This window comes from Protopterus annectens, chromosome 8.part0, assembly GCF_019279795.1.
Source record: "Protopterus annectens isolate FY-2018-M chromosome 8.part0, PAN1.0, whole genome shotgun sequence".
Classification (NCBI taxonomy): Eukaryota; Metazoa; Chordata; order Ceratodontiformes; family Protopteridae; genus Protopterus; species Protopterus annectens.
Window position 1 is genome coordinate 652,076,188 of NC_056741.1, and position 72,089 is coordinate 652,148,276.

Sequence of the window (72,089 nt, forward strand, 5' to 3'; positions counted from 1 at the left end):
ATTTTTCCAGTAAACAATGAAACAAAATGCATGCACCAATAATGACAAAACTGCCCAATTCAGAACATTTCTATCATAAAAGTCTACTCAAACTTCTACAGTCCACCAGTATCAGTAAATATGCACAATCTCTGAAGAAGTAAAAGTCATCTAAATAATTCCACATTAAAGAAATCTGTAACTAATGAAGAGGTTGCTGCTAGCAAAAAACTTTATATTTCATTGTTTCATCTACAAATAAAGTGCCTGTTGCCCTTGAGGAATAAATTGCCTAAGTTGCATTAAAAAAAACGATAAGCTAGTAATATTGCAATAGGAAATGGATGGCAAACTGATAGGTTAATAGTTACTAGGTATCTTCACCAAAAAGGACTGCAGCATCCACCCCCTTTACAATACAGTGCAGTATCAGCAATGCATCTATCCACTGTGGGAGTAGAACCCACAGACTTCTGTATCAAAACCAAATACACTACCTTTTGGGCTATTAACAATGCAAGCAGACTTGGCATAAGCAGCACTAAACGTTTGTTCCCCTGCAGCTCTCAGCTTCTTGTAAAATCTACTTGACACTCAGCTGTGAACTTTGCAGCACAAGAAATCTGGAAAAAGCCACAATTGGGGGGGGGCAAAAGACTAAAAAGCAGGGACACATTTTAAACATTGCTTGTATAACGTTGGAAAGTTGTTAGAATAAAAATGATGTGTTACCACCATACATTTTTCTGCTAAGTGTTGAACCCAGGGCCCTGTGCAAAACAGTCAGAGCAACATACCACTATGCCAAATCCTCTGTTTTATGAAAGAAAGGAATACTGAAACTTAAATGGCTACCATTTAGTGAATTTAGTTCTCACCATAGCTGTTAACATCTTAGCACAAAACACCTGAACAAAGCCAATAATGGGGGAATACAGTCCCCCATACATATTCAGTGAGTTCAGTTATAAAAATAGCTCTCAATCTTGGCACAAAAAACCTGGACAAAGTCAATAATGGGGGAATACAGTCCAAATAATAGAGACAAATATCTATCAAGGACACCAGACCAAACCCACACAAACACAGGGAGGACATGCAGACTCCACACAGAAGGCACCCCAACCAAGAATTAAACAAGACAACTTGTAGCTGTCAGGCAACAATGCTACCACTGCACTACTGGCTATGTTAAGAAACAAAAATACAGAAACCACAGATTTTATGAGGAACAGAACAGAACAAATATGAGGAAAAATCTGCAAATGCTTTACAAATGGTGGTGGGTGGGGAATTCAGGCTCTTGCCACTTGGGCCCAAGGTACAGGGTTCAAGCCTTATTCTCTACCAACCACCATGTAGCAACTGGTGCATTTTACACACACACACTCTGATTTAGTATTGTGCACTTTCATACATGCAGTTCCTCCCCACCATAACTGCACACAGAAAATGGATTAATAGAAATAACATCCTACCAGAGACCTCTCATTCTTTCTGGTTGAAATACTGAAGTTAAGTAGCACAAATAAAATAAGTGGGTACATAAACAAAGAACAGGATGGTAAGTGCCTACGATCTTAAAAGGGGCTTTTAAAATAGTTCCAACATTCTTTGGCAGTAGTCCTGGGCAAGACAGTGTAACAAATGTAGTCATCCAAAGCAGCTCTGAAATTTTTGATTGTTTAATATGTTTTATTGAAATAAAGAGTCTAATTGGTGAGCTGCTTTGTGTTTTAGCACAAGGGTAACTTTTGGGCTGGATATTTAACTGCACTGAATTGTTACTGATCAGATGACAACATAGTCTGCTATTATATTTAGCTCCAGGTATGAGTAGAGGCTGAATGGAAGATGCTTACAATGTCTTAAACTGCTACACTGTGTTGGATGAACTGATTGTTCCTTTAGGTTTTCATCCACAGGATGTTCATTCCTTCATACAGTTAGGGAAGGAAGCATTTACTGAATATACTTTCAAATAGTTTACATTGCTAGACAAACACATCACTTTGATATCGATGAAACAAAAAAATATGCCTTGGTCTGATTATATCTTTCAGCAATTATGACTTGAACAAAGAAATGACTGTGCAGTTTTACACAGATGCGATTGATAAGAAAGACCTATCTGAATTCATTAATGCTGAATGTGACGCTCCACACTCAACTTCTCAAATTAAAGTTGAAAAAAGTATATTGACTGACCTGTGAAACCTGTCTTTCATTAAAATTCATAAATATTAATGTAAACATTTTGTAAGTGCAATTATTATTAATGGTAATAAGGGGATACTGTGAGGTATTAGGGAAAAAAGAAGACATGCTATTATTGTGGCACAGATAGTCATGATTTGATTGAAAGTTGTGACAAGAAATGGTGTGCACTATGTGGTAAAAAAGCTCATTTTAGTATTTGTTATTTTTTGTAAAATGTGACATTTGTGTAACTAGGAAAGACATTTTGGTTTGCCAGATGAGGCGAATACTGTCAATATTGGTACTCCTGATGCATTTGTACGTATACACACACACACGCACACACACACACACACACACACACACACACACACACACACACACACACACACACACAACAGACACACACGATAGTCACAAAAAATGAGCAGCACAAAGTGGAACTTGCCAAAAACAAGCCATTTGTTCAAGTAGTAACAGCAATAATAGGAAACTAATAAACTGTTCAAAACGATTGCTGTGTTCAGAAAGTATACAGTGAGGGCAGTTACATAGCAAAAATAAATTTGCCCAAAGATACTTTCTGTAGAAACACATCACCGTGGCAGAGAAAGATTTCATGTTGTTATTAAGAAATTAGCAGCATACAAACAATTTTCAGAAATTTACAGATTCTGAGCAAAACTACAAAATATGTAAAAAATGTCATTCAAACTGTGGTTAGACAGCTTGTCCTTGCTGATAAGACAACTTTTAAATGAAACTGTTTTCAGAATGCACAACAAAACAGACAGGTAAAGACTGCACAAAATGCAGTTTCCACTGAGGATTTTAGTATCCCTGCCATTTTAATATTTCACTTACCTGCACACACACACACACACACACACACACACACACACACACACACACACACACACACACACACACACACACCCTACCTCCAGCAGATCTGATCCTCCATGGCAGCTAAGTCCTCCATAGCGGCCTGAAACCATCCCCTGCAGCAGCCCGATCATCTGTCCTCCATAGCAGCAGCCCGCGCAAGCTGTTCTGCTGTCCCTGCATGAAATGTGAGTTGGCTGGAGCCTCCAGCCTGCGGGCGATGCAGTCCAGTGTTCTTCCGGTCTGTGCTGTCATCACAGACTTCTGGGCTGGCAGGGCAGAGTTCCCTTCCTTCCCTATCCGGACTGCCTAACAGAGCAGTCTGGAGTTCAGGATCTTAGCACATATGCGTGCGTGGAGTTCTGGACTGCCTAACACCGCAGTCAGGAACTATGCACCCATACGTGGAGTTCTGAGACTTGTGATTTTTTTTTAATTTTATTTACAGTGGGGGGCAATTTCTTTTTCTTTTACAGGTGGGAGGGCTGCAGTCCTGCAGTCCTATAGCATGAGCCACCACTGCCAAAACATTTAGATACATTATGAACATTTCAGCATTAGGGGTGGGAGTGGGAGTGTTTGTGGGTAAGGGTCAGAATAAGGACTAAGGAAGGGGATAGATTTAGTGACGTATATATATGATTTTGTGTGTGAGGGTATTAGAGTATTTGTATGTGTGTGTGCCTATATGTGTGTGTGTGTGTGTGTGTGTGTGTGTGTGTGTGTGTGTGTGTGTGTGTGTGTGTGTGTGAGTGAATTTCTTGTGCAGTAGTACTTCCTGGGAAAGGGTTTTTTGCTAAGGTAATGTTTAGTGTTGCAGTAAGGTCCAGGGTTAAGGTGACATTTAGGCTTAGGTTTAGTTCCTCTGTCCAGCCTTACTCATGTATGCTAATTCCCCTAACTCTAGCTCTGTACATTACTTTACCTGAATCTTTTCCCTAAAAAAAAAAAAAAAAATGAGCAGTTTCTTGTGGTTCTAGTTTGTTTTTGAGAAAGTGACAGTTTTTTTGGTACAAGCCACAGTTTTGTTGTTTTCCAAAAATCACACTTTTTTGTATCCAAGATGCATTGCATAGTGTCTAACCAAAAGGTACGTTTTTGAGGTTTTATTCAAATTGCTTTTTAATAGATATAGGAGTGGGTCTGTATCTGCATATCATTATGTCAACCTCATAAAGGAGTAGTAATAGTTTGGGCAGGTCATTAGGTACTGTGTTAATGAAAAATGAAACTAGAGGATCTATATTATAACAACGAACGACCAAATGATCGAACCTTGTTATATCGAACTCAAAAGTTCAAATTCACAGCACATCGAACTACCAGAACAGTGATTTTTTCCCAGGGAAAAAAAATGCTGTTCCCAAAAAAAAACAAAAAAACAAAACACATTCAAACATTACATAAAGTGGGGTGGGAGGGCCTTGCCCTACACGCTCCCACACCTCCCCTACTTAAATATACCAACTCAGAGATCGCACTACAGTGCCAAAAATGGCAAAGTGACAGAAGTGGCCAAGGAACTTCTTTCCCAGAGAAATAATTTGCTTATATGCCGCTTCATCAATTTGCGTTTTCGACATTTGAAGTTTGACCAAGACGCATTCGACAAAATGCATCTTTGGTCTTCTGATAGGAATCCACAATAGAAGGGTATCTAGCAAGATAGCCTTGTGATATAATTCATATAGTATTTGTGGTTTCATTCAACCATGATTAATGATTTTTGCCTAGTCCCTTTAAGAGTCTGCTTAAAGGTGTAGATGGCTAGGCATCCTATGGTCCAAGTGATCATTTGCATAGTATGTTTCTATGTCTCGTAATAGCTGCCTTCATATTATGTATTTGGTAAGCAGGCTGTTAGTTATGCCTGCTGGACTCATGATTGCCATTTTGCACACTCTGCTCAAACAGTAATTCTGTAAATTGTTTTTTCTCTTGAATGCATAATATAGGCTCATACTAAGCTAACTGCCCCTCTGGGCCATTTTAAGCCTAGATAATTTCCCTTGGTGAGAATTCATCCTTGTACTTCTTGTGTGTTAGGTAAACACCTTAACTATTATGCCAACTGCCACTCCAAGGATCAATCAAAGGATAATCATGGTTACATTTTTTTGTAAAAGTATTAAGAAAAGAGCCACGTGATTATGTCATCATTACTGCAGCAACTCCATCTTTGTACAAGTTAGTTTTAATATCTGACTTACAAAATCATTCTTAATTCATACTATGACAATGATGATGGATGAAGAGTGTGAAATGCAATAGTTGTCATTTTTCAATGTTTGCCCCTGAAAGGTATTTTCTTGTTCCATTTAAAAAACTTAACTTTACAAACAAATGTAAAAATTTCTACTGTTTTAGTTCATGCAATGCTATCATTTTAGGACTGTGCTGTAATTCTTTGACAATTTAATGTTCCGATATAGTTAATTCAGCAGAGACAGAATTCTTAACAAAGGACCGACAAATGTTGGCTATTATTTCATTTTGTTTAAATCGATTTCATTAAATAAGCATTTACATGGTACATTAACATGGTAGCTCAGCTGTTTCTTCTCTCAACCATTGCTATAGTATTCAGAATTTTGCTCTATATGTAACTTAAATGTACAGAGTGAGTCTATTTTTGGAAGTAAATCCACTTTTCACTCAATCAGTTTTCTTGGTTCTTGTCAATGTATACAGAAACTGTGTCGGCAAATACTAACCAAGGGAGTAGACATGTCTTTAGAAATGTATGCCAACTTCAGAATGTACCCTCCATCCCCCAATAATGTACCCTCTACAACCAAAAAAAATTAACTTAATAAAATATTTAACCACAAATCATAAATAAACCATTTAAAAATGTTAGCACATCTGATCACATAAAATAAACAGTGTGAAATATGTACGTGTATGCTTACCTACACCCATGGTAACAATCATTGTGTAAGACCTGATACATGTCCTCCACCAACAGATTGCACTCCCTTCATCTCTTTTTTTGGGGTTAACTAAAGTTTTTAGTCCTTATCCCCTTCATAACTATAAAACTACCACCATCTGTTCTCAGTTCATTTGCTTCTGTTCCCTCCAACTGTCACTATACTAGCTTACTATGAGAGGGAACAGGGACCAGGAACTGTTATTGTCATCCATTGCTGTTTAGGAGATTGTTTTAATGCTCCTAGTACCTTGCATTTAACATAAAGTACAATGTAATACCTACTGTACTGGCTCAATGTGGGTGAATGCTTTGCACATCCGTCATCTCTGGATAGTGCACTGTGTACTCTTTGGTTGGCAGATGCTCTCTGAGCTCCTACTGCAGGACTCACATATCCAGGACTTTTTACAGATGGTGCCCCCATGGTGAGACTCTCCTACTCCTTCAAGATGGGGGAACCAGAATCAGGATTCACTCTCATCCTTACCTGTCTATATCTATTAAAAATCTGGGCCATCTGGCACATCGTCTGGGTCAAAATCCTTGCAACATGGAGTCAGTTACTCTGCTGATGGACTGCAGTTAGTATCACCTTAATGGCTGGATAATAGGAATTTTCCTTTTTATTGAACTATTCACCTTTTAGTATTCCTTTACCTGTCATTAGTGCCATGCTTAGTCAGCCTTCTCTTCCACTAAAAGCATTCTTTCCCAGATCTGACTTCACTGTTAACAGCTGAGGAAAGCAAACAGATCAGTACAACTCTTAGTGTCACAGCTAGTTCTGCTTTATATCCACCTATAAGCAAGAGGCATGGAAATTAAACCACCTTCTGGATTTGGGAGTTTCATAAGTGTAGCACTTTTGTCATGCTGGCAAAATGTATCTACTAATACTGCTGACGTTCTTAGCTATTAACCCACCCCACACTTCTGGTTTTATTATACCTTGATACACCCCTTCTATTGTTTTATTATCTTTGAAAGCCAAGTTAGTTAAGCTTTGAGTTATTTTATTATTGTAATATGATGAAGACAAGGGTCATCATTTTCCACCACTGTAATTTTTTTACTGTCTTTCCTGTGCTTGTTTTTAGTGGCCTCTAATATACCTAATGCACTGTATTTAATATTTTGTCCGTCACAATGTTACCCAGAAAACAGAGACTCTGAGATCAGGTAATCACTGCTTGACCTTCCAGGTTTGTTCATTTACCTGCCTGTTGGATGACCTGTGGGTCCTATGCGGTCAAGAATGTATTTCCTTCCTCCTTTTCATCACAATTTAAAATAGTTACCTTGTGTCAGTCCTGTGCCTTCTGGAATTAAATTATTGGTTCTGACTAAGAAGGCTGCTTCTTTGATCTACTGCTCATTCTCTTCTATGGTTTAGTGTCACTTTCTTACTGGTTTAAATGGTCTACATGGTAACTTCATATCATCGCAATGTGATTTTATCCATGTCTTTGTATGGTAGTATCCCCTGGACACTATATTCAGTTAAGGTATTATGGCAGTTAAACATTTATGTTATGGTCTTCTTTGCTTTCATTCATGAGGACTACAAATCTTTAGAAGTCGATTAAGGTGTTAATGGTGCACCGCTTTGCTGTCTTCTCTGAAATGCCTCTGTCCTTACTGCTTCCGTATGCTGAAGAGATTTCTAGCACTGTATACAATACTTGAGATGTGGCCTTTGTAAATGGCAGTAGCAAGGTACAATAATGTCCGGATCTGTACTGTTGATACTTTTTTCTAGGCAGTCCTGCACCACTTACATAATTTAAGTTACTATTTGCAATACTAGTAGTCCTTGGCTTTGCTGCTCAGGAACCATACCATTCTCATCATTTTGCATTTTGTCAAATACATTATGTTTAAGGGTAATTAATGAGTTTATTTACTGCTTTGGCACCAAGGTTTTGCTTCAAGCGTCACTGTGCTGTTTTAGGATACTTGCTTGAAGGATGGTGGCAGCTTGTCATGGTTGTTCTATAGCTTTTATTTGCGTAAATGGAAATGGTTTGCAATGCAATCTAATTTGCTGTCCTTCTATTTTTACACATGTGATTTATGCAGTTAATGCAAATGGATGCTTACCTAAAATGCTTTTAGCTAAATTTTTTATCCATAATACTCATTTTTCAAGGTTACATTGTTTTCTACTTGTATTCAGTTCAGTGCTGTTATAATAATCAGAAATTTCTTCCATTCTGTTATGGTTTACTTTTAGTTGTGGAACTTTTTAGCAAGATTTATTATCTCTGCCTATTAATCCCAATTATGCAGTACGCTGGCATATTTATTTAATGACTCTTTCAGTGCAGCATTGATTTATGTATTTTCTTTTCTTTCTATATTTTTTTATTTTGCAGCATTCTTTCATTAGGATTTTAAAGCATTTACTTTTAACAAACAACAATGTAGCACATTTAGTACCAAACCTGTTGTTCTGCCTTTTTACATCTATACATATTTTATTAAATTTTCCTAGATGGCCTTTCATAGACTAAAGCTCTGACTTATTAATGAACTTCTTCCTGTGCCAAAGGTTTGAATCTTACCACCTTCATTTGCCTACTGGGTGACCTTGAACAAGTCCCTTCACAAGATAGTACGTTGTAGCAATTAGGACTTTGGGCTAGGTTGCTTAAAGGTCTACTGGACTGCACACCTAGTAACTACCTATGAAAAGATGATATCCTAAATCAGGAATTATGAGACTGATGAGGAAGAAGTGTACCCAGAAAACAATATCAGTGTAATGGTAAATTATTAAAATATATACAAAATACAGAGATTAAGATATTTGAGAAAATTACAACTTCATCAGTTAACAGAGATAAAAAGAGTGGCATTAGCATCAAACATAATGAAACAATGAAATTAAGGAAAACAATGAAAAAACAGAATACAGGGAAAACCACTGGTAGTGATGAAATTCCAAGAGGAGTATATAAAGGAAAGGAGCAATAGATAATAAATGTCTGGAAAGTCCTTTTTAACAATATATTTCCAGGTGAGAATATGCCCTTGACTTGGAAAGACACTACAGTGGTAGTTATATCAATAGAGGGAAAATATCCTTCTAACAAAAAGTCACACAGATCTATTTCAGTTCTGAATCATGAATACAAAGTGCTTATGATGATTTTGGCAAAAAGAATGCCAAAAATATTGCTGTGAATAATAGACCTGTATCATTGTGGTTTTATGAAAGGTTGACAAAATGTTTAACAATATTAACAGAATCTTTATGATTCAAAAAGATGCTTCGGACAGTAATAATGTATACATTTTAATAGGTATGGATGTCAACACATGTTTATGAAGAGATCTTTTGGGGCATTTGGGTTTCCACAGACATGGACAACATTAATATTTAATATTGACAGAGGATCTCAAGCTAGGGTGAAGTGTGGTGGCGAGCAGTCTAAAACATTTATCCTTACATGAGGAACTAGGCAGGATGTCCATGCTCCCCACTAAAATGTCTGCCATCAAGGTGAAAAAAAAAGGTTTGAAAATGCAGGAGAAGAGCAAATATCAAACACCGTTCTTCTCCTTTAAACTTTTTTGCAGCAGGTCTAACCCCACCCTGCACCCCATGATATGTGAAGCAAACCCTGCACACCTCACAAGCTTATATATACTAACTCTGTGATTGCCATAACTTGGAGAAAAGAGAATATTTCAAGAAATGATCATCTTGAACTTGATATATTTAAGTCCTTTTTTTGACAATTCAGTTTTCATGTTTTGGGACTCATTCTAGATATTTCAAATGGTTAACAATTGCCCACTTTCATCATTTTTGTATTTAGAGGCATTTGCCAGCGACATAAAGCAATCAAGCATAATTGGATACAAATGTAGAAATGTTAATGAGAAAATAGTCCCTTTGCAAATTACATAATATTATATGTAACAAATCCAGAACATAACATTATTTTTGATAATCTGAAATATTTTAATTTTATAGCAGGATATAAAGTAAATTAAACAAAAACAAAGGCTACAATAATAAATTATGCCCCAGCACATGACATGGTACAGAGCTGTAACTATCTGTGGAATGACAACAAGATGGGATACTTAGGACTTTGAAAAGGAATAGTTAACAAAAAACTAAAGAGATGTGGGAAGAAATTACTTCAAAAGATTACAAGTAAATCAGACAATTGAAACTTTCATTATGGGCATTTACAATAAGATACAAGCAATTAAGATGTTGTTGATCTTCCTTTATGTTGGACAGGCTTATATGTATCAACTGAAGGATCAGATGTGGAAGAAAATGAAAAAGGAAAATTATGTTTTCCTATAGCAAAAGAAAAAGAAAAATACAATGGAACAAACTAATACTGATAACGGAAATGAGTGGGTTGAAACTTCCAGGTTTGGAGGTGTACTATAAGGCCACATGACTGAAATAAATACATTTGATTCAGGACACAAAATTTATGCTGATATGGAAGCACATGATAGGTATAGTGACCGGGTTCCTATTACATGACCAAAGTTTTCAAAGTTCGAATGTCATATAGATGACACCATATGATTGAACTTTGAAAAGTTTGAAGGTTAAATGTAATGGTGCCATATGGTGCAGAATGGGAGAATTTCACTTTTCTGCACTGAAGTGCAATCTTGGAGTTGGTATATTTAAGTGGGGGTTGTTTGGGGTGCAGTGCTTTGCCCCCCTGCTCAGAGCGTTAAGGTAAGTTTTATTTTTTTTGATATTTTATTATATATTTGAAGTTTCAAACTTCGATCATATGTTGTCGAACATATGGGATTCGAAGTTTTGAGACTTCGAATATATAATATAGAACCTAGTGACCAACAAAGCAACAACATTTATTCATCCACAAACAACAGATGTAAGCTCTTTTGAACACAGTTCTTCTTCAGATACAAAATCATTGTACTAAAAAGAGACTTTAAAGACACCTTGGTCTAAATGACAACGTCTCTTTAAAGCCTGCTTTAAAATCAAAAGATTTGCATAAATAATGAGAGTTCAAAATGGATTGGCTAGAATGTCATTTTGGTTGATTTTAAAAATGAGGTTTATGCAATGCTTTTGTATGTCTGAAGAATAATTGTGTTCAAAAGCGCTTACATCTGTTGTTTGTGGACAAATAAATATATTTCTGCTTCTAGCTGCCTTGTTTCTGAGATTCCTTTGTGTGTTTTCTGAACTTTGTTTTTACCTTGAAGAATCCAGTTTGCCTGGAGGAGAGATATAGCTGCTTCAATTGTTGTTTTTTCTTTGATTTTTCCTCGGGAGCTGTGGCAGAAGGTATAGCAGTCGAATGTGTTTCTAATTCCTTGAATATTTATTTATTTATATTTAACATTTGTTGAATGGGAAAGTCCAACTAGGTTCCACAGAGCCTGTTTTCAGCGGAGGCCTGGGGAGAAATGCTCCAGATGCATGTCTTTGGAATGTGGGAGGAAACTGGAGTACCCGGAGGAAATCCACACAGACACAGGGAGAACATGCAAACTCCACACAGAAGGCACCCCGGCCGAGAATTGAACCAGAGAACCTCTTGCTGTGAGGCGACAACGTTAACCGCTGCACCACTGCGCTGCCCAATAGAATAGAATGAATAGTGTGGATATAAATCGTTTCAAGAAACTAGTATGTATGGAGGAAAATGCCGTACTAAACTGCAACTGGAATATGAGTGATATTTGTTCGAACACTTTGCCTGAAGTTAAGGCACCACACAATAAAAGAACTGAGAGTGTTTGAGAATGATTTATACAAATTAAAATGCCTGCAATGGCAAAGGCTACATATGGAGGCATACCTCTTCCATCGTGTAATACCAAAGGGGCTCAGAATGACCCTCATGCCTACCTTTGGAGAGAGTTATATTGAACTTTCATCTAAATGGCAAGAACTTAATTTAGAACATAGTTTTAACTATTTCCGGCTCCTTATAGACTTTTTCACTCCTCTAGTAAAGGAGCTAATGACTGTTATAGATGTCAGACAACAGCGACTTCTGAGTAATTTTGATTTGGAAGCCAGCCTGACTGCTCTTGATGCAATTGTTGATAATGTGTCAGCCTATGAGAATAGGCTAAAACAGCAAAAGTTAAAATAACTGAGCCATGATATGACTGATTTTGATCAAGGACATGTATTTGTCTGGCCTCAATTTAATGAATGAACTGAACAGACTGTAGAAACCACTAAGAATGGTGCTACATCTTTAAGTTTGCAGCCACCCCTTTCTGAAAACACTGCCAACTATGCAGTGGCTATAGAGACCAATAGTTTTGCCTCTCCTTTGATTCAAAAACCTATCATTATAGATCCTAAAGTAGGAGGCACTTCCAGTCCTGTGCAAGCAGGAGAGACTTCTGCTTCATTGCAGGCAGACTTTAGGAAGAAGGCCCCTTCATCTAAGCAGTTTTTTTGCAACCTCAAGTTACCGTTACTAGTAAAGTGAATGAAAATGAATGAATGAGACAGAGAGAGATCACCGAGCAGAGGAAGGAAGAGAGGGCGATGACAGTCAGAGGATGTACAGAATGCCGCACTCAAATGGATTTCGAAAGAAGTTCTGAATCCACAGTAATAAACTTATCTAAAAAGGTACTTTCGCAAGCTGAGTTTTCGCTATTAGAACATGGACTTAATTTTATACCTGCTGAAAAGTCAGAATTGTCTGATGTTTTTATAAATTTTAGACTTTTTGCAAGGAATATATCTTTAAAAATGTATTTTAAAGATTATAAAACTTAAGCTAATTTTAATCAATTTAAGAAAAAGGAGCATGTTTCAGCCACCTCTGGATGCTACTCTAGAGGTTTTCTGTAATAAATGTGAGGAAAATCTTTTTTATTTGTCTTCAGGAATGAAAGATGCACATCCTGCAAATACAAAAGAACATAGGTCTTATAATTTAAGTGTTGATGATAGACGAGCAATGTTTGAACTTCAAAATGATGCTAATATTGTCATTAAAAGGGCAGATAAAGGGGGAGTTGCATGATTTTATAGAGAGAGGTTATAAGAAAAATGAAGTGGAAAGTACAATTAGTAATGTGATAGATACAAGAACATCTGCTGCTAAACCAAAGTATTTAGATTTTATTTATAACATGAATAGCATGGAGTTAGAGACAAGAGATAAGGTGCATCTACCATTAATTCTTCCATATGTTTATTACATTAAAGAAATACATAATGTTATTCAGTCAAATTGGGGCATCTTGACAACGAATGATCAGATAAGAGACATAGTGGGTACCACACCATTATTTAGATATAAGAATATGAGGTCACTTAACAGACGACTTTGCTACACAGATAATAGGACATCTTTTATTTCAACAGAAGGTGAAGTAGGAACCTGTGCATATGGAAATTGTAAATATTGCCCCCTTATAGATACTTCAAATTTATTTGAACATCCAATATCAAAAATAATTTTTACTTTTAAAGTAAATGCAAATTGTAAAAGTAAAAACATTGTTTATTTAGCTACCTGTACCCAATGTAATAAATGTTATATTGTAAAACTAATAGGATGTTCTATGAAAGGATATGAGAGCATATATATATATGCTATTAAGAAATGTGATAGTACAAATGCTTTAGTGAGACATGTTCAGGAATTAGATATGAAACACAGATTTTTGTTTAAGGCTATAGAGTTGGTTTGCGTAGGACCTCGAGGAGGTGATATAAGAAATTTAACTGAAGAAAAAGAGCTATGGTCTAAATGGCAAGATCTCTTTAAAGCCTGTTTTAAAATCAAGAGATTTGCATAAATTATGAGAGTTGAAAATGGATTGGCTAGAATGTCATTTTAGTTGATTTTAAAAATGAGGTTTGTGGAATGATTTTGTATGCCTGAAGAACTGTGTTTGAAAGCTCTTACATCTGTTGTTTGTGGATGAATAAATATATTTGCTTCTAGCTGCCTTACTTCTGAGATTCCTTCATGTGTTTTCTCACTTCAAGAATGACTTGAATAATATGCTGAGTCTTCTATTTGGAAAAGAATTTAACCTCAGTATAGAGATGTTTTTTGTTGAGTTGTTATAAAATAGCATGTTCTAAGGAGACAAAAGCATTGCTATCTTTAATGCTGACAGTGACTCAGAAAATTGTAATTAAAAAATGGAAAACCGAAGGCAAACCATCAAGAAGAGAGGTGAAAAAGATGATTAGGGAAATTAAAGATATGAAACTGAAAACTATTTGAGATCAGAAACAGAACTCCATAGTAAAAATAAATAAATAAAAGGGCTATATGAGATTCTGTAATGGAAACTGATATTGAAGAAAACATGTAACAAAAGTGCCTGAAATAAGCACCTATTTAATAAAGTAGACTGCATCACAACATGTGATATCACTGGTCCAAATGTTAACATATGTATTATAGTGAAAATTGCATAAGAACAACTGACTAAATTATAAAGCAATAATTAAACTGCCAAACACAACAATATCCGGCAATAGCTGATAATTAAAGTAGGTGAAGAGGTAGCTGAGTGCTTACATTTAGTAAAGAAGTCATATATATCTTAGAGTTAAGGCCAATAGAAACAGAGCAGTTTTGGGTATCAAGTATATCCTGGTATTGCTGTAAAGGAAAAATATTTGAAAACAGAGTACTTACCTTTGGTTAGATTGATAGTTGTAGGCAAGTTCACCCATGAGAGCTCCCTGGGATATGAGTGACAGATCTTTGTAATCTTTTTTATAGGAGAAGGGAGGAATCTGACTATGGAAGGCATGTAGCAATTATCCTACAGGTGTGACAACACTGTCCCTAGCACAGCTAGTCCTTTCCTAGATTAAACAAAAGCATGTACTTAAATTCTTCCTCTCTCTTCCTCCTTCTTGGTTAAGGTAAAGGAATGTGCAGCAGAGAGCAGCTCAGTAGTATAGAGCACCTTGTTGCACAGCTCATTCTTTAAGTAGAGCCACACAATCTGAAATGTCATCAACAGGGAAGTCCAAACAAGTCTGAAAGAGACAATAAGGCTTCTATTCCTTCTCTCACAAAAAGCAGAAAAAAAAGCCAAGCTGATCCATGAAATCATTCAGCCACTAAAGTCCTTATCCACATGAAACAAAGGCTTTTACTTGAGTTTCTCCTCTGCCTTCCTTTTTGGTTAAGGGACAGAAATTCCTAGCTTATGACATCTCAGTAGAACAGAGCCATTTGTGCAACTGAAGAAGTGAAGGAGAGAACTTTGCCCACACAGTTCTCAGCAGGGGTAGAGAAATTATGATCACAACTTGAATCACTACTGTGAGGCAGAAAAAAATAGTTTTAAGTCCACCTATATCTCAGTGGCCATGCTTTCTTTCTTGGAAGTCATGGAAAGAGCAACATGTAGAGCAAATTCCTTGAGATACTTGATTTGCATGCACCTGTTCGTTCAAAGAAAACAAAGGGAAAAACTGTGCCATGGCTTTCTAAGGAGTCTAAACTCAAAATTACCCTTAGAAACAAAGCATGGGCTTTATGGCATTCTTCTAAAGACCCGCTAGATCACATTCAATACAGGCAATCCAGGAGAAACTAAAAAATCCATTTTACAAGACAAAAACAATACTACTGTAATTTACAGACAGTAATATAGACAGTTGGGAGGGTGGCCTAATGTTTAAGGTGTTTGCCTTACAAACACAAGGTGCAGGGTTTGAGTCTCACAAGAGATAATTGGCCAGGCTTAAACTGGCTCGCAAGGGCAGTTAGCTTAGTACTAACCTATGAACCTATAACCTATGAACTAACCTATAACCCTCAGAAGTTTTGGGCAGGTTTAAATAATCTACTACATCCTGGACAAACTTCAATCCTAATCCCTGCTGCTACTATTGATAAAACCCCTGAAAATGTTTCCGACAGTTTTAACTGATTCTTTACTGAGACAATTCAAGCCCTAGCTAGCCAACTACCTCCTAGCTCCCCTGGTCCTGAAAGTAGCACCCCTAGAAACCCACTCGCATTCAGCTTCCAACCAGTCGCCACTTCACTTATCTGTGCCTTGATCAAAAAATTAAAACCCACTACACTTTCTGCTGATCAACTCCCTGCTGACTACCTACAAACATCAGCTGATGCTATTGCTTACCCCATCTCAATACTAATCAATCAAACCATAGTAGAAGCTAAAATTCCCACCATCTGGAAAATATCCTATGTAATCCCACTTCATAAAGGAGGCAGCTCTACTGAATTCTCCAATTATATGCCAATAGCTATACTCTCTCCACTTGCAAAGATTATGGAAAAAATTTATTCACAGACAACTCATGCACCACCTAATCCAGAATCACTTTATGGCAGACACTCAGCATGGCTTCCGTCCTCATCACAGCACTACTTCAGCCCTCCTAGCCTTTACCAACACCATAAACCATAATCGCAACAATAATTATATATCCTCAGCCCTCTTCTTGGATCTTTCCAAGGCATTCGATGTGGTTGATCACCAACTTTTAATCCACACCCTACAAACATTCTGTCTAGATACCAGAGCCCTTCAATGGTTTTAATCCTACCTAAATGGTCAACAGCAGGCTGTCATCTGGCAGAACAAACTCTCTAACCTTCTACCTAACACCCTTGGAGTACCACAAGGCTCTATACTAGGGCCCTTGCTGTTCTCTGTCTTCATTAACAACCTTTATACTGTCATCCCAAAAGTCAGCTGTATCCAATATGCTGATGACTCTACTCTAATTTGCTTGGCCACATCTCCAGTAGAGTTATGGTCAGCTACCCAGACCACCCTTAATACAATAGACAACTGGCTTTCTGAACGTCATCTGATCCTAAATCCCAAAAAAAACTAAAATGCTGTTATTTTCACCAGCATGTAGGTCTACCACTTTCACCTTTACCATAAATTCAAATGATGGCACAATAATCTCCCCTGACCCCTCTACAAAACTATTAGGGGTCATCATAGATAATAATCTAAAATTCGAGCTACATGTTAACCAAACTGTCAAAACCATCAATAAAAAACTAGGGTCACTTTACAGAATAAAAGCCTTCCTAACCTCTCCAGCTAAAATTGCCATAGCTCACTCTCACCTTATTTCAACCCTTCTGTATGCATCCCCTCTACTCTCGAATTTAAACAAGACTGTCCTTAACAAACTCTAAATTTGCTACAACCACATTGCCAATTTTGCCACTGGGCTGCCATTTAGGGCACATCATTGCATCAATCTAAACTAGCTTGGGTGGCTTGAACTAACCAGCCTAATCCAGTATAACCAACTGATTATGGCCTATAAAAACCTCTATAATCCGGACAATACTCCTGCACTTAAAAATATTATCACCCCCTATAACAATCCTAGACCGCTTCGATCCTCTAACAAACTACTAATTCAAACTAACAAAATTAATAACACAGCCGGTGACTCTCTCTTTGCAAACTCTGTAAGTAGATCCTAGAACTTTCTTCCAGCTGATATTACCTTACTTTCCACCATAGATCAATTTAAAACTAGACTCAAACAACATTTGTCACTTAACTGGCTATGTCACTGTATCAAGCCTGGCTAACTCTTTCTAGAATGTGTAAAAATCTGTTAACCATCTTACTGTGTAATTTAATTTAATCCTGAATTACGCTTGGGATTAACTCTAACCTGTGGAACTTGTTTAACTTGCTTACTTATGTAATCTCTGTAAATAGTCTGTTTGTAATATGTAATGCTGCTATTATGTAATGCTGTATCTGCTTTCCCTTGGAGCTTTTCTCCCTGGGCCTCCGCTGAAAATGGACATGCATCCAGTTGGACTATCCCGGTCAACAAATCTAAAATAAAAATAAAAATAAATAAAATGTAAGACATAATCTATATCTTTTTTCATAGGTTCATAGGTTCATACTAGGCTATCTGCCCTAGGGCATTTATAAGCCTAGCCAGAATGTGTTTGGCTTTCGCCACCCATTTTAAATTTATTTTGCTATGCCCTTTTTCGAGGTTAGTATACTGTGCCTCTGTCTAACAGTGACACAGAAGTGATACTCGGGGTAAACCTACGATCTCCCATCCACTCATCAAGATTCCTCTTGAAGAGAGTCAATGAGGGACTCTGCCTAACCTGGACTGGGATTTTATTCCAGAGTGAAGGGAGCCTCTGGGTTATGAATCTGTCCCGCCAGTATGTCCTATTTATTTCAGTGCTGAGGTTCAAGTCTCTCGAGCGCATAGCTCGATGGGATTTGGATTTTCTGAGGTGCAGCATGTCCATTAATTCCGGGTTGGACATGGCTTTATACATCAGGCACAGATCGCCTCTGAACAGGTGGTATGCCACTGAGTAGAGCTGGAGTTTCTTTAACCGGGCAGCATATGGCATCTGTTTAAGCCCTTTGATCCTCTTGGTGAGGTACTTTTGGGGTCTTTCCAGTTGCTGCAGGTGTCTGGTAAGGTACACCCCAAAAGGAGCATTGTACTCAATTATGGGCCAGATGAGGGATGAGTAAAGAGGCACGATGACCTCCCCTGATCTAGATGTGAATCCCTTCATGATTAGGTGGGCTATATAAAATGTTTTTCTAATCACTTTGGCCACGTGGTTGTCATATGAGAGATTGCTATCAACGTGGGTCACCAGGTCCCTAATGACTTCTTCTGTACTTAATGGATTACCACCTATGTGGTAATTTGTGTGCACTTTGTTTTTGCCAAAGGGGATGACTATACACTTTTTGGCATTTAGCTTGAGGCCATGGCTCTGGCACCAGTTGTCTGTTTCTATGAGGCCCTTTTGGAGGATGCTTGTGTTGGCTGGAGAGTCGATTATGGCGCCCAGTTTGCAGTCATCTGCGAACGTGGTCAGCCACAGTCCTTCTGTGTTGGCCTGTACCTCCGAGAAATATATACCGAACAAGAGAGGTCCCAGGACTGAGCCTTGTGGGACACCACTTGTAACTGGTTTGGAGTCTGACATGGCTCCGCAATTCTAACCATGTGGGTTCTGTCCTTGAGCCAGTTTGCAATCCATCTAGTGACATAAGGGTTTATATTTAAGCTGGTGAGCTTATCTATAATGCACGAGTGGGTTATTGTATCAAAGGCTTTTGCGAGGTCCAGGTAGGCTGTGTGGACCACCTTCCCCTCGTCAATGGCCTTGGTGATGGTTTCAAAGAAATCAAGCAGGTTTAAGAGGCAGGATCTGCCCTTAACAAAGTCGAACTGGGTAGGATCCAGTGTCTGTAGGTCCCCAATATCTTTATTTATGAGGTCCATGATGATCCTTTCCATAGCTTTGCAGACCAAGCTAGTCAGGCTTATGGGGTGACAGTTTCCAGGATCCGTTGAGGCACCACCTTTATGGAGAGGGACCATTGCTGCTGTATGCCACTCTTTGGGCACATATCCTGTAGCCAAGGATCCAGTATGTAGGGCAGCCGGGACACCGCGGTCCTTAAATTTTCGTAGAGATGATTATACACTCTGTCTCTAAGTCTCCTCTTGGTGAGACCTACATAGAATGCTGGACAGCATTCACATGTGGCAAGGTATACAAGATTTGTGCTATCACAGCTGTAAAAATTATTATTTGGTTTGAAAACATATAAACCTTGAGGATGTTCAAAAATTTGTTTCCTAGAGATGTGTGGGCACATATGACATTTGCCACAAGAGAAGGTCCCTGTCTTGGGTAGAATCATCTCCTTATTAAAGATGTTATATTTATCTGTGCACAAAATTTGTTTAAGATTACTACAGTTTCTGTAACTAAAAATAGGATATGTACCAACTATTTGTGTGGTATATGAATCCATGCTTAATATATTCCAGTTCTTTTTAATGATTTTTTGAATATTTAATACATCACTCGTATATTTCAACAGAAATGATATTTTTTCTGTATGGCCTTCCTTTTTATTCTTACGATGAGAAAACTGGTGGGAACCCTGTGTAGGAGTATATGTAGTCAGTGGAGAACCTAATACATGCTGTTTACAATCCCTAATGAGATTATGATTATATCCTCTGTCTTTAAGTAGCTGTTCTAATAGTGCAACTTCATACAGACAATCATCTTTATTTGTACAGATTCTTGATATTCTATTAAGTTGACTAATGACTATACCTGGGAAGGTATGTCTAGGATGCATGCTCTCAAACTTTAATAGAGAATTCTTCCAAGTTGGTTTTCTATAGAGCGAAGTACTGATTTGCCTATCTGTATTAAGCCTTAAAGTTAGGTCTAAAAAATTGATTTCTGAGCTCGAGGTTTCAATGGTAAACCTAAGAAAAGGACTCGTGGTTTCTATGTCTTTTATAAACTTAATACAGTCATTCTGACTGCCTTCCCAAATGAGGAGTACATCATCTACAAACCTTTTGTAGAGCTTGACGTTGCTAAACAGAGTGTGATTGAATAAGAACTTGCTCTCCCACTCATAAACTACTAGGTTTGCATAACTACAAACGGAGGTATTGATTTATATGTGGTGACTCCTTCTGTTTCCTGATAATAATTATATATCCTCAGCCCTCTTCTTGGATCTTTCCAAGGCATTCAATGTGGCTGATCACCAACTTTTAATCCACACCCTGCAAACATTCTGTCTAGATACTAGAGCCCTTCAATGGTTTTAATCCTACCTAAATGGTCAACAGCAGGCTGTCATCTGGCAGAACAAACTCTCTAACCTTCTACCTAACACCCTTGGAGTACCACAAGGCTCTATACTAGGGCGCTTGCTGTTCTCTATCTTCATTAACGACCTTTATACTGTCATCCCAAAAGTCAGCTGTATCCAATATGCTGATGACTCTACTCTAATTTGCTCGGCCACATCTCCAGTAGAGTTATGGTCAGCTACCCAGACCACCTTTAATACAATAGACAACTGGCTTTCTGAACGTCATCTGATCCTAAATCCCAAAAAAACTAAAATGCTGTTATTTTCACCAGCATGTAGGTCTACCGCTTTCACCTTTGCCATAAATTCAAATGATGGCACAATAATCTCCCGTGACCCGTCTGCAAAACTAGTAGGTGTCATCATAGATAATAATCTAAAATTCGAGCTACATGTTAACCAAACTGTCAGAACCATCAATAAAAAACTAGGGTCACTTTACAGAATAAAAGCCTTCCTAACCTCTCCAGCTAAAATTGCCATAGCTCACTCTCACCTTATTTCAACCCTTCTGTATGCATCCCTCTACTCTCAATTTAAACAAGACTGTCCTTAAAAAACTCTCAATTTGCTACAACCACATTGCCAGGTTTGCCACTGGGCTGCCATTTAGGACACATCATTGCATCAATCTAAACCAGCTTGGGTGGCTTGAACTACCCAGCCTAATCCAGTATAACCAACTGATTATGGCCTATAAAATCGTCTATAATCTGGAAAATACTCCTGCACTTAAAAATATTATCACCCTGTATAACAATCCTAGACCGCTTCGATCCTCTAACAAACTACTAAGTCAGACTACCAAAATTAATAACACAGCCGGTGACTTTCTCTTTGCAAACTCTCTTTGCAGATCCTGGAACTTTCTTCCAGCTGATATTACCTTACTTTCCACCTTAGGTCAATTTAAAACTAGACTCAAACAACATTTGTCACTTAACTGGCTATGTCACTGTATCAAGCCTGGCTAACTCTCTCTAGAATGTGTAAAAATCTGTTAACCATCTTACTGTGTAATTTAATTTAATCCTGACTTACGCTCAGGATTAACTCTAACCTGTGGAACTTGTTTAACTTGCTTACTTATGTAATCTCTGTAAATAGTCTGTTTGTAATATGTAATGCTGCTATTATGTAATGCTGTATCTGCTTACCCTTGGAGCTTTTCTCCCCGGGCCTCCGCTGAAAATGGACATGCATCCAGTCGGACTATCCCGGTCAACAAATGTAAAATAAAAATAAAAATAAATAAAATGTAAGACATAATCTATATCTTTTTTCATAGGTTCATAGGTTCATAGGTTCATACTAGGCTATCTGCCCTAGGGCATTTATAAGCCTAGCCAGAATGTGTTTGGCTTTCGCCACCCATTTTAAATTTATTTTGCTATGCCCTTTTTCGAGGTTAGTATACTGTGCCTCTGTCTAACAATGACACAGAAGTGATACCCGGGGTAAACCTATGATCTCCCATCCACTCATCAAGATTCCTCTTGAAGAGAGTCAATGAGGGACTCTGCCTAACCTGGACTGGGATTTTATTCCAGAGTGAAGGGAGCCTCTGGGTTATGAATCTGTCCCCCAGCATGTCCTATTTATTTCAGTGCTGAGGTTCAAGTCTCTCGAGCGTAGCTCGATGGGATTTGGATTTTCTGAGGTGCAGCATGTCCATTAATTCGGGTTGGACATGGCTTTATACGTCAGGCACAGATCGCCTCTGAACAGGTGGTATGCCACTGAGTAGAGCTGGAGTTTCTTTAACCGGGCAGCATATGGCATCTGTTTGAGCACTTTGATCCTCTTGGTGAGGTACTTTTGGGGTCTTTCCAGTTGCTGCAGGTGTCTGGTAAGGTACATCCCAAAAGGGGCATTGTACTCAATTATGGGCCTGATGAGGGATGAGTAAAGAGGCACGATGACCTCCCTGATCTAGATGTGAATCCCTTCATGATTAGGTGGGCTATATAAAATGTTTTTCTAACCACTTTGGCCACGTGGTTGTCAAATGAGAGATTCTATCAACTTGGGTCCCCAGGTCCCTAATTACTTCTTCTGTACTTAATGGATTACCACCTATGTGGTAATTTGTGGGCACTTTGTTTTTCCCAAAAGGGGGATGACTATACACTTTTGGCATTTAGCTTGAGGCCATGGCTCTGGCACCAGTTGTCTGTTTCTATGAGGCCCTTTTGGAGGATGCTTGTGTGGCTGGAGAGTCGATTATGGCCCAGTTTGCAGTCATCGGGAAGGTCAGCCACAGTCCTTCCATGTTGGCCTGTACCTCCGAGAAATATATACCGAACAAGAGAGGTCCCAGGACTGAGCCTTGTGGGACACCACTTGTAACTGGTTTGGAGTCTGACATGGCTCCAGCAATTCTAACCATGTGGGTTCTGTCCTTGAGCCAGTTTGCAATCCATCTAGTGACATTTGGGTTTATATTTAAGCTGGTGAGCTTATCTATAATGCCCGAGTGGGGTATTGTATCGAAGGCTTTTGCGAGGTCCAGGTAGGCTGTGTGGACCACCTTCCCCTCAATGGCCTTGGTGACTGTTTCAAAGAAATCAACCAGGTTTAAGAGGCAGGATCTGCCCTTAACAAAGTCAAACTGGGTAGGATCCAGTGTCTGTAGGTCCCCAATATCTTTATTTACGAGGTCCATGATGATCCCTTTTCCCTAGCTTTGCAGACCAAGCTAGTCAGGCTTATGGGGGGAAGTTTCCAGGATCCGTTGAGGCACCACCTTTATGGAGAGGGACCATTTTTGCTGTACGCCCTTTTGGGCACATATCCTGTAGTAAGGCTGAGATTGAACAGTAGTTTTATGTTTGGGTTTAGCTCTTCTTGGAGTTCATGTAGGATGCAGCCGGGAAACCGTCTGGTCCCCATGATGCTGTGTGTTTTGCTTTGGAGAGGCGGCTCTTACCTGAGCATCTGAGATGTCAGGGGCAGCACTCTGCTGGGATAGATATTTGCCCTTTTTGGGGGGGAGGGGAAGTTTGGGTGAACCTGTCAGCTAGGGTGTTGGAATGTCTGTGGGTTCGTGTATTTTTGCATTTTGGACTAATTCTGAGCATATCTGGGAATTACCACCCCGGTTCCTAACATAACTAAAGAAAGCCTTGTGATTATCCTTAGTGTCCTGTGCAATTTTTTTCTCAAGCTGGCCTTAGACAATTTTATGAGTGCCCGTAGTTTTTGCTAATACTGATCAGTGATGCCTTCCCTTTTTTTTCTCTATCATTTAGTAGCTTCCTCCTTCTATTGTATAGTTTGTTTATGGCTGGGGTCCACCAGACAGGCGTCTGCCTTTGGAGGATTGGGTCTTGTTTTATTTGGGATCGATGATCCATGCATTCCTGAAGGTGTTCATAGAATGCGTTTATAAAGGATTCTGCATTTTTCCCCCTGTTTTTTAGATACTAGAGCCCTTCAATGGTTTTAATCCTACCTAAATGGTCAACAGCAGGCTGTCATCTGGCAGAACAAACTCTCTAACCTTCTACCTAACACCCTTGGAGTACCACAAGGCTCTATACTAGGGCGCTTGCTGTTCTCTATCTTCATTAACGACCTTTATACTGTCATCCCAAAAGTCAGCTGTATCCAATATGCTGATGACTCTACTCTAATTTGCTCGGCCACATCTCCAGTAGAGTTATGGTCAGCTACCCAGACCACCTTTAATACAATAGACAACTGGCTTTCTGAACGTCATCTGATCCTAAATCCCAAAAAAACTAAAATGCTGTTATTTTCACCAGCATGTAGGTCTACCGCTTTCACCTTTGCCATAAATTCAAATGATGGCACAATAATCTCCCCTGACCCCTCTACAAAACTATTAGGTGTCATCATAGATAATAATCTAAAATTCGAGCTACATGTTAACCAAACTGTCAGAACCATCAATAAAAAACTAGGGTCACTTTACAGAATAAAAGCCTTCCTAACCTCTCCAGCTAAAATTGCCATAGCTCACTCTCACCTTATTTCAACCCTTCTGTATGCATCCCCTCTACTCTCGAATTTAAACAAGACTGTCCTTAACAAACTCTAAATTTGCTACAACCACATTGCCAATTTTGCCACTGGGCTGCCATTTAGGGCACATCATTGCATCAATCTAAACTAGCTTGGGTGGCTTGAACTAACCAGCCTAATCCAGTATAACCAACTGATTATGGCCTATAAAATCCTCTATAATCTGGACAATACTCCTGCACTTAAAAATATTATCACCCCTATAACAATCCTAGACTGCTTTGATCCTCTAACAAACTACTAATTCAGACTAGCAAAATTAATAACACAGCCGGTGACTCTCTCTTTGCAAACTCTGTAAGTAGATCCTGGAACTTTCTTCCAGCTGATATTACCTTACTTTCCACCTTAGGTCAATTTAAAACTAGACTCAAACAACATTTGTCACTTAACTGGCTATGTCACTGTATCAAGCCTGGCTAACTCTCTCTAGAATGTGTAAAAATCTGTTAACCATCTTACTGTGTAATTTAATTTAATCCTGAATTACGCTTAGGATTAACTCTAACCTGTGGAACTTGTTTAACTTGCTTACTTATGTAATCTCTGTAAATAGTCTGTTTGTAATATGTAATGCTGCTATTATGTAATGCTGTATCTGCTTACCCTTGGAGCTTTTCTCCCTGGGCCTCCGCTGAAAATGGACATGCATCCAGTCGGACTATCCCGGTCAACAAATGTAAAATAAAAATAAAAATAAATAAAATGTAAGACATAATCTATATCTTTTTCATAGGTTCATAGGTTCATAGGTTCATACTAGGCTATCTGCCCTAGGGCATTTATAAGCCTAGCCAGAATGTGTTTGGCTTTCGCCACCCATTTTAAATTTATTTTGCTATGCCCTTTTTCGAGGTTAGTATACTGTGCCTCTGTCTAACAATGACACAGAAGTGATACCCGGGGTAAACCTATGATCTCCCATCCACTCATCAAGATTCCTCTTGAAGAGAGTCAATGAGGGACTCTGCCTAACCTGGACTGGGATTTTATTCCAGAGTGAAGGGAGCCTCTGGGTTATGAATCTGTCCCGCCAGCATGTCCTATTTATTTCAGTGCTGAGATTCAAGTCTCTCGAGCGTAGCTCGATGGGATTTGGATTTTCTGAGGTGCAGCATGTCCATTAATTCCGGGTTGGACATGGCTTTATACGTCAGGCACAGATCGCCTCTGAACAGGTGGTATGCCACTGAGTAGAGCTGGAGTTTCTTTAACCGGGCAACATATGGCATCTGTTTGAGCCCTTTGAACCTCTTGGTGAGGTACTTTTGGGGTCTTTCCAGTTGCTGCAGTTGTCTGGTAAGGTACATCCCAAAAGGGGCATTGTACTCAATTATGGGCCTGATGAGGGATGAGTAAAGAGGCACGATGACCTCCCCTGATCTAGATGTGAATCCCTTCATGATTAGGTGGGCTATATAAAATGTTTTTCTAACCACTTTGGCCACGTGGTTGTCATATGAGAGATTACTATCAACTTGGGTCCCCAGGTCCCTAATTACTTCTTCTGTACTTAATGGATTACCACCTATGTGGTAATTTGTGGGCACTTTGTTTTTGCCAAAGGGGATGACTATACACTTTTGGCATTTAGCTTGAGGCCATGGCTCTGGCACCAGTTGTCTGTTTCTACGAGGCCCTTTTGGAGGATGCTTGTGTCGGCTGGAGAGTCGATTATGGCGCCCAGTTTGCAGTCATCTGCGAACTTGGTCAGCCACAGTCCTTCCATGTTGGCCTGTACCTCTGAGAAATATATACCGAACAAGAGAGGTCCCAGGACTGAGCCTTGTGGGACACCACTTGTAACTGGTTTGGAGTCTGACATGGCTCCAGCAATTCTAACCATGCGGGTTCTGTCCATGAGCCAGTTTGCAATCCATCTAGTGATGTAAGGGTTTATATTTAAGCTGGTGAGCTTATCTATAATGCACGAGTGGGGTATTGTATCGAAGGCTTTTGCGAGGTCCAGGTAGGCTGTGTGGACCACCTTCCCCTCGTCAATGGCCTTGGTGACTGTTTCAAAGAAATCAACCAGGTTTAAGAGGCAGGATCTGCCCTTAACAAAGTCAAACTGGGTAGGATCCAGTGTCTGTAGGTCCCCAATATCTTTATTTATGAGGTCCATGATGATCTTTTCCATAGCTTTGCAGACCAAGCTAGTCAGGCTTATGGGGCGACAGTTTCCAGGATCCGTTGAGGCACCACCTTTATGGAGAGGGACCATTGTTGCTGTACGCCACTATTTGGGCACATATCCTGTAGTAAGGCTGAGATTGAACAGCAGTTTTATGTTTGGGTTTAGCTCTTCTTGGAGTTCATGTAGGATGCAGCCCGGGACACCGTCTGGTCCCATTGATGCTGTGTTTTTTTGCCTTGGAGAGGGCGGCTCTTACCTGAGCATCTGAGATGTCAGGGGGGCAGCACTCTGCTGGGATAGATATTTGCCCTTTTGGTGGGGGGGGAGAAGTTTGCGCTGAACCTGTCAGCTAAGATGTTGGTAATGTCTGTGGGTTCGGTGTATTTTTTGGCATTTTGGACTAATTCTGAGCATATCTGGGAATTACCACCCAGGTTCCTAACATAACTAAAGAAAGCCTTGTGATTATCCTTAGTGTCCTGTGCAATTTTTCTCTCGAAGCTGGCCTTAGACAATTTTATGAGTGCCCGTAGTTTTCTGCTAATACTGATCAGTGATGCCTTCCCTTTTGCTCTATCATTTAGTAGCTTCCTCCTTCTATTGTATAGTTTGTTTATGGCTGGGGTCCACCAGACAGGACGTCTGCCTTTGGAGGATTGGGTCTTGTTTTTATTTGGGATCGCATGATCCATGCATTCCTGAAGGTGTTCATAGAATGCGTTTATAAAGGATTCTGCGGTCTGGACCGTATTTTCCACAGGCCTGGGGGCTTTGAAGGATTCCACCTTGGTTTTGAGGAGTGTGAAATTTGCTTTAGAGAAGTTTTTCACTGTGGTTTTCTGGGCAGGGGGTGGGGTCAGGATGTGAATATCCGGTGAGATTAGTTTATGGTCTGATCTTACCAGTGAGGGATACACTTCTGGTCTGGAGCATAGAGCCCCATGTTGGTGATGATCAGGTCCAGTATGTTTTCCCCTCTTGTGGGAGTGGTAACAAGTTGTTCCATAGCATTTGAGTTTATAAATGCTAGGAAACTTTGGGCTAGGGTGTTGGAGCTAGAGTAATGCTCCCAGTCTATGTTTGGGTAGTTGAAGTCGCCCAATATAATGGTGTTTGGAGAGACCTTCATATTTTCCAGTGTTCTCAGGAAGGCCGAGTGGGGTTCCTGGGTTTGGGAGGGTGGTCTGTAGCAGGATATAAACTGGAAGGCAGTTTTACCCACTGTTAGTTGCACATGGATAGTCTCTGATGCTTCGTGCTTTGCCACCAACCTGGAGGTGTGGGTATCTTTGATGAATATCGATACTCCCCCTCCTTTTGTGGTTCGGTCCAAGTTTTGGGGCCAAAAAGCATGGTATGAGGTATAACCTGGTAGTGCTGGGGTGCTCTCGGGAGCCCTGAACCAGGTTTCTGTTACTGCACAGGTATCGATGTTCTCCATGCTAAGGTGAGTTTCGAGTGCATGCATCTTGAGGTTTAGACTTCTGGTGTTGAGTAGCATTACTCTTAGTTTCTTATCCCTTGTGATACCTATGGAGGTGGGTTTGTCTTTTGAGCCTTGCCTAAAAAAGGTACTATGGGGGTAGCAAGAGCCTTTGCCAATATCCAAAAGCCCAGGGGTGACAGGTGCAAGCCGTCCCTAGCGAAGCATCGTGGCTTGTCGAGCATATCATCCCAGGCTGACAGGCATTGGATCCCCTTTAAATGACACCAGTACTTAAGCCAATTGTTGAAATTGATCATCTTGTCTTCATATTGTGGCATCATTCTTGGTGAGGGTAAGCTGCTACTCAAGGTCAGGGTCATACTGGCCTGCGCTACATGCTCAGAGAGCTCCTCTATGTCTCTTTTCATGTAGTCCATGGAGGTACGTCTCAGGTCATTCACACCAGCATGGACAATGACTGAGTCATATTTGTACTTGCCTTGGAGTGACCTGAGTGCTTGTGTTATGTGGCGGATCCTAGCACCTGACAGGCTGCTCACCATGACCCTCTCCTTGTTCAGCCTGGTGAGCGGGACGTCAATGTGCCTGACGATAGAGTCACCTATTACAAGTGTATCAGGTGTGTTGCTTAGTCTTAAGGGCTGTGACTGTTCGGCACACTGGCTTTGTGAGATATGTGTTGCACGTGTTTTGTTTTGGGGTAGCGGTTGCTTGGGTGTCTGCTTTGGAGGTCTCTGCTGCTTAGGCAGATCTTTATTTAGAGCCTCCGAGTATGTTTTTGTGTGATTATGTATTTGGTTTGCTGTCGTGGTAGGTCTATGTGAGACTGAAATTGTAGTGAGTGTGGTTTCCTTCTCCTCCTGACTGGTTATGCCAGTACTGAGTTGAGAGAGCTTAGCCTCCAGTTTGGCTATATGGTTGCATCTCTCACATGTGTTGGAATTTGTTGGGAGGAGGAGAGGGTTGTCTGTGTACATGAGGCAGTTGTAACATTGCCTCAAGATTCTCAGATTCACCAGCTGGACCGGAGAGGAGATTGACAACTGACCTTTGGACATGCTAGAATAATATTGGGAATTCCTTTATAATTGAAAACAAGGGCCAGTGGGGAGTGAGGGTGTAGTGCTTTTAATTTTTAGTGCTGACTTATATAATTGCTTTAGTGAGCAAGTGCCAGGTAACTTAAGTGCAATGTGTTACAGGTAACTTAAATGCAAAAATGACAAACAGTAACTTTCTTTCAAGTGAAACAAGGAAATAAGTACAGTAAGCAATGCAGATATCACTAGTGATCCACAGAAGTGCTGAGAAGCTGTGTATTAGGTGGAATTAGCATTCCAGGGAAATAACAAGCAAACAAACAACAAGCATATAAACAAAGCTAGAATCAACAGGCCTGGATCTAGTCTATGCTACAGCAAACAAGGTGTACTAATTTCAGTAAGATACAGTTCAAATATTCAGGCACTATAAACCTTTAACCAGAAATTCCCAGCTCAGAAGGGCAGAGTCCTGCCTCTTCTCCCACAAGAGTGCAGACCACGAACCTTCTTAATGTAAAATAACTGGCCTGAAGCCCAAGTGCTTAAACCAGAACTAATACACTTTAAGAATAACAGACACTGGGCTCTTAATCAGCAGTTCCCAACTTAGAAGGATGAAAGCTACCTGTCCTGCCACCACAGTGCATGCCACAAACCTTCCTAATGTAAAACAACTGGTCTGAAGCCCAAGTGCTTAATCCAAAAGACTTAGAATGATAGCTACACTTTAATCAAGTTACTACCAAGCAGTAATAAATACAATTGAATACTTTAGAGAATGCCTGGATTAGTGCTCAAGTTACACAAACAAAGCTAGATCCAGCAGGCCCGAATCCAGTCTATGTCACAGCAAACAAGGCACAAACTTCAGTAAGAAGCAGTTCAGATATGCATGCACTATAAGCCTTTAACCAGAAATTCCCAGCTCAGAAGGGCAGAGTCCAGCCTCTCCTCCCACAAGAGTGCAGACCATGAACCCTCTTAATGTAAAATAACTGGCCTGAAAGCCCAAGTGCTTAAACCAGAATTAATACACTTTTAGAATAACAGACACTGAGCCCTCAATCAGCAGTTCCCAACCTAGAAGGATGCAAGCTACCTGTTCTGCCACTACAGTGCAGACCACAAACCCTCTCAGTGCAAAACAACTGGTCCAAAGCCCAAGTGTTTAAACCAAAAGGCTTAGAATGAGTTACACCAAGCAGTAATAAATACAATTTTCTCAATTGCTTTTATTGAAAATTTTAACAAACCATTAATATATGATAATAGAAATATAAAACAAATATACCTAAAAGAACAATAATAAACAACTAAAATAACTATTTGCAATTGTGTCTACTATAAGACAAAGCTTTTTAAACAGAAAAAGAAATGTGATGAGTAGTTGTTGGGTAATTATTAAAGTCTGTTTATCTAGCAGGTCTTGAATTTTAAACATATATTATATGAAGAGGTGATTCTAGATGTTCTTGTCTTGATCCTGATAAGTTTAAGATGACAAACCTTAGTTTCCAAGTGTACAAATGCTTTCATAGTAGGAGTAGTCTGATTCTTCCACTTCTTGGTGATTACTTTTTTTGCCAATGTTAAGATACTCCATAAAAGAGGGTATTTTATTTTCATGACACAACTGGGAATAGGTGCATTAAATAAAATACAAGATTTGGTCAGCATAAATTTATCATTAAAACACACTGTAAGAGAGAATTCATATTATGCCAATATGCTATAAGTTTTATACAGTTGCAAAACATATGCTGCCAGTCAGCTTTAGCATTTAGTTTACATCTCCAGCATCCTATGTCTTTATTATACATCAGTTCAATGTTATCTGCTGTGCTAAATGTTCGATATAATAACTTCCAAGAGAATATACTCCATTTAGTGATGAAGTAGTTTGTTTTGAAGAGTGGAGTATTGGTTTTTTACCATCTTCACTTTGGGAGTTAATATTAACAAGTCCAAAATAATCCCAATAGTTTTCTCTGTGACATACTGTAGATTTCTTGAGTACCTTATAAATCTGAGATAGAAGTTCCTTTCCAATTATAGTTTGTTGCATTAGACTATTGAATAAATCAGTGAATGTGGGGAGGGAAAGAATACCATTAGATTAATCTTATGCTCAACTAATTCTCTACAATTTTGAATTTCTAACAACTTGTTTTTGCTTAACTGAAATATATTAATGATATGGTCGACATTTTATTATCTGTTGTCTAGTAATTGATAGAGTATAATAGGTTTTTGTCTTTAAATGTAGTCATTGTTGTTAAATTAAATGTATTGGTACTATTTTGAGTATAGGCAATTGGAAATACAAAGAAAATATATGCTTTATATTCAGGGTTCCTGAAAATAAATTTGTTAAAGGGGTTATTATTGTATTAATATAAAAAGAGTTAATTGATTTGTTTTTGTTTTCTATAAAATAGTCTGTTACGAACTAATGAAATTTATTAGTAGCTATTTTAGTATGATATGATTTTGTTGAATTAATGGATTTATACACCAAATACCTCCCTAAATATCTTTTCATTTGGCATTATAATTGTTATTTAACCAGAAATCATTGTCTTAACAACTGAGGATAAGGAATACAATTCTAAATCTGGAAGACCAATGCCACCCAATGTCCACTCTCTAATGTGATGGTTTAAAGTCAATCTAGGTTTGTTAGGAAACCATAAAAATCTCAGAAACAAAGAATTATACTCTTTTACATATTTTTGGGAGAGGGAGGGACAAAGATTGCATTATATATAGAATTTTAGGAAGAATAATCATTTTAATTAAGAATAGTTTTTCTTCCATAGTGAAAAAAATCCATTTATTAAGAGTTTGTTTTATGGAATTTATTATAATTAATAAGAATTGTTATAGCTTTAATGCTATCAGTCAAGATTATAGCTAAGTAAGTGATTTTACCACCTTCCACAATTTATTTATGTAATTTCTTATCTATTTTATTAATATTATAATTAACAGGTAGAGTTTTAGTCTTGTTTTCATTAAAACTGAGCCCTGATTTCTTCTGAAATATTTCTATTGCTTAGAATACTGCAATAAGAGAAGAACTGTAATCAGTCAAAGTTAATAGGATGTCATCTGCAATTAAATCATTATTTATTAGTATGCTTTTGATGTTTTTATTTGGTCTTATATAATTTGTAAAAAGTTCCAACACTAGAGCAAAATGCAATGAGGACAAGGGACAACCCTGTTTAGTACATTTAGTAATCATGATTGATGTTGAAGTATATGAGCCAATCTTAATGTATGCAAAGGAGTTTTCATAGAGAGGTTTGATTAATTATAAGAAATTGTTTGAACAATTATATTCCTCTAGTACTAATAATAAGTATTCCCAATTAACTGAATCAAGTGCACTACTAATAACCAGACTAACCAAAGTTAGTTCTTTCTTTTAATTATTAGTATAACCAGTTATAGATAGCATTCTCTTGATATTATCATAGGTGTTCCTATTCATTATAAACCCAGTCTGATTACTGTTTATCAACACTGGAAGAAATTGTTTTATTTTAGAGGCATAGATTGCCACAAATATTTTATAATCTACATTTAATAATGAAATCAGTCTATATGAAGAGCATTGTGTTGAGTCCTTGTCAAGTCTTGAAATTGAGGATACTAGGGTGTATTTCCAGGAATGTGATACCTTTGTAAGTCCTTTAACTATTGAGAATGCCTCTAGTAAAATACTGAAAGCATCCTTAGCCATCATTTTGCATAATTTGGGTATTATACCATCATTTCCAGGTGCCTTTTTGGGTTTTAATTTATTAATTTGAATTTTGAGTTCAGACATTGATATAAGCTTGTCATTTATTTTTATTTGATCCTCTGACAGTCTATTTTCAGTATATTTTTTATAAATGTTTTAATTAGATCTTGTGTATCCATTGTTGGTTTGTATTGATTAATCTTATTAATATGAGACCTGAAAACATCCAGAATATCCTGTATTCCTGTAACCTTTTTACTGCTGGAGGAGTATAATTCTTTGATGTGGTTAGACTTAACAATCATTTTGATCTAGTAGCTAATTTATGCATAGATTTAGGATTTATGGAATAATTAGTTATTTAAATCTTTTCTACATTTATCATAATTTTATGTTGTAAAATTTCTAAATATCTACAGTTTAAGCTATGTATCATGTTATTTCCTTTTTGACTATCTAATTTTAACTTATCAATTTTATCCTGTAAATCTATCAATTCTTTGTCCATTGTTTCTTTTTTTTGTGCCCACCAACTTGCAAGTTTGCCAAAAAGGTATGCTTTTAAAGAGTCCCATAAAGAAATCTCTGAGATGTTACCTGTATGGTTAATTTCAATAAAAGTTTCAATGTCTTTATTGTAGAACTCTTTAAAGTCTTTTATATTGGTTATATATAGGAATCCTTTTAAATGGGATGCTATTACTAGAATTCAATATAACTTCGAATGTTATAGTGTTATGGTCTGACAGTGGGCTACAGACTACTTTAACGTTTTCTATTCTACTAGTGATCTCATTTGAAACATATACTCTATTTGTGATTGTGTCCCATGCCTGTATGAGAAATGTGTAAAGAAGAGTGAGTCTGATCATGAAAACTCACTTATATCTCTCATATTATATAGGTCAGTGAACTCCATCAAACCTTGACTACAACAGGTTTCTACTTTTTACAACTAGAGTTGGTAACATTGTCAGATAAAATACAATTAAAGTCACCTTAAAAAATAATGTTTCCCTTTGATATTTGCATTATTTCCCCAACTGTTGTTTAACTGTTTGTATTCCCAATCCAGATTTCCAGTAGACATCAATAAAAGTGTATAGTTTCCTTTGAATTTCTAAAGTCACTGAAGAAAACATACCTTTTTCATCATTAAATGTTTTCAAGATTTTAGGTAGACGCAAAGAATTTTTCAATAAAATAGTCGCCCTTCTTCTCTTTTGTTTATAATGAGAACTAGTCAATGCAGAATAGTGATTAGTACTAAGTCTCTCCAAATCTTCTTTTGTTAAATGTGTTTCCTGTAAAAAGATAAATTTGGAATGAAATATTTTTAAAGCTTTGCATGAACTACCCCATTTACAACCAATATTTAATCAATTGATATTAACTGATATGCATTTCAAGTTTGTCATAGTGCCGAAATAGAAAAAAACAAATAAGTATTACATATAATACCTTCATACATTTGTAAATAATATGGTACTGAGAAACTATTATTATATTTAGTGAACTGCTTACTCACAGACATAAGCTAATTAGGTTTAACTGTAAACTTTCTATCAAGAATAGTAGACACCAAAAAAAAATAAATAATGAATTTGTAAACTACTATATATGTACCGTTCTTTCCCATCTCCCCTATGGAGTTTAAAACTCCTGGTCTGAATAGAAATCCTATTCAAACATTACCACCCAGAAATAAGTATCTAGCCTTACTCTACTACTTCTAAATTTATGATATATGGATGGTCTAATTTATTTAACAAAATTAAAAGGAGTTAGCATATACATAATATTCAGATTAGAAACACTCTTTTGCTTGCTATAAATCTTATAAACTGTAAAGTATAGTAGAACTTGTAGTCATTTGGTTCTATTCTATTTATAAGAGCCTACATAGTAATAAATCCAATCATTTCTTTCACTTCTGAGAAAAAAAGAGATTAACACAGATAAAAGACAATACGTATAACATTGTTTATAATAATCATGCTATATCACTAATATGATATTATATATTATTGACAATGTGACTAACTAGTTAGTTGTTTAAACTCAGTTCTGACTACAAGACTTTACATGTTTGGATATCATGGCAGACACATATGAAATTTCAAAGAACAAATAATCTTCTCTAAAAAATCTTTGTTTGTGAGGATTTGTATATACAATTATTTTTCAAAACATGTCTCTTCTATAAATAGGATATCATATTCTCTAGATCATACTATGAGATATAAAATAGTAAAAGAATAATTGTGATGTCTAAAGTAACTAACAATATGTTCCCAGAATTATATCTGTACTGAGGGATAAAATATGGTTGGCAACATACCCACTACAGCCTTTTTAAGAGGCACATCAATTCCCAGCTTATCAAAATGACTCTGTAATTTTGTGTGACTTTGTGGAAAACATGTTATTACTTTCATATTAGTCTCTCCTTTATTATGCATCAGACTTTCAATTAATTAACTTTGAGCATTAGCTTCTAATATTGCCATGTATTTGAGCTCCTTACTTCCTGCTCAAAAAGTAAATCCACATAGAAATCAAAACATATCACCACAACCACTGTCATAAATATATACCCACATATGCAGAACAAGTCAACCAAGCAAGCGGCTGGCATCAACAGACATAAACAAGACCATCCTATCTTCTTTAAATTAATAGAACATAATGTAATTTGAATAATATAGTATTAATTAATATGCGGTAAACCAGTGGTTGTATATAGGAAAGATGCTTGTTTTAAGAATTACACAGAGAGAAGTCCAAGAAGCTGTGGTGAAGGGATTATGAAAAAATGCAATTGTTGTACACAATGTAGATATGTCTTGGAGGGCACTGAAATTTTTATTAAAAATTATGGCACAATTAGACTAGCTGATAAATTTGATTGTCATAGTAGAGCCCTGGTATATGTGGCCAAATGCCAAGGATGTGATTGTTTTTATTTTGGAAAAACCATTAATAGGTTTAAGAGTAGGATTTACCAGCATGTATATGACATTTCCATGTCAAATGAGTCTAATGCCTTGGCAAAGCATATTTTGAATTACCCCTCACGAAATTTTAAATTTATTGCTATCGATCAGGTTGACCATGGACCTGGAAAGGGTCCCACTGACCTTTATTTGGAATATAAAGAGTTAAGGTGGCAACTAAAATGTAATGCCACACAGTATCCAGGAATCAATGAGGTGGGCTCCATTTTCAGTGTTCTGAGATTGAAGTCAGATTTATTTTTATAGTTTTTATTGCTTCTTATTGTTGTTTGAAAACTTTGTTAGGTGATTTAATGTGTTTGCATAATGTTCAAATTTGACTATGAAAAAATATATATTCATTCATATATTCATGGGGGTTCCAGATGGTTGTACACCTAACCTACTTTTTGATCTATGTTTCTGTATAGCCATATATATATTTTTATAAAAAATATGTTTGTTTGTTTGTTGGGGCACCAAGGTTTTTAATGCAGTTATTCATTCACTTATGTACACACAAAGTTTATTTTTAATAAGTGTAATTCAGCTGGGTATGCATTAAGCCAGTTTTGTATAACATGGTATAGGATGTGTTTTGCTTTTAAGAAACTCATTGATTCAATTAACTGATTTTAATTAGGTAATCATGTGGTTTTGGCCACAACACCTTTGTAAGTGGGTGTGTGTGTATATATATAGTATGTTGAGGGATTGATTTTGTTTTTTGTTCTGATGAAGTCTACAGTCTCCAGCTGATTAAAGCTCTAATCTAGTTCAATAAATGGCTCTGCTGTTTTCAGTCCTCATCTTTTTTTTGTTCTTTTTTTATTAGCTTGTTGTTGTGTTGATATTAAAATAAAAGTTGAATTGAAGAAATGAATTGAATATTGCGCATGGTACCACATTACTATAAAATGTATTATGTAACTTAAAGAGAGAACTGTAGGTTTTACAAGTTTTAAAATAGTAATTTTGAGGTAGAGAGTGCAAGTTAACACCTTCTTACTACTGTGCACTTAATTTGTGTGTTAAAGTCAATAATAAAACACCATTTTATTCAGTATTTCTTACACACACTCACACACACACACACACACACACACACACACACACACACACACACACACACACACACACAGAAAAAAAACTCTGTATAAAATATTTCCTGAGAGAAAAGGGCAGAAAAGAAACTTTCTATTATAACCTACTCTGTAAGAAGGAAATGTCACTGTTAGTAAATGACTTTCATTCATGTTACATGGAGAAAGAAGGCCATATAAGTGGTTAAAACCAACCTGCTCCCTGCATTTTAAGAACCTATGCTGTAACACTTCTTGTTATCATTTTATTTTTTGTTATAGTTATTTGGTACACTCTCTTTTTTTTTTTTGTGTTTTTTTGTGTATCAATCTTAGGAGAGGAGGAGAGAACAAAGATTAACTGACAGGTTTCAAAGTGAAACTCTAGTGTGAAAACATAGAAATTGTCTTCACTACTGTATTTCTCTTCTCCTAACCCCTCCCCAAGGAATAAACCAGCATCAAATATCACTGATAAGACTATATAAAATAAAAAAAGAAAAAAAGAAAGAAAAAATAGCAAAAAAAAAAATGGTTTCATACACACTGCATACACCCACCGTTTTATCACTATGTTAGTAAAGAAGCACTCATAAACATCATAACAGTCTGATAACTCTTAGAGTAAGCACATCCAAATATCATTCATACAACACCTCACATATTCCAATCAACCATGACATGTGAAATAAAAGTTAAGAGTTAGAAACACCATAAACATTCAGTCCATTCACAACATACTTGTTTAATGTACTGTGAGCAACTTGCTATTATGTTATTTTATCACAAGCTATCACTTTAGGATTTTTGTGGCACATATACGAAGAAAGGAAACCAGGATATATATGTAAAGAAAGCTTAGTATTAGTTAAAGAGTTAATTTCTTAATACTTATTAAGCTAAGATGTATTTAATATGGAAAATAAAATATAGACTATTAGCTTAGCAATACATATAGGAAAAGAAAAAGTGACATTTATTTATCTTATAGAGAAATGAATCCTTGTTTCCTTCCTTTCACCAATATCTCCAGTAACTGAATTGGTAAACTTTGTCATGGAAAAATAATTGTGTTATTAAAACAGTTAACATCAATGTTATACTAAAGCTAAGAGTCATTTGTCTTTTAGTTTTATTTTTCTTCTCATTGGATTTCCAGGTATTTACTTTAGCTTATCTCTTCAAGGTACTATTATTCTAGTCCATATCTTCAGTTTGGTCTAAAATTTTTTTTTTTGGTTTTACGAATGCAGAGTGTAGGTCTTCAAAGTGTCTAATTTCATCTGGAATGAATACTTTAAGCCTTACATGATAGAGCAAATGGACTTTAAACTGTCTTTTCTTAAGTTATTTTATAAGAGGCAAAAAAAAACTTTTCCTTTTGGTAATCACAGCATTGGAATAGTCATTATCAAATCTTATTAGTTTGCTATCCAGTTTAATAGGAGATTTGGAGCAGGTTGTTTTAGGTATTGGCTTCTTGTCTTGAGATGAAAAGAACTTAACAATAACTGATCTTGGTGAACAGTTCGTTTTTGATGATGTAGACACTAGATACCTGTGTGCTCTTTCTATACCATATGACATAGATTCAGATAAATTCAGAGTTTTGGGAAACCAGGCAGTAAGAAAGTTAACTATATTTTCTCATTCTATTTTTTCAGGTAGCCCAAAAATATGAATGCTATTTCTCTTGTATCTGTTCTCCAACTCATCAATTTTGCTTAGTAATAAGGTATTCTGTAGCAGTAGAAATTCAGTGTTGTTTTCAACTCCGGATAATCTGCCTTCCTTGTCATTAAGGTCATCTTCCATTCCAGATGTCAGAATTTTCTGTTTTGAAATTTGGTGTATCTGTTCCATCTGTTTCGTTAATTTTTCTTTAAAGCTGTCAAGTTTGTTATACATTTTGTCCCTTTTTAAAGAAAGTTCTTGTATGTTAGAAAGAACAGAATCTTTAGAGATTGTCTTTGAATGACTCATTTCACAACTACTGGTACAGACCTTTCAAATGAATAATTTGACAGGAAAAATTCAAATATTTAGAAATTTTTTAGATAATATTCTTCTACAGTAGACTTATTCTTATTTGGTCTCGCTGAGACCGGACCTCAGGCTGGATAAATGAATGGCTGGTTAATCAGAAAATGCATGCAAAATAGTATTTATAAGTTAAGTATCTGCTAGAATAACATGATTTGTGTTAGTATACATTTTCTAATGAATATCAAGTCTAAAACTCAAATGTCTGTCATTATTTAGCCCAGAGGAGGTGGATGTGTTGTTCTTCTCTGTTGTCTTTTGCTAGGGCTACAACAGAAATTTGATGGCCGGTTAAAGAAGAGGTTGGTTAAAGAGAGGCTGGATAAGAGGCAGTCTACTGTATGTAGTATCAGGTAACTGATTTTGTTCAAAACATTGGTTTAGGATATTATAAAAATAACATTTTCTGTCAGAAATAGAAATAGAGTAGCAGAACAATATAACTGTGCTGCTAGCTGTTAGCATCCTGACCATGCCCTGACATATCTATATCTTAATGGAAAACAGAGTAGGATGCATTGTTAAATGTAGTATCATGTTATTAGGTAAACAAAATATCTCTTTCATCATTCTAGAACACTCAACACCAAGATCCCAAGATGACAGGAGCCCTATCTAGATTACTACTTATTTCACCTTGGATGGATGCACACATCTTTAATTAGGATATATGTGCATATATATATATATATATATATATATATATATATATATATATATGTGTGTGTGTGTGTGTGTGTGTGTGTGTGTGTGTGTGTGTGTTTGTGTGTGTATGTATAGATAGTTATATATAATCATATATAGTTTTATATATATATATATATATATATATATATATATATATATATATATATATATATATATATAGTTATTTATAGGTTTGCCTATCAGCTGTTAATAATCTTTTTTTCAGTTCATTCTTTACTGAAAAGTTAATTTTGAAAAATGTGAGCCAAAAAATATATAAAAACAGAAAAAATATATTTTTGCCTCCCCCCTGCACTTTCCATTGGGGGACAAGACTCCCACCCACTGAAATTATATATACCAACTCCACTGTTGTACCACAGTTGAGAAAAGTGGATCCCCTCCCCCCTTAAAGCATACTGCCAGCTCGCACTATACAACACACTGTATGAAAACTCACTACAAAGTAAAATGTTTGCATGAAACACTGTCAAACAAAATGTCATCAATGACTCATATATCTGTCTGTTCATCTGTCTGTCTATCTATCTATCTATCTATCTATCTATTTAGCTGTCTATCCATCTAACAATCACTTGTAGATATGTTCCCCAAAGAACTTCCCAAGAATTGCATTAATTCAGGAGACTTTAATTTTAATGCATTAGACTCAGATAAACACAGTTGAAAAAAGATACTACTTACCCATAAACTTGAACAATTTGTAGTTCTCTCTACAAGTCATAATCTACAAAAAGGGAATCAGTCCACCGACAATCTTATTATACCAAACATTATGCACAGATATCAATGCATTGTTGTCCTGCCCAACTTCATTAGTGACCGACTCTCCAAACATTAAAAACCAAAAAAGGACTCCTGCAAATTATGACTAGCAAATTATTTCCCCAACCGGAAAAACAAAAACCTTACCTTAATAACTTATCGAATAGTATTGACTAGTCCGCTATATAGTCCAAAACAGACACAGTCCTTCCCCTGTCATACTTTATCACATCTCTGTCAAGCAATCAAAAATTTCCCTTTCCCACTGCTCAGAGGTGACGGTGAGCACAAAAAGCCTGCTGGCTGACTGGCAGAATTAGAAAAAATTAAGTAGAGGGATAATAGCTGGAAAGCTGATTCTGGCAACAACCAGCTTTATCAAGTGTTCATAAAGCATAAACATTCTAATGAGACAGACATTAATAGTATCATTGCTCTACACTTAAGACAAAGACAAGAAAACTAAAGATGTTATACAAAATTATTCTGTAAAGAAATGATACTTCTATCTTGTTCCATTGCTGATTCTTCAACCTGCCTAACTAACAAATCTTTCATCACCAACTTTTTTAAAGACTACAAGACATTCCACTTTAACTCTATCACAGTTAAACAAAGCAAAACATTACTCTGAAGACTCAAATCCTCTGTTACTATGTTTAGTAAACTACTAACGACTTTCCTTAGGCTTTCAGATGAAAAAAATGCTAAAGCACTCACACACATTTTCAGTCTCTAACGTTACAATCACAGTTCCATCAGTGTTCAAACACTCTTTCTTCATTCCTCAGCTTAAAGTCACATCCCTTTCTGAACTTAAACACTTTAGATCCATTTCCAACTTCAGTCCCCTCACAAATATTTTTGAAAAAATTATTTACAAATAGCTCCTAACACACATAAATAATTGTTGACTTCTGTGTGACCAATAACATGATTTTACAAACTTGTAGCACTTCTACAGCACTAACCACTGTAACAATATGAGAGATAGACTTATCTCTGCTGGTATTGTCTTTAACTCTGGCCTCTGATAAACCCCATCAACTTACCTTTGTTGAGAACATGGTCTTATGGATCAGAAATTACATAAAAGACAGAACCTTCCAAAGTAATTGTAATAAATCATTTTAAAAAAATTGGAAAATTAACAATGGTATTCCACAAGTGTCTTCTTTATTTTTATTTATGATATTACCCAAGAGTTATGAACCTTAACCTTATAATGTATGCAGATTTCATACTTATGACAGAGTCCACTATTCAGTAAAGCCTACCATACCCTTCATTCTAAACTTCAGGCAGGTTTATCTGAATTATGCTCCTGCCTTCATAATAACAAACTATTAAACTCAAAGAAAATTAATGTAATGATTTTCAGTACCTCTCAGAAACATTCTACCTGTCCTTTGCTAATTGTTAAAGACAATAAAGGAAATCACTTTCATAATGTAACACTTCAAAAGAATTTTGGGCTCACATTAGATCCCATACTGAACTTTGCTTTTCATTCACAAATAACATCATAAAGTGTATTCCAACGTATACTCTGCAATCATACATTTTACTTTCTTTCACCCTCAGTGTTCACAGCCATTAACAAAAAAATCAATCCTGATTACAAAATTAGATTATGCCTGTTTACAACTCTGCCTATATTCATCTAACAACACAAACAAACTACAGACTACATAAAACATAATATGCAGATTTGTATTTCTGACAGTTATCAGCATATATCACTGTCACCTCCTAAAATGTTTCATCTTGTTATCCAGTGCTACTTTTCTCCTTGTTACATTGATTGGTAAAATGCCACAACTTGGCTACTGCCCCCACTAAAAATACAGAACTAAATTATATTCTAGAAACAGTCAAAATAATTATTTTCTACTCGCTAGACCTAAGGACCAACACTGTGGCACTGTCTCCCAAGCAAAGTCAAACACAATCAAATATCACAGTCCTTCAAATCATCTTTGAATGAATATTTACCCAGTGAAGATAAGTGTACATGCTTTTGTGATCTTGGCTAAAATAATAAGCATCCCTATATCTTTGCATTAATTATATACACCTTACTAATCAATCAGCAGCTTAGATTACTTTTTAGTCAAGTGTAAATTTATATATACTACTGTTAAGTGATCTAAAAGTGTTTTGTGTGCTTTACATTATTAGATACATTATTGCTGTTACATTTTGTCTGACTACATTATTAGTATTTTGTTGTTGCAATGAAATGTACCTGGTTGTAAATGACAAGGATCAGTAGACCAGCTCGCTTCCAAGTTAATAAATGGAAAATAAATAAAATAAGTAAATAAACAGGACTGGGTTCATTTCTGTAAATGAGGTATCTGCAATATCTGTGGCAGTCATGTTTTCTGAGGTATCAAGGAAACAGGAGTGGATTGTATCATTCATAAATCCTGAAGGTTCTGGTATATGTTGCTTGTCAGAATTAAAATGCTTTTCTAATAGAGAGTGAAACATAGAAATAATGGTGATTGGAGGTAGTGGTTTCTTTTTCAAAAAGGGGGACAATATTGTGTGTTGCAGAAGTTCATACTTCTCAACTGTTCAGATTTTTGCAGAATGTCCAGATTTTTTGTGTCATATTTTTGATCTTTTCCTCATAAAATGCTGGTTTTCTGGCAAGTCATTGGCATGTCATTGAGTATTAAAGTCAGACAATAATGACAGAATTTAAGTTTCAGACTTGACACTCTTCAGAAAATTCATGCTAATGTAAAACGTGTTATTCTATCTACTTTCTAAGCTTGTAAGAACAATATTTAAAAACTGCCCCTATTTTTCGGCCTTTGTCTCCTCATTATTTATGGCTTTGTCCAGCTTTCTTGCTCTAAGAGGTTGAAAGGTATATGCAGTACAGAAAGATCATGCTTCTCAGTTATCCTGAGAAAGCCTTTATCGGCACGTAGAAAAGGATACTCCAGAAGACAAGTGAGCCTATGATTCAGGAGAGCACTGCATATTCACTTTTGACCAGTGAGCCTATGATTCAGAAGAAGCACCGCATATTCACTTTTGACAAGTGAGCCTCTGATTGAGGAGAAGCACTGCATATTCACTTTTGACAAGTGAGCCTATGATAAAGGAGAAGCACCGCATATTCACTTTTGACAAATGAGCCTATGATTCAGGAGAAGCACCGCATATTCACTTTTGACAAGTGAGCCTATGATTGAGGAGAAGCACTGCATATTCACTTTTGACAAGTGAGCCTATGATTGAGGAGAAGCACTGCATATTCACTTTTGACAAGTGAGCCTATGATTCAGGAGAAGCACTGCATATTCACTTTTGACAAGTGAGCCTATGATTGAGGAGAAGCACTGCATATTCACTTTTGACAAGTGAGCCTATGATTCAGGAGAAGCACTGCATATTCCCTTTTGACCAGTGAGCCTATGATTCAGGAGAAGCACCACATATTCACTTTTGACAATTGAGCCTATGATTGAGGAGAAGCACTGCATATTCACTTTTGACCAGTGAGCCTACAATTCAGGAGAAGCACTGCATATTCACTTTTGACCAGTGAGCCTACGATTCAGGAGAAGCACTGCATATTCACTTTTGACCAGTGAGCCTATGATTCAGGAGAAGCACTGCATATTCACTTTTGACCAGTGAGCCTACAATTCAGGAGAAGCACTGCATATTCACTTTTGACCAGTGAGCCTATGATTGAGGAGAACCACTGCATATTCACTTTTAAGCAGTGAACCTATGATTCAGGAGAAGCACCGCATATTCACTTTTGACAAGTAAGCCTATGATTCAGGAGAAGCACTGCATATTCACTTTTGACCAGTGAACCTATGATTCAGGAGAAGCACCGCATATTCACTTTTCACAAGTGAGCCTATGATTGAGGAGAAGCACTGCATATTCACTTTTGACCAGTCAGCCTACAATTCAGGAGAAGCACTGCATATTCACTTTTGACCAGTGAGTCTATGATTCAGGAGAAGCACTAGATATTCACTTTTGACCAGTGAGCCTACGATTCAGGAGAAGCACTGCATATTCACTTTTGACCATTTGGCCTACAATTCAGGAGAAGCACTGCATATTCACTTTTGACCAGTGAGCCTATGATTCAGGAGAAGCAGTGTATATCTGCTTTTGACCATTTGGCCTACAATTCAGGAGAAGCACTGCATATTCACTTTTGACCTGTGAGACTATGATTCGGGAGACACACTGCATATTTGCTTTTGACCAGTGAGCCTATAATTTAGGAGAAACACTTCATATTCACTTTTGACTAGTGAGCCTATGATTCAGCAGATGAGGAGAAGCACTGCATATTCACTTTTGACCACAGAGCAATGGCCTCTTTTGCCCTTGCATACATTGGGAAGGGTTTCAGTAGCATGCTGATATGGTCTGCATGCATTTTGTGGCTCTATTGCAGATCACAGACTGTGCAACCTGGGAAGTCTTATAGAAAAGTTTGCAAAAGTATGGTGGGCTGCATCATCATCATCATCATCATCAGCCCCCTTTTTCCCATTTTTCTACATGGGGTCGGGATATCATGTTAACTGTCGCCAACTCTCTTGATTCAGTGCCACACTCCTGCCTTCTTCAGCACTCATGCCTGACTGTTGCAGATCTTCTTTTACACAATCCATCCACCTCTTTGTTGGATTCCTCTTACCTTCTTCCTGTCTGTCCCAAACCTCACCAGATTGTCTTCTGCTTTTCTACACATGTGCCCAAACCACCATAATCTGTTCTCTTTGATCTTTTCTACAACTGGAGCTACTTTGGATTCTGCTCTTATCCTCATTTCTTCATCTGTCCCACAGTGTGTATCCTACCACCATTCTCAGGCACTTCGTTTCCATCACTTCTAGCTTCTTCAGCTGATGAGTCCTATTCATTCTCCATAATTAAAGAATGAGATTTGCACTTGCATTTTTGTTGTTAAGTTGAATATGTTTAATACGGGCTTAAGATTCTGCTCAACATGTGTCTCTTCACATCCATTCCATTCATGACTTCAGGGAATTAATGTCAAGGAGTAACCAAGGTGTGGAACATATACAGCATACAAGCTGCATATTTATTTGTTTGTTTTACTTATTTATTTCTTCTTTGTTAACTTGCTGAGTACCACTAGGCTAGTGGCATCTTTTCAGGGGAGACCAAGGTGGTATTTGTACTACTAGGGGAAATTTGTCCGGACATGTTGTTTGTAGTTTGTAGACAAAGTTGTCCTCTTGGCCTCAAATGACAAATTGAAACACTTAGCTGCTGAGTAAGAAGCAGATGAACAGAAAATGGACAATGTTCTAAATCAAAAATCATTAGTGTCTGCTGATGAGAGGAGAGCAGCTACACCAAGTATAGGAGTTTAAGCATCTCTGAGTCTTTTTCATGGATTTGGATAGGCTGCAGTGGTAGCAGTGATATAGGAATAGCCCCAGGATGTGATAGCAATGCAAGACCCATGTTGCATATTGAAGCTTTCAAATTACCAGTCAGTGTATGCCCCAGTATGTATCTATGTCCAAAAGTTCAGGGTAATGCTGGAAGCAGGAGGTGACAGACAAGACCTGTAGAAATGCATTTCCCTTGTTTGGCTGTGAAAATTACCTTTCTGTGAGAGAGTGAGGAGCTCAACAGTCAGGGAGGATCTTCCAAAAAAGCTTCTGTTCCTTCAGGTTTAAAAGATTCTGTTTAGGTGGTCTGGTTACCTAGTGAAGATGTCATCTTGGTACTGTATCTTGAACATGCTCAATGCATGGCTCACCATGCCTGAGGCAGATTCAGGACATGCTTTGGAAACTATAACATTCCAGTTAGATATGAATGACTTGGAATCACACAGGATAAGATGAGATATATTGCTGGTATTAAGGAAGTCTTGGTATCTAGTCAGCTTAGTAGCACTGCTAGTAGAAGATATAAGGCTAAGTATTCGAATGGAGGCTTGATACCAAGAACAAGCCAACAAATATAAATAAAAATCAAAGTATCAAGCCACACAGCCACCAAATGCAATGTTTATTATAAACTAACAGAGTAGCTGCTTTCACAATAAAATATTTATAACATCTATGATAATATGATAATCCATTTTTGTTCTGCCATCTCAGTTTTATTTCTCAAGTATCCACACCTAATATTCTCTTCCATAACTTCTAGTACAGAAAATGTAAATGTATACTGTGGACTCTGAGCTTTCACATGCCTCACTAGAGTATTACTATCTTTCACTTATGAGAAATAAAACAGAAGGCGGAACAAAAATTGATTATATATTTTAGAGCAGATAAATCACCAGACATTAATGATGCTGTGACTTTAAAACCTTTTCTGCGAGCATACAATTTACAACATTGATTTTGTAATATGTAGAGTATGTTAGTACTGTTTTCATTAAACTTTGTGTTTTAAAGTTGTTTTTGTATACATATCTGTGTAAATGTTTTTTATTGGTTAATGTGATTTGTTTTTAATTACTCTCAGCTGATTGTTGTGTAGATGTTTAAATAGTTAATTAATTTGAAGTGCTGTAGCCTGAAGAAGCAATATTTTATTTTGAAAGCACTTACTCTGTTGGTTTTTAATAAACATTGCGTTTGGTGGCTGCATGGCTCAATATTTTGATTTTTATTTATAGTGCTACTGCTACCCTCACCAGGGCAAACTGTTTAAAAAAATGAATGGATAGATGTACTTATTCTAGCACTGAGTGTGTGTGTGTGTGTGTGTGTGTGTGTGTGTGTGTGTGTGTGTGTGTGTGTGTGTGTGTGTGTGTGTGTGTGTGTGTGCGTGTGTGCGTGTGTGCGTGTGTGCGTGTGTGCGTGTGTGCGTGTGTGTGTGTGTGTGTATCTGAGAGAGAAACAGGTGAAACATTTGAAGTAAGAAAGTAAGGCAATACACAAAACATCCTTAAGCAATGACAAGAAGAAAACTGTTATGGGCTGTTGCAAGGCAGATCTCCAGTAAGTAAATGGCAAAACACGTTTGTATCATAAGACAGAAGCATTGCCTGATTAGATAGGGGACATGTCAAGGACAATTCCTACATGTCTGTATGGACGTCTGATTCTGCTCATCCAATTTAAGTAATTTCCTACATCCTAGGGAGACTTCTAATAGAAATGTTTAATCCTTCTCAGGTTATAGTCTAATAGATTGAACTGGCTGAATCACAGCTAGAGCTGCACAGTTAGAAACAGTAATAATGTTCCAGCATTCTATTTGTACAATATATGTACTGAACCTCATGCTAATTAACTCTACTGTTTCTCAGGAATTTTCCAAAGTTGGATACAAAGTCGCTGTTTATTAATTTATATTACATTGATTAGGCTGCCTTTCAATACTAATCAAAAGATACAGATAAAAAATAAAATACTATCTTTGCAAACATCATGCAGGAGACTCAAGAAATTTTTGCATCAAAAATCTTCCAAAGAATTAGATAATATTCTGATGAACGAATTTCTAACAAGGATGAAAAGATGGCACAGATTCTAAAAGTACAAGGTTCATGGCACACTGTATGAGTATAGAAGACAGATATGTGTGTGGAAAAGTACTTTGAACATCAAGCATTATCAAAGACAGGGTATTTATCTGTAAGTCATTAGATATCTAGTTTTCAGTGTTGTGTAGGCCTCCGTGTGTCAGTATGCAGGCCGTGGTACACTGATTATGGCACAGGATGGTGCCAGTCAGTGCAGTTCATTTGTCAGTTACTCATTTTTCCAGCTCAGTTTGTGTAAATGGCTCATTGGACATAGTTACATGGTCATAGTTTGCCATGTCCACTGTAATAATGCTTGGTGTTCTTTCATTTAAACTCAGTTACTACTAAGGTCATTGTACTCCAGGTTCTAAGTAATATCATGTTTTGTGGTTGCGATCAGCCTGGTGGTCTTTTATGGGAGTTTTCTAAAGACGCTGCTTCTCACTGAAATGTCTCTTTTGCATGGTTCTTCACTGCAGTACATTTCTACTGCAACAGCAGACCTTCACATTAGAAATATACACACACAAATATCTGTTCAGAAAAGGTGTAAATGAAGGGGCTTAACTATGTACCCTAATAAAACTACCAGTATCCTTAATTAGATAATGATTAGATTAAGGAACTGCCTGATAGCGGAACACTTTTAGCATCTTGGTTGTCATACACTTCTCAGAAAAGCTTTTGTCTTGTAGATTGTACTGCCCTCAGGCATTTAATGAAATGACTGAAATAAAGTTCATGACTAAGGTACCTGTATATGGGTGTTCATCACTCATCATCTCAGAAACATTCTATATAAATGAATAACAGACAAACAAATCTAAATTAAGCCTTACTTATACTGCAGTACCCAGACATCCTTGTTATTGACTGTTATCAGTAACATGTCATCTGCACTTATCTAGTAGTTTCTCTAACATATAATACAGACTTGTAATATACCGCTTTGCAAATATGAAACAATTACTGGTAGCTGAACTCAAGTAATAACTTTTCCTCATCTCTTCATAACTCAGACATGACTAAATTTCAGCAATTACCATGATTCTTTGCTCATATTTCTGTGTGCATTTCAAAAGCTTCATGCCTGTAAGACAAGCACTTAAAGAGAAAAAAATATGCAGTAATATCCAATATAAACATTGTTGACATTTTATTTGGAAATACTTTGTAAATAGTGTACCTGATTCTGAAATTATATTTGCCTTAACTGTAGTTGCTTCATCAGTTACTGATCATTCTCTAAACTAGCCTAACATCCAGAGCTGATCATGGTCAAATGGGGCTCTAGGAAGGATAATGGATCAGGGCTCCTCCATCACCCCTCAACCATTCTAGTGTCCCACTACTTGGTTATTCTCCCCACTTACCATAAATACTGTTAAAACCTGCCTGTGTGCATATTGTTTTCTTCTTTACTTCTACAATGATTATAGGTATTTGGATTTAATTTAAAACTTTTCATATTTTATAGCACAGACACTGATAGACATTTGCTAAATAAAACAACAGAGTCTCACAATGAAAACAGACTTAGCATTAACAGTAAATGTCTTTGCCCTTGAAAATCACATTCACTGAAATGGCATCAAAACCCACATTCAAAGAAAATGCATCTGGCCAGTGGTGTATTAAGTTTACCTTTTGGGCTGTTTTCAGACCGTACGCCCCTTTTACACATTTTAAGACCATGCATACATGCATGTGCTCTTTGATTCCCTTTCCTGATTGTACTAAATTATATTCCTTGTGTAATACAACTCTACTTATTAGTGTGCATTTTAAATTTGTAGTTTTGAACATTTTTCCAGTAAACATTGAAACAAAACATATAAACCAATAATGACAAAACTTCCCATTTCAGAGCATTTCAACCATAAAAGTCCCTCAAACTTCTTTCATTACAGTCGATCAGTATCAATCAATATGCATAATCTCTGCAGAAGTAAAAGTCATCTGAATAATTTCACATTAAAGAGAGCTGTAACTAATGAAGTGGTTGCTACTAGCAAATAACTTTATATTTCAGTGTTTCATCTACAAATTCAGTGATTGCTGCCCTTGAAGAATAAATTACCTATGTTACATTAAAAAAAATTACTAAGCTGCTAATATTGCATAAGGGAATGGATGGACAACTGACAACAGGTTCATAGTTACAAGGCATCTCATAGGACTGCAGCAACCCCCCCCCCCCCACTTAATGTACAACACAGTATCAGCAAGCCATTTAAATGAGAAGAACCCGAAAAGCAAACATGCTACCTATTGTGCTAATAATAATGCTTTCAGTGCCTCTAAACAAACAGTAATGACCATTTGCTACACAAAACAGTTGTACATTGAAAATAAACTTAGCATAAACAGGAGTAAACTTCTCTTCCCTTGAAACTCACAATTCTTTGTAAATGTACAGAAGCTCAAAATTACTTGCAAATGTTTGGAAGTTCACAATTCCTTGAAAAAGTACAGAAGCTCAAAATTCCTTGCAAATGCATGGAAACTCACATTTTCTTGAAAAGGCATGAAAACTTACAATTCCTTGCAAATGTGCTAGAGCACACAGTTGGTTGAAAATGCAATGGAACTCATAATTCTTTGAAAATATAATCAAACTCATAGTTGGTGTAGAGGATTTGGCTCTTGTCACTTGTCACTAAGGTACAGGGTTTGAGCCTAGTTAAATTAACTAAAATGTTATCTCTAACTAGGCATTTCATACACATGCACATTTGTTTGTAACTTGTTTCTTAAAAAAACACGTACTCTGTTCCAGTTTAAACGTGTGTGCATCATCCTATAGATGCACATACAGACATGACTAAGTGTGCACTCTGTGTGCATTCTTAAAGAACAAATGCAAGTTTATGATGGGCCCCACCCAAGCCTGTGAGCCCTAGGTGACTGCCCATTTTGCCTAGTGCTGGATCCAAGTCTGCTCATATCTGGATGAATGTATTATTTAGCAACTGTCAGAGTACAGATCCAATTCTGAAGGTTTATTGTCTCCACACCAGCACATTTATCATTGTATTGCCTACAAAATTATATCATTCTTCACAGGCTAGAGATGCTAACTTCATTCTATCTTCAGGTCTACAGAAATGTTTGTACTGTTGGTAACATTGCTGGCACTACTTTTGCAGTTGATACAGAACATATACTTAAATATGTAAAAGGGATTTGATTTACAGATCATCACTTGGTTTTAAATATTTACTATGAAGGAGAAGTTGAATTTCCTATTTTTTATACTTGATCTAGCTCTGAGATATATTTTCTTTGTCCCCATTAAGACTTCACATTCCTTTGAAAAGAGGTTTTCCGAAAAACTTTTACAAGCATATAAACAATATGCAGCTTTAATACATAACTTTGCCATTCATCTCTATCTGCATATGACCTTTACTACTTCATTAATCTGTTTACCTATTTGAAATTTTGCTAAAGAGATAGTCCTACTGTAACCACACATGCCCTTCTACAGGTAATACTTAGGCCAGTAATTATCACTTCAGAAGTTATAACCTTGCTCTCTTGTGTTTGTAGGTAAGCACTTAACTAACTGCCCTTGTGGACCATTTTAAGTCTAATTTCCCTTCCAAAGGTGAGAATTAAACCCTTGTGTTTTTGAGGTAAACACCTTGGGCAGGATTCACGAAGGCTTGCACGGAGTGTAAGGGACGTGCAACACTCCATGCAAGCCTCGCGATCCAGGAACAGCCCTAAACTCCGTGTAAGAGACCAGCTAAAACGTCTCTTACACGGACTGGGCGTGGACAAGCTAAATACCTCACTTGCATCAGAAAGGTATGCAAATGAGGTATATTAGCGATCCACGAAGCAGAAACCAGTCCGTGTAGAGACGTTTTAGCTGCAGAAATGTACTCAGTTGACAACTGAGTACATTTCTGCAAAATCCACAACGGAGCGATGTCAGCTCCCAAAAAAGGTTGCATATGAATCAGGCAGCATGCCAATGGCCAAATATGTGGCCATTGGCATGATAACCCGATGCAAAAATATTAAAAATATAATTTTTTTTTTTCGGCAATCGCCGATGTTTAAACCCAGCGCAGCCCCGCGCAAACGGGCTGCGCTGTATAAAAGCATAAAAAAGAAGGGTATAAACCCACAAATGTGGGATTCATGTAATACATGGAATGACAATGCAGGGACCAGCAGACCCAAACCAACATGGCCACCGTGTAGTGGTTGCTAAGGGGGGAAGCTGAGTCTAAGACATGTAACTAAGCATTAGTAGGCAATCTTATGTAAATGAGGGTTAGGATACTGAATACCACAGTCACATAACAAATGAGCACGGCCTGAGTAGTGTAAGAGATACAAAAGGGGGAGGAATAGAGTAGGAGATAGGTGACATCACTGGGGGGAATGGTAGAAAGAAACGCAGTTCATTGGAGGCCAGTGTAACATGACAGATGACAGGCACAGATCATGGAAAGAGGTGTGCCACTAGATAAGTCAAGGAAAGACAAGAAATGGAAGGTGTACACTGTTACCTACACTAAAGTTTCTTGCTGGCCATGCATGCGCACGTGTGCGCGCAATAAAGCGCGAGTAAGGCAGTGTGAGTATGTTGGAGGCTGTTGGCAGACGTGTAACAGTGTTTGCGCGGGTGTACGCGCGTGTAAGACAGTCTAAGTATGTTGGAGGCTGTTGGCAGACGTGTAACAGTGTTTGCGCGGGTGTACGCGCGTTTAAACCTGAATAAGTAGATCCTTAACCGTGTAAGCACGTGTGCGCGCGTTTAAGCCACTGTGAGCGTGTTTCAGGTAGTATGCAAGTTGCTCCCCCCTGAGGAAACAGAAAGGAAAAAGGAAGCAACAGAATTAATAGGAAGCTAGCAGGGATAACTGCTGAAGCTAGCAGGTGAAAATAATTAGAAGCAGGCAATTACACAGGCAAATCAGTAGGCCAGCCCAGCACTTAAAACACTGCAAACAGTACTGCAGGATGTTGTCATTAAGAGACACTGCAAAACAGGAGTAAGCTAATAGAAGTGAAAACTGAAAAAGCTGAACTCAGAGCAGAAATGCTAGGGGCTGCCATAGCTGTCTTAATGAGACATAGGCGACTTGCTGAGGGTGGTGACAATGCAGATGGTGCCAGACAACCCACAGTGAGGAGACGGAGAAGAGTGTACAGGCCCAGGGTCACCTACCACGGGTTACATGAGCTGGAGATAGTAGAGCTATAGAGTGGACAGAGAGCTCCTGCAGCAGATTGTTGAGCTGTGCAGGCCACGCCTCACACACAGAACCAACAGAGGGGAACCCATCCCAGTGGAAACCAAGGTATGTGTTGGCCTAAGAATACTAGCAACAGGTACCTTCCAGAGACCAACTGGCGATATGATGGGGATATCACAGGCATCAGCCTCCAGGGTACTACACCAGTTCCTGGATGCCATGTCAGCACATGTCGGTGATCATGTATATTTCCCCAATGCCCGTGAGGTATTGGCCAGCAATATCGTCTCTTCCAGCAAATAGCGGAATACCCTGAGGTACTGGGTGCTATAGACTGCACATACGCATCAAAGCACCAGCAGGAGAGCGGGTAGGGCCTACATAAACCGCAAGGGCTTCCCCTCCATCAACTGCCAGGTCGTGTGTGACGCCCAGGGCATAATAATGAATGTGTGTGCTGGCTGCCCTGGGAGTTATCACGATTCCCACATCTGGCATTTGACGCAGCTGTACCAGACATTTGCCAATGGGGACATCCCACACGGACACCTAGTGGGGGATGCAGGTTATGCACTGGAGCCGTGGCTGATGACACCCATCAGAAACGCACACACACCTGAACAGGAACGCCATAATGAGGCACACGCACAAACACGTAATGTGATAGAGCGTGTGTTTGGGCTGCTCAAGTCACGGTTCCGGTGTCTGGACACATCTGGTGGAGCCTTGCAGTACACACCAACTACATGTACCCAAATTGTCATGGTATGTGCTATGCTACATAATATGATCTTGCGAAAACAGCTGCAGCAGGACCAGCATAGGGCCGGGCCAAACAGCCCCCCACCATTGCCAAGGCCAGCACAGGCAGAGCGTGACTCAGAGGAGGAACAACCTGAGCCTGCCCCAGTAGGCAGAAGGAGGCGTGCCCAGTATGCCCTGGCCTTGGCAAAGAGGCAACGCATAGCACATACATTGGCACAGTAGGAACCTTGGGAATGATACCCCTCTGACTCACTCATATAGTAACAGGGATGCCTAACATGACACAACCTGCTCTCAAACATGTACAGGGAAGTGTAATATGCGCATCCGACAGAGGCAGCCCTGCTGCACCACCTGAGGCATGAATGCTATGTGTCAAGTAATGTAACACCAAGTACTATATGCACACCTGTGGACCCTGACTAACATCCTATCCTCACCAAGCATCATGCCACAACATGACAACGAGATGATCAAGTGCAACAATTGACTGAAGTATCGCAGTTAGTCAAAGGGGACCCAATGTGTGCCAGTCTGGGATGACATGCTGAGCATGACATGATGCACCACCTGCTAGGACTGGCGTGCACCTATCAGTGCAGGCCGTATGGATACTGGCAAAGGCTGTCGTCACCCACAGTGTGCCCTGAATAGGTAAGGCTCAAAAGACAAACCTATCTCCATAGGTACCAGAAGGGATAAGAATACGATAATGGATAAGTTGAAACAGCAAGATGCATGCAGTCTGGACTCACCCAGTATGGAGAATGTTGATAACTGTGCTGTAACAGAAAACTGAGGCAAGGCCCACAACAGCACCCTAACACTACCAGGTTACACCCCATACTGTGCTGTACAGCCGCAAAACTTGGAACAAGCTACAAAAGGAGGGTGACTAGCAAGAATTGGCAAGGATAACCACACCCCATGTCGGTACCACAACAAAAAGCAGCATGGACTAGCCATGCTCAAGTAACAGTGGCTAAAACTGCCCCCCAGTTTATAGCCTGCTACAGACTACTGTCCCAACACCAGGAACTGCATCTGGCCTATGCTGGAATACATGAATATATCAAGTCCTCCAACCCACATTATATTGGGTGACTGCAAATACCCAGACATATAGACTTGGAACATTATACTAGCTCCAACAGTGTCGGACAAAGGTTCATAGAATCCACAAACCAAAAGGCCCAGGAACAACGTACCACTCCCACAAGAGGGGTAAGCATACCGGATGTGATAATCAGCAACATGGGTACTGGATGTCAAGATGAGAAGTGTATTGCTCACTGGTAAAACCAGACCATAGAGTAATCACACTGGATATCCAAAACCTGACCACAGTCCCTGGCCGGAAACCACAGTGGAAAACATGTGTTAAGCAATATCTGCACCCCTCCAAACTGATGTGGAATCCATTAAAGGTCCCGTGCAGGTGCAAAATATGGGCCACACCACAGAACCTGTAATACAGCCATTCCATGAACACTGCCAGGAATGCTTGGATTATGCAGTCCTAAATTAAAACAAGACACAGTGCCTATATCTGGCATGGTGGACACCACCCATAACCAAAACATGCAAGAGAACGAGGAAGCTACTACATGATAGAGCAAACATAAACAATGAAGTAAGCACAGATCAGTAGTATGGCAATAACATCTGTCCACACATGCAATCCACTAAGGCCAGCCACAACAAGTGGAATCTGTGAATCCCGAGGCAATGTCACACCTGGCCCAAGTACACAGACAACCCCCAACTCCACCCAAGAAATACAAAAATATGTGAGAGATGCAACCATCCATCCAAACAGGAGGCTGAGCTCCCTCAACCCAGTACTCCCAAAACAAGTCAGTAGGAGAAGGTAACCACACACACCACAAACACAGTCCCACATAGACCTATCACAACTGCAAACCAAACACATAAACACAGACAAACATTCCCAGAGGCACAAATTAGAAACACAGCACACCAACAGAGGCCTCTAAAGCAGACACCCAATCAAACAGCCCCAAACATAGCACATGCAACACATAGCACACAAAGCTGGTGTGCCAAATAGTCACAGGCCAGAAGGAGAAACAACATGCCTGATACAGTTGTAATAGGTGACTCCATAGTCAGACACACCACTGTCCTGCACACCAGACTGAACAAGGGAAAGGGTACAGTAAGCTGCCTGTAGGCTGCCACAATATGCCACATAACAGAAGTATGTAGGTCACTCCAAAGCAAGTAGAAATATGATGCAGTCATAGTCCATGCTGGTGTGAATGACCTGAGATGTACCACCCTAGACTACAGGAAAAGAGACATAGATGAGCTATCTGATTATGTAGTCCAGGCCGGTATGACACTCACCGTTCGCAGCATCCTACCCTTACAAGAGTAATGCCACAGTACAAACACGGAATGATCAGTCATAGCAAGTGGCACACTTACTGGTGTTAGTCCAAGGGGATGCAATGTCTGTCCGCCTGGGATGTCATGCTTGACAAGCCATGCAGCTGTCCTTGGGATGGCCTGCACCTGTTACCCCTGGGCGTCTGAATATTGGATAAGGCCTTTGCCACCTCCATAGAGCCTTTCTAGGCAAGGCTGAAAAGACTGACCCACCACCCTACAAAACATAAGTGGGAAGAAACATAAGGGAAATGCTGACCAATGCCAGATGTGTACACCCCAATATGCATGCTCGAGGCCATCCCCAGAATGGAGAACATCGATGTCTGTGCAGTGACAGAATCCTGCTGCAAGCCTCCTGACAGCACACCAGCACTACCAGGTTATACCACGTATCATGTGTCATGGCCCCAAACCCTGGAACGAAACATAAAAGGAGGGTGAGTATCCTAGTCAGCACAGACACCCATACGTCCAGGTAACTGACAATGCACAAGGCATTGGAGTACACACATGTGCAACTAACTGTAGGCAAGACTGCTGTGCAGTCTGTAGTATGCTACAGACCGCACTCTCACACACAATAACCCCACCCAGCCGTCCTGAAGACAATGGACAGTATGAATGTCCCACCAAATAACAAACAAGGTACCACAAATTACCACATAGGTGGTAAACCAGTATGTATAGAAAGAGGAACCAGGGACCTAGGGACACACGTGGACAGTAACCTGTTATGTGACACCCACATTGCCAATGTGGCTAGGAAGACTGTCTACATGTGACACTGTAGCAGGAAAGGAGTCACATCTACGGCAACAGAGGTCATTGTGCCCCTATACCTTTCTCCAATCACACCCATAATCCAGTACAATGCCTCATATGGGATGTATCTTACCTGACACCTGCAGCAGTTAGAAAGACCTCAAAGGTACCTCACCAATAGGATAAAGGGTCACAAATACATGTCATATGCTGCCTGGCTGTAGACACCCCAGCTGAATCCAGTCACATACGGCCTACACAGAGGCATTGCATGCCTGTTGTAGGAGGCCATGCCCAACACAGGAGTAATGGACATGCCCCACCCTAGAAAACACAAAGCCATTGGAGCTGTGAGAGGGAGAGATGTCAACCTCAACTAATAATGAAATAGGATGTGCTGGTGGGACAGATACATATTCCAGAGGCTCCCCACACCCTGGACCAGAATCCCATTCCATGTTAGGCAGAGCCCCTCACTGACACTCTTCAACAGGAATCTTGCCAAGTGGATGGATGATTGTAGAGTTACACTGGGGGTCTTCACTGTGTCATGTCCAGACAGGGGCACAGCCAAGCACAACATCAATGGCCATAATATGCACATAGCAAGGGGTGTCAAAAGCCACACACACTCTGGCTAGGCTAACAAATGCCCAGGGTGGATAGCCTAGTATGACCCTATGAACCTATGAAGATACAAATTGTACAGGACACTAAGGATAATCCCAAGGCCTTCACAACTGATGGTAGGAACCATGTTGGGAATTCACAGATATGCCCTGAATCACACAAATATCACAAACACACACACATACTGCCAACATACATCCTGACAGGTGCAGTGCAAACCCCCCCCGAATGCAGAATATCTATCCCAGCAGACTGCTGGCCCCCTGACATTGCAGATGCTGAGGTAACAGCCAACATCTACAAAGCAAAACACACAGCAGCAATGGTATGAGATGTTGTCCTGGGCTTAGTGCAACATGGACTCCAAGATGAATGGAATGCAAAACCACACTACTGCTCAATGTCAGCCTTACCACAGAATATGTACCCAAAGAGCAGTGTACAACAACAGTGGTCCTTCTCAACAAAGGTGTTGCCTGAATGGATACTGAACAGTACCACCCCAGAATCCTGAGAAGCTCGGTTTGCACAGCTATGGAAAGGATCAGCATGTACCACAGACATAAAGATATTGGGGACCTACTGACACTGGACCCAACCCAGTGTGGCCCACCCAAGTGCAGATCCTGCCCCTAACCATGTTTGACTCAATTGAAACAGCCAGTAAGGTCATTGATGAGGGCAATGTGCTCCACACAGTGTATCTGGACCTTGCAAAGGCATCTATACAATACCCTACGTGTTCATCATAGATAGGCTCACCAGCCTAAATATAAACCCACATGTCAGTAGAGGGGTTGCAAACCAGACCAAGGACAGAACAGACATGGTCAGACATGCTGCAGCCATGTCAGACTACAAACCAGATATAACTGGCATCCCACAAGGCTTCATCCTGGGATCTCCCCCGTCTGGTATATATGTCCCATAGGTACAGGCAAACATGGAAGGACTGTGTCCAAACATGGTTGCAGAGGACTACAAACTGCTCACCACATATGATCCACCAGCTGACACAAGCATCCCACCAAAGGGCCACATAGAAACAGACAACCGGTGCCATAGCCATGTCAGCAAGCTAAGTGCAGAAACGTGTATAGTCAACCCCCGTGGATATACAGTAAGTGCCCACCAATTACCACATATGTGTTAACCCATTATGTAGTCAACATGTAATGAGAGACCTGGGGACACAAGGTGATAGATATCCTGCATTGGACAAACATGTGCTGTAGTGTTTACAGGAACATACCATATACCCACCTAATCACGAAGGCTGTCAGATCTAGATAAGGGGAGGTCATTGTGGCTCTGCAGTCATCCATCATCAGCGGTACAATTGACTACAATCGCCCCTGTGGGATGTACCTCAGCAGACACTTCCAGCAACTGTAAAGTCCCCAACAGTACCTCATCAGGAGTATCAAAGAGCTTGCCCAGATGCCATGTGTTGCCTGTGTTGCTGGCATCAATAAACATGCTGCACCTTGCACAATCTGAATGGCAGTGAGCTATGCACATGAGAGACCTGAACCCCAGCACTGACTTACATAGGACAAGCTGTACTGCGTGCTCCATAACACAGAAGCCACCCCCAGCACAGGCTACCCATAGAGTCACATATCAATCTACCTCAATAGGAATCCAGATGAGTGGATGGGAGATGGTAGATTTAACCTGGGTACCACTGTCATGTCACAGGTAGACAGAGGCACAGTATACTAACCATGACATATGTCATGGCAAACTCCACTTACAATGTGTGTTGAAGGACAAACATACTCCCCAACTAGCATTACACATGGACTAGGGCACATCACTAGTGTTTGCAAATGTACACCTATGTTGTGGAATACACTACCAATGTCGGACAAGCCTGGTGTAAGTAGTTCATATCTGAACAGAATGCAACATGGTCAGATGTACACAACTGGCCCGTAACCAGGCTGTTGTGCCCACTATCGAAATGTAAAGCAGTGATAGCAGTAAAGCCTAGGATACTGCCCACCACAGTCAAAGTACTACCAGTACACTATACAGTACTACAGTGTTAGGTCAGTGTGAAAGGATGTTGACAACTGTATGCAAAGTATCCCATGCAAACACTGCAGGCACAGTATAACCCTGTTGTGTTCACACACAAAGCAGTTGTACCGTAACTACACAACATGACACACAACACACAACCATAAACGGGTGATAGTTGTTGAAGTTCACACACATCCACAAATGTGGTGGGCTGCAGAGTCCAACATATGGAATGCTCACACTGGGCATGCTCACACACATTGACAACATGCCATGGGAAGGCTGAACTGGGCATGCTCACACACTTAGGCCAAATCTTGGTGTAGCAGTTGGACACACATAGCTGGTATTGTTATGTTGTAATCCAGGAACCAACCACATTATAGCAGTCTGCCCAGTGCACACAGCTAGATGACTACAGAGACATACGTGATATAGTGGATCCCTCCCATATGCAAACATCTTCCACAGATGCACAAGTTGTTCATACAAACAGGGAATGTTATGGCAATAAAGATGTGCAAACAGTCTATCAGCAACAAATAATGTGCATTTGACAATTAAACATATGGGTGTAGAGGTCAACAGTAGGCCGTTTGCCCTAGGGAATGACAGCTTAGCCAGAGTGTGCTTGGTGTCTGCCTCCCCACAGGATGCACATTCCCCTTTCTAAACACAGATGATGTCTGCACCCTATAAGTACAGCAGGAGGAAAGTAACTTCCCAGTAATCCGAATAGCGCGCTCTGCTACTCGCCCGTCTCAAGTGTCATAACATAGTTAGGTAGGGGTTTCAAATCCTGCAAATGCTCAGTGTGTGTGTGTGTGTGTGTGTGTGTGTGTGAGTGGGGTTGGTGTGTGTGTAAGTCTGCGGGAGAGAAATGCCCCTTTTGGCAAATAGGAAAACACACTACAGGATGCACATTCCCTTTCTAAACACCGATGACATCAGCACCCAATAAGTACAGCAGGAGAAAAGAAACCTCCCAGTAATGCGAATAGCGTGCTCTGCTAATGCGTCTGTCTCAAGTGTCATAACATAGTTAGGTAAGGGTTTGAATCCTGTGAATGGCAAGTGTGTGTGCCTGTCTGAGGGGAGTAGTGTGTGAGGGAAATGTCCTTTGGCAAATAGGACAACACACTACAGGATGCACATTCCCTTTCCAAACACCGATGACATCAGCACCCAATAAGTACAGCAGGAGAAAAGAAACCTCCCAGTAATGCGAATAGCGCCTTCTGCTAATGCGTCCGTCTCAAGTGTCATAACATAGTTAGGTAGGGGTTTGAATCCTGTGAATGGCAAGTGTGTGTGCCTGTCTGAGGGGGGTAGTGTGTGTGAGGGAAATGTCCCTTTTGGCAAATAGGACAACACACTACAGGATGCACATTCCCTTTCCAAACACCGATGACATCAGCACCCAATAAGTACAGCAGGAGAAAAGAAACCTCCCAGTAATGCGAATAGCACGCTCTGCTAATGCGTCCGTCTCAAGTGTCATAACATAGTTAGGTAGGGGTTCGAATCTTGCAAATGCTCAGTGTGTGTGTATGTGTGGGGTTTGTGTATGTGAGAGAGAAATGTTCCTTTAGCCAACTGGGAGAACACAGTACAGGATGCACACGCCCCTTTCTTAACACAGATGATGTCAGCATCCTATAAGTACAGCAGGAGAAGGGAAGCCTCCCAGTAATGTGAATAGCGCGCTCTGCTAATGCATCCGTCACATGTGTCAGAACATAGTTAGGTAGTGGTTTGAATCCTGCAGATGCCACGTGTGTGTGTTTGGAGGGGGGGGTGATTGTGTGTGTGCAGGTATGTATGAGGGAAATGTTCCTTTTGCCAGATGGGAGAACACACTACAGGATGCACACCCCTTTCTTAACACAGATGATGTCAGCACCGTATAGGTACAGCAGGAGAAGGGAAGGCTCCCAGTAATGCGAATAGCACGCTCTGCTAATGTGTTTCCCCTGTGTATCGTAATGTCATTACGTAGGGATTTGAAACCTGTACATACATGTGTGTGTGTGCATGTCCGTATGAAAGACATGTTAGTTTTGGCAATCAGGTGATCACACCACCTGATGCACATTACCCTTTCAAAGTACTGATGTTGTCAGCACCCTCTAAGTATATCCGGAGACGAGGAACTATGTAGTGAACCGAACAGTGCGCTTTGCTAATGCGTCCCTCCCATGTGTCATGACATAGGTAGGTAGGGGAATGAATCCTGCATATGGCACGTTTGCATGTGTGTGGGGTAGTAGGGTGTGTGTAAATGCAAGTGTGAGGGTACAGATCCTTTTGGCAAATAATACTGTACACCAGATGCTGCATACCCCACCAGTAAACACAGGGGATGTCACCACACTATCAGCACAGCCAGACAGGGCTAGTTGGCTAGTAATGCCAATAGTGTGCTCTGCTACTGTGTCTATTACCATCGTCAGAGTACAGATAGGTATGTTTGGGTAACCCACAACTATCGCGTGTGGTTGTGTCACACAGTATGACCTTGTGCGGTGTGTGTACATTCCAATGCATGCCATTGCCTAACCCAGCAATGGCATTGCACACATGATGTATGTGTGTGACACATACACAGAAATACCTGTGAGCCGCAGTAGTTACCATGTCTGACACATGCTTTGTGTGGATAAATGGTATTAGCAATGTATACCAATATGACTGTGTGTCCTGCTGTGCAGGGTCCGCACGTGGTATGTCCCTAGACAGTGTGGGTGTCTATGGTGAAAGACCTACAGCAGGGGATACACATCTGGTCTGGCCCATATAGTGTACATGTAGTCAATGTACAGGTGCTGTATGTTCCCACCTGTTGTGGTAGTGGTAACATGTCATTCCACTGCATTTCGGTGACCACATGCTGTGAACCCGTCAACTAGAGTGTTGTAGCTACAGCAATGCTCACACACAATGTTCGGCTGGATGCAGTATGGCCTTATAAACACAGTTCATGGGACTGTCATATTGCCGCTGTTGTTATGGAGGATAGGTGGTCGTCCTGTGTATGTGAGGGTTGTGTGTGCCATGCTATGGACCAGATGGCATTCTGACACACTGTCAGCTGCACCTGAGTAGGCCCTGATGGTTTGTGCTGTGCCAACAACCTGGAGGTGTGTGTATCTGTGTTGACCCGGGATACCACACCCCTATCCATGTGTGGTACATGTGTAGGGGACGACAGGCATGGTAAGGGGCATAGCCTGTCAGTGATGGGTAACACCTGTGAGCCATGACTCATGCATCTGGTACTGCACAGACACTGCGGTTCACCGTGCTGAGGGCAGTGTCCAGTGCATGCATCCTCCGGTGTACACTGCTGTAGTTGTGTAGCAGCACTGTCAGTGTCCTAACCTGTGTGATACCCACGGAGGTCGCTATGTAAACCATGTCCTGCAGCATAAGGCAGTATGTGTGTACCAAGGAGCCTTGCCAGTATACATCGGGCCATGTGTGTCACGTGCAAGATGACCCGTGAACAGCAATGTGGCTTCCCTAGCATGTAAGCACACGTTGACAGCCAGTGGATACCCTATGAATGACAGTGGAGACTGAGCATAATGTAGACATACAACAGCCTTCCCACATATAGTGGTAGAATACCTGGGGAGAGTATGTTGGCAACTAATATCAGGCTCATACTGGCCTGTGCCAAATGCTGCGAGATCCATTCTATGTTCCCTATCACGTAGTCCAGGGAGGTATGTCCCAGGCAGCCACACTGGCATGGTCAATGAGTGAGTCATATCTGTCCATGCCTCTGTCTGACCTGTATGCATGTGTGCTGTGGTGGACCATAGTGCCCCTGAGTCATATCACTGTGCCCTTCACCAGATACAGCCTGTTGAGCGGGACCCCAGTGCAGCACACATGACAGGTACCTGACACGTCTGTAGCAGGTGTGTTGTGTAGCCCTACAGGCTGTGGGTGTGCGGTACAGGGGATGTGCGTGCCATGTGTGGCATGTGCTGTGTTCCGACGGAACATATGCCTGTGTGCCAGCTGCGGAGGTGTGTGATGCACAGGCAGGCTGCTAGTCTGAGTCCCTACGTATGCCCCAGTGTGTTCAGCATGCTGTCAGTGTGTGGCAATGTCTGCCTGGTATTGTTGTCACTGTAATATCATGTATTGATATATTTATTGGTCCTACATATGTTGACTGGGATAGCCCAACTGGATGCATGTCCATTCCCAGGGTAGGCCCGTGGAGACAAGCTACGAGGGTAGCAGATACAGCATTAGAAAATACTAGCATGACATAGTACAAACAGATTATGAACAGAGATTACATAAGTAAGCAGGTCCAACATGTTCCACAGGTTAATGTCAGACCTGAGCACAAGCCAGGATTACATTGTATTTACACAGTACAGTGGTTCACACAGGTTACACATCCGAGTTAGCCAGGCCTGATACACTGACATAGCCAGTTACATGACAAATGTTGTTTGGGTCTACTGTTAAATGAACTAAGGTGGACATTAGGGTAATATCAGCTGGAAGTGGGTTCCAGGATCTACGTACAGGATTTGCAAAGACAGAATCACCAGCTGTGTTAATAGACTCGCTAGTCCGAAGCAGTACAATGTTAGAGGCTCGAAGCGGTCTAGGATTGTTATAGGGGGTGAGTGTAATTTACGTGCAGGAGTATTGTCCGGATTATACAGGATGTTATAGGCCATAATCATTTGGTTATACTGTATTAGGCTGGGTATTGCAAGCCAAACAAGCTGATTTAGATTGATGCAATGATGTGTCCTACCAGGCGGGCCAGTGGCAAGCCTGGCAATGTGGTTGTAGCAAATCCAGTGCTTGTTAAGGACAGTCTTGTTCATATGTGAGAGTAGAGGGGATGCATACAGAAGGGCTGCAACACGGTGTGAGCGAGCTATGGCACCTCTAGCTGGAGGGGCTAGGAAGGCTTTAATTCTGTAAAGTGACCCTAGCTTTCTATTGATGGCTTGGCTAATCTGGTTAACATGTATGTCACATGTGAGGTTATTGTCTATGATGACACCTAATAGTTGTTGAGATGGGTCAGGGTAGAGTATTGTGCCATCGGTTGTTGTTATGGTAACGGTGAGCGTGGTAGACATACGTGTTTGTGGAATAACAGCAGTCCAGTGTGACTGGGATGTAGGATCAGACGACGTTCAGAAAGCCAGTTTGCTATTGTATTACAGGTGGTCTGGGTAGCTGAACATAACTGTACTGGAGATGTGGCTGAGCAGATCAGAGTAGGGTATACAGCGTATTGGATACAGCTGGCGTTTGGGATGACAGTATAACGGTCGTTAATGACGATGGAGGACAGCAAGGGCCTTAGGATAGAGCCTTGTGGTACTCTGAGGGTGTCTGGTAGACGGTTAGAGGGTTTGGTCTGCCAGAGGCCGGCCTGCTGTTGACCATGCAGGTAGGATTGACACCATTGGAAGGCTCCAGTATCTAGACAGTCTGTGCAGGGTGCAGAGTCCAAGTTGGTGATCAACCATATCGTATGCCTTTGAGTTATCCAAACAGAGGGCTGTGGATATATCATTGATGTTGCAGGTATGGCTTATGGTGTTAGTAAAGGCTAGGAGGCCTGACGGAGTGCTGTGATGAGAACGTAAGCCATGCTGAGTGTCTGCCATACTGCGATGTTGGACTAGGCGGTGCATGACTTGTCTATGTCGAAAGTCACCATAACCTCTGCAAGTGGAGAGTGTATAGCTATTGGCCTATCAGTGGAGACGTCAGTAGAGCTGCCTCCTGTGTGAAGTGGGATTACATATGAAATTTTACAGATGGTGGGAATGTTAGATTCTGACATAGTACCTTTGATTACCTTTGAGACGGGGTAAGCAATAGCATCATCTGGTGTTGATAGGTACTCGGCAGGGTGTTGATCGGCACACAGTGTAGTGGGTTTCACTGTTACAACCGAGGTACGGAGATGTGAAGTGGCGACCGGTTGGCAGCTGGACGCACGTAGTTTTCTAGGGGTGCTGCTTCCAGGACCAGGGGAGCTAGGAGGTAGTCGGCAAACTAGGGCCTGCACTGTCTCAGTAAAGGACTGGTCAAAGCTATCAGGAACGTCTTCAGGGGTATTATCATTAGTAGCGGCAGGGATTGGGTCTGACGTTTGTCCTGTACATGGTATATATGACATGCCACCTGACAGGGTATGGCATCACTGGGTTCAGAGAGACCGGTCCCCAGACTGGCTGTGTGGTGGCATCCCACACATGTGTTGTATATACCTGGCCAAGGGTGATGGCTGACTGCATACATGTGGCAGCTGTGACGATGACACATGACCCACATAAACCATGACTGGACCATAGAGGCGATTCACAGGTTACCTTTGGACATGCCACCCTAGTAGTGTGATTGCCATGGTGAGTACCAACACATAGGGCCAATGGGGAACAACATACTGAAGGTGTGTATGTGTGGGTGGACTGCCTCTGTCTCATAGCACTGACATATATGACTGCACACGTGGGTATATGCCGGGTAAGACGTGTGCAATGTGTCACAGGCTACTTACATGTGCACAGGACAGACAGTGCCGTTCTGTCATGTGTAAGGTTGACATACATATGGTACGCTATGCAGATGTCAGTAGCAGTCTACTGAAGCACTGTAACCCTGCATTGCAGGTGTAAGCAGTGTTCCAGGGGACCCCAGGTGAACATGCATGCATACAAGGCTACAGTACACAGGGCTACAAGTACTGCATCATACAACGAAGAAGGGGTAACAATAACAGTAATTCACAATGCATATATGTAGGCACTGTCAACATGTACCCAGGAATACGCAGCACAGATGGCCATGGTGGAACCGATATTATGTCATACTTATTTGTGGTCTGGACAACATTGGTACTGCACACATATCTAGATGCGTGAACATACACATGGCATAGTTGTTGTGGGCATCTTGACACCATTACTGTACATGTCCACCATTGCATATCACTACTTGCGTTAGCATTCCCCCTGTGCTACCCATGTATGCGGCTATCTGTTGACAACCTTACCACCGGCATGCAATTATGTGCAGCTGTTATGCTTTGGTATGTACTATGGGTGCAGATAACAATTCATGACATTCATACAGTTACTACAGCAGGCATGCTGGGGTACACACACAGTCATAGCAGCACACTGTACTGTTACCAACATGATACTAATAATACACGTCTATGTAGTCACCCTGTGCATCAGCAACGTGTTTACCTGTTCCTGCAATGATGTTGGAGATTGCAGGAGGTGGCACAGTGTCATCATATGCACAGGGTGTGGATTAGGTATGCCTGAGTCAGCCACTGATACCACCAATTGACATGTGTGTGTATGTGTGTTGGTGAGGGGCAGCAGTACAGGGTGGGCCAGTGTTGCTGCAGTGTGTGCGTGTATGTGGTTGCCCTAAGTGTTGACATTCCGCATGTGTGTATGCATGCACACAGTTCCACCTCATGGCTGCCATATACAGGGGTTTGTGGACAGCCACAGACTGCACCTGGCAGGCCGTACAGATCAGTGTCTGTGTGCACGGACACGGTACCTGTGCCTGGCAGGGGTGCTACGGACCGTATCCAGTACAACGCCTGACTGGGTACTGTCATCAGAAGCGGGAGTGTGTTGACTGGACACATGTCCCTGTTGGGACTGTCCAGAGCCATGCGCACGTGGTCTCCTGGGGCGTTCCGATGACAGCACAGACCCAGCGTTGCTGGGGCTGCTGCTGGCACTATGGGGGCGTGCACAAGCCTGTTGCCGTCCGCGCCGACTGCCAGCTGCTGCCGCTGCCAGCATACGGCCACGTCGACACCGCAGACGCCCACCACTGCCCTGGCTCATGGACATCTGGTTGTGGAACTGCTGTAAGATGTCCCCACAACGTCTGTCTATGACATCGGTGAAGTTACGGATAGCATCCGCAATGTCACGCATACTGTCTGTCATGGCTGTGCGGCATGCTCTGAGCTCCCTCAGACCCTGTCTGGTGTACCTTTCCATACGTGACTGAGCCTGCATGACAGTCCGAAACATCGCTGAGGTTGACAGACCTCGTTGGGCACATCGGCCAGAGGCAGTACGCCCACGGATGCTCCCACGAGAACCCATGGGCAACTGTCTGTGTGGTACCATCGGAGGACCCTGCCCATGGCTGCTGTGTGGGGATGCATGTGCCACAGGTACCACATTACCCTGGTCTATGCCCGCTGTATCCTGTCCATCACCTAGGGACAATGGTGACATAGGATGTATAGGCAGGATGACTGTCGCCAATGATGGGGTTGACAGCTGTGTACTGTCAATTGGCTGACCAATGGCAGACCCTGACACACCTTCCTGTACCATTACACATATATCATCATTACCAGTAGCCGTGGCACAGGATTCAGGTTCCCTGCTGCAGGTCACCAGAGCAGCCCCAGAACCTGTGGGATGGAGACAGGAAACACAGTTTACATTCTCCAGACATTGTTACCAGTGATGCACTTATACACACATGCACACATGGACACATGCACACGGGCACACATGCACACATGCACACATGCACACGTGGACACATGCACATGTGGACACATGCACACGGGCACACATGCACACATGCACACATGCACACGTGGACACATGCACACATGCACACATGGACACATGCACACATGGACACATGCACACATGCACACATGGACACATGCACACATGCACACATGCACACGTGGACACAGGCACACATGCACACATGCACACGTGGACACAGGCACACATGCACACTTGGACACAGGCACACCTGCACACGTGCACACATGGGTACTGACACACCTGCACACATGCACACATGCACACCCTGCAGTATACACACAGAGCACTACTGAGTTACACTACTGTTACTAGCATTATCAGGACTATTATAGGTTATGTTAAACACACTCACCAGCATGGATGGCCTGTCTCTCTGTAACCCTGGAGGGACCTGCAGAAAGGATGAGATTAATGTTAGTGGGCACATCTGTCCCATTGATATTGCATATGATACAGTGTACAGAACAGTCAGGTGTACATATGGCATATTACCTGCACGCTCCATGTCGTGCTGCTGTGTGGAACCAGCCTCCATCATGATGCAGGTGTACTGCTGTTGGTGTTCCAGGGCTGGAGCCACAACACTTAGGAGTAGCCCCTCCAGTCTGGTGAGGGGGGGATGTGTGGCCACCCCACCTCCTGTGGCGACCTGTTGCCTGTGGATATCTGCTGCACGCTGCCGGACACTTCGGATTAAATCACTGCAGTGATGTCGTACCTGCTCATATGTCCTGTTATGCGTGCCAATTTCATTTACCCTACGGACCAGGTCTTGCCACAGTGCGGCCCTCTCCTGCTGGTTCTGACTGGTGCGGGAAAACAGGATGTCATACTCCCGCACCAGGCTCTGGTGGATCTCCTCATCCTCTGCAATGGAGTAGGCAGGGTTACGCTGTCGCGCCATCTCCCTGGAAGAGAACACAGACAGGATATCAGCAGACCATGTCAGCAATGTATGGCACACATACTATACATGTTATGCATGTGTAGTGATATACTACTACTCCCATATGTTGCATGTGTGTGTGTCGTGGTGGATACACAGGTACATGGCCAGATATCAGTGCTCAGCCAATACCTGTGCAACAATACCTGCCACATTCCACACTACGTAGTAGCATGCCCCATCGGTCAGCACACACTGACAGGTGCTATGCACAACCTCACTCTGGGGGCCATCCCAGGGTACTGTATGTGGGACACCATCCACTACTCTGCTGTGGACAGACGTTACACGGCCTGGATATACATATCCCACCACCACCACCAGTACAGTAGACTACATTGATATGTATGTGGTTAGACAGTTATTCACTTGCTGGGACTGGGATGGTATCCATGCAGCACACTGGGCCAGTGGAAGCCACAAGCCACACTGCTGACCCCTTTGCAAATGCTTACCACAGACATGCTGCGGATTGCATGACACTTGCACACACATGTCTAACCCGGACCCTATGCACAACGGTTAGGCATCCTGTCCAGTGGACCCCAGACAGAGGCAGATTGTATAACAATAGCAGTACTGCAGGACAGAGCACATTCACATTAAGGGTAGGCATCTGTGGTCAGCACTGGTACTACGCTACAGTCCGTCGTAACAACAGCCACAGCCTACTCTGGGAGGGTAATAGACACAAACACTGTGGATGACCACAAGGCCTTCTTCAGTTATGTTACACATACCGACCACATGCCTCGGATATGCTCTGTGTTAGTCCACACCTACTTAACATTCACCAAACACACGCATATTGGCAACATTCCTGCAGACATGTTCGGTGCACATATCCCCCTCTCCCTCACCTTTCGGATATTTATCACAGCTGGGTGTAACCTCCCTATCATCGCACATGTCCAGGTGAGGGCCGCCCTCAGCGGAGGAGAACACACAGCATCACTGTGACCTCGTGGTCCCCCTGGATGTGTGCTACCAGCACTCTGGGGGACATACCACCGCATGTAACAGTGATAGTTTATCTTGGCCATGCTACAGGATATGTACCTGGACAGTGGCATACAGCAGCAGTGGTCCCACAACACTAAGGGGACACCTCGACTGACCCTGGGAATTACCACATCATATGCATAATGGGCCTGGTCTGCTACGCTATGGGTACTGCAGTATGGGATGCATGTGCAGTGACATCAGGTACCTGCAGACACTTGTTCCCAGCCAGTGTGCCTTTGGGATGGGCTGATCCTGGCTTGGGGCCTGGCTGACATTTCAAAGCAGTCACTACAGCCATTGCTAGGCCAACGCACAGACACATGCTACCAGGGTCCTGGCCTATGCCTGCTTGACATGTGATGTGTGGTCATCCCCTTTTGTTGGAACTACGTACACACAACATATCACATGGACATACCTATGGATACAGACGTATGACACATTTGGAGGGTTCACAGTATGCACACTGTTAACCTGCTTCTTTGCATTACCTCTGTATGTCGCAGCTGGTTGCGTTCCACAGCTTCTGCTTGCCGCTGCTATCCCTGTCAGTGCTGACAGCTTCAGGGTAGGGAGAGTCACAGTGTTTTTTTTATTGCTCTCTCTCTCTCTCTCTCTCTCTCTTCCACTTCTCGGCCTCTCTCTGTCTGCTTACAGACACTGCAATTAATTTATTGCATGTGGGGAGTGTTAGCACTGGATGCTTTTGTAGGTATTTGCATAGGTCCATGTGATGGCCTCTGCACCAATTGAGGGCCAGCATTTGCTAATTGCATACAGCTGGTTGTGTACTGATTGCAGTTCTCACTGTGATTTCAGGTCAGTGCTATAAAAGGGTATGTGTGATAGGCGTTGCCCTTTCAGATTGTGTGGGCGGGACCATGCTGGTATGCTGTGGACAGTGTTCTGTGATTGTAAAGGTTAGTATCTCTCTCATGCTTCAGGCTGTGTTGTATATTAACAGTTCTCCATTCCTCTTTCATGTTCCCTGTAGCAAGTGTGTATGCACTTTGACTCCTACAAGTATATCTAGATATATATATATATATATATATATATATATATATATATATATATATATATGTACATATGCATACATATACCTATGTACTTTAACTGACCTTATTATCTACAGGCTGCCAACTAGCATGGCTGTTTATTTTCACACACTACTATTATGGATATCCATTGTTTATGACATTTATTTTAAATGGCATGCTTTGTGTACTACACATCCTATATTCCCTTTACATTCATCCCTACTTTTACATGTTATATTTATTTTAGCACAATGTGTTTGTATAAGAGTCATGGCTTAGTGGTAGGGTGTACAGACTAGTGTTTCCAAGGTCCTGGGTTCGGGACTGACAGTGGGAGTTTATTTTTCTTTTGAACTGAGTACAGGACCTGTCAATCACAGTGACTAAGGCACTTTTAAGCAGTTGTAACCGGGCTAGCGCTGGTTTGCGCGAAGCTCACGCATGCGCACTGGCGGTTA